General features: G+C 34.5%; 3 protein-coding genes and 1 pseudogene across 5 annotated transcripts; all 4 read left to right on the plus strand.

Moving 5' to 3' along the window:
- Window positions 1-568: 568 nt before the first annotated feature.
- On the plus strand, window positions 569-4430 carry LOC101256752 (protein yippee-like). The gene is made up of 5 exons (XM_069295980.1): window positions 569-580; window positions 2736-2779; window positions 3777-3885; window positions 3973-4028; window positions 4116-4430. The coding sequence occupies exons 1-5, from the start codon at window positions 569-571 to the stop codon at window positions 4198-4200; spliced, it is 306 nt and encodes a 101-aa protein (XP_069152081.1). The 3' UTR covers window positions 4201-4430.
- Window positions 4431-13694: 9264 nt separating this feature from the next.
- Window positions 13695-16772, plus strand: LOC101257053 (protein yippee-like; annotated as a pseudogene).
- A 3908-nt stretch (window positions 16773-20680) lies between these two features.
- LOC101257348 (LRR receptor kinase CORE) lies at window positions 20681-37942 on the plus strand. 3 transcript variants are annotated; one of them, XM_069295169.1, is made up of 7 exons: window positions 20681-22041; window positions 22140-22249; window positions 22341-22396; window positions 25230-25344; window positions 31997-32121; window positions 34640-37244; window positions 37329-37942. In XM_069295169.1, exons 5-7 carry the CDS (start codon window positions 32119-32121, stop codon window positions 37730-37732), a joined length of 3012 nt encoding a protein of 1003 aa, XP_069151270.1. In that variant the 5' UTR covers window positions 20681-22041; window positions 22140-22249; window positions 22341-22396; window positions 25230-25344; window positions 31997-32118; the 3' UTR covers window positions 37733-37942. The 3 variants fall into 3 exon arrangements, with proteins under 3 accessions (XP_069151270.1, XP_004235251.4, XP_069151269.1); XM_004235203.5 differs by having other exon boundaries at window positions 22140-22396; XM_069295168.1 differs by lacking the exons at window positions 20681-22041; window positions 22140-22249; window positions 22341-22396; window positions 25230-25344; window positions 31997-32121 and having other exon boundaries at window positions 34380-37244.
- LOC138347678 (uncharacterized) lies at window positions 21924-32089 on the plus strand. Its single transcript, XM_069295981.1, has 4 exons — window positions 21924-22041; window positions 22327-22396; window positions 25230-25344; window positions 31997-32089. Exons 1-4 carry the CDS (start codon window positions 21924-21926, stop codon window positions 32087-32089), a joined length of 396 nt encoding a protein of 131 aa, XP_069152082.1.
- Window positions 37943-72089: the final 34147 nt, after the last annotated feature.

Genomic DNA, 72089 nt, shown 5'->3' on the forward strand with positions numbered 1-72089 from the left:
GATAAAGTGAAATCTATTCAAGAAAAGCTGTTAGCGGCTCAAAGTAGACAGAAAGAGTATGCAGATCGAAAGGTTAGAGACTTGGAGTTCATGGAGGGTGAACAAGTCCTGTTGAAGGTTTCACCCATGAAAGGGGTGATGCGTTTTGGTAAAAGGGGTAAATTAAGCCCAAGGTATATTGGTCCCTTCGAGGTTCTGAAGTGCATAGGGGAGGTGGCTTATGAGTTAGCCTTGCCTCCAGGGCTGTCCGGAGTGCATCCGGTATTTCATGTGTATATGTTGAAAAGATACCATGGGGATGGAAACTACATCATTCGTTGGGATTCAGTTTTGCTTGATGAGAATTTGACTTATGAGGAGGAGCCTGTTGCCATTCTAGATAGAGAAATTCGCAAGTTGAGATCAAGGGAGATTGCATCCATCAAAGTTCAATGGAAGAATCGACCCGTCGAAGAAGCCACTTGGGAGAAAGAGGCTGATATGCGAGAAAGATACCCACACCTGTTTACAGATTCAGGTACTCCTTCTCGCCCTTGTTTTCCTTCTTGTGATCGTTCGGGGACGAACGATGGGTAAATTGGTATCTACTGTAAACGAACTGTTTAGTCGTTTTGAGCAGCAGATTTTATTTCTGGAAAAATAGGCTGAGATGACGGAACCCACGACGGACCGTCATGGGCACGACGGACCGTCAAGGGGGCCTCGTTTCAAAACACTTAGAAATTCTGAAAAATAGGTACTGAAATCGACTCTCTGAACTTCGTAACGGAATGGAAGGACGGACCGTCACAGGCGTGACGGACCATCACAGACTCTTCAGAGAATTGAGTCTCTGAACTCTGTGACGGAGCAGCAGGACGGACCGTCACAGGCACGACGGCCCGTCACAGGCTGCATAATCCCAGGAGAGGTCGGATTTCTTTAAATGTTTTAAGGGACGTTTTGGACTATTCCTGCTATAATTATAAATTTAGTGGGTTAATGTTAATAATTTATCTACTTGAGGGTTAAAAGAGATAACCTCGAATTAATTAATGGGTTAATTCACCATCTTTTATACTTAAATGCTAATTAGGGTAAAAGAAAGAGGGTTTGAATAAGAAAAAGAGAAAAGAACAGAGAGAGGGAGAAACGTACGATCAAGAGAGAGAGAAACAAAGAGGACAGCAAAGCTTTGGGGAAATTGCTTGCTTGCTCACGAATCTTCGGTGGAGGTAGATTATGGTTTTTATACTATTCGTAGTTAACTCTTAATAGCGAATGATATGTGTTGGGTTGTATTGTAAAGTCTTCTATATGCTCAATTGTATGCTCGCATGAATGTGATTATATAATTGTGATGAAATAAGCATGATGAAGCCATTGAATCCCAAATCTTGAAAACCCCTTGTTAATGATGATGCCTTGGTATAAAAGAAGGCTTGATGAACTAAAATAATGAGATTGATGATGTCTTGGTATAAAAGAAGGCTTGATGAACTATAATGAGATTGATGATGCCTTGGTATAAAAGAAGGCTTGATGAATTAATAGAATGAGATTAGTGGATCGGGTGTCACGAACCGACACGTAGAATTAGGGGATCGGGTGTCACGAACCGACACGTAGAAGTAGGGGATCGGGTGTCACGAACCGACACGTAGAACTAGGGGATCGAAGTGTCACGTTCCGACACATAGTAGTAAGGGAGTGGAGTGTCACATACCGACACAAGAATAAAGGTGATGAATCTTGAAAGATGTTAATATACTCAATCTTATGAACCTAATTCCCAAATGAGTATGATATGGAGGCTTGAATCCTCATGAGTGTACTTGACGTATTTTATCAAAGATTCTTGTACATGTTGTTGCTACAGATTGAGTATTGTAGTTGATTTATGATATTATTTGATGCATATTGTTTTCTATTTGAGTTGGCCGATGATATCTACTCAGTACCCGGTTTTGTACTGACCCCTACTTGTATGTTTCTTTCCTTGTTATTTGTGGAGTGCAGCAAACGTGCCGTCGTCTTCAACTCAACCGCAACTCTAGCCAGTCTTCATTACACCGGATTTCAGGGTGAGCTAATGCTTCTAGATTGGACTGGATCTTTCTCTTCATGTTTTGATGCCTTGAAGTTCCGGCATGGACTAGCTTTTTATGTGTTTTAGCTTCTTAGATACTCTTAGTTTAGTAATTTGAGGATAGATGTTCTTGTGATGATGACTTCCAGATTTTGGGAATAATAATAGTTGCTGAGCTTTCAGAAGTTATTTAATTGATTTTTATTAATGAGTTTAAATCTTCCGCAATGTATTTAGTTGATTATGTTTGAAATGATGGGGTTTAGACTGGTTGGTTCGCTCACATAGGAGGATAAATGTGGGTGCCAGTCACGGCCCGATTTGGGTCGTGACACCTGATCTATTTTCTACATTTTTATCAATTTGGTGCTTGCTTGGTCTCTTCATTTTGCTTAATTTCATTGTAATGTGCATTCATGACTTTCTATGAAGAATTCCATATGACTTCTATAGCATAAAAGAAGACCTCATTTTCAAGTGTTGCAGCTTTGAAACTACTGTTTCTTAGAAAATTCATATGTTTTTGGAAAGAGTGGAATGTTGATTATGCAATTAATTATATTGAAGTTTATGTTACATTCTTGTTTCAGCCCTTAAATAATGTTTGCACTCATTCTGTGTCATGAAGTTATCTAACTCTATGTTTTCCTTCTAATCTTTCCTTTAGTCTTTCCAGTGCAGACATGGAAAGGCTTATCTCTTCAGGAAGGTGTAAGTCTATTTGATTCTGCACATTTATTCATCAGATATGTTTGTGACATTTTCTCATGTCCAATTTTTTAACTTGCAACATGAAAATCACAAGTGCAACTTACAACTTCTGTTGGTATTATTCTTGTTAGAGTATCTGATTGTTGTTAAGCTTTTCTTGGCATTGATGGGACATAAGTTATTTGTAGCTTGTTTAGATGAACAAAATGATATTATGACGGTCAAGCTTATCCATGCCTCTGGTACAGAAAGATGAAAAATCTACCGTATAAATCCTCTTATTTGACTTCCACCTCTTATTTTACTGGTGTGGAGGATACTATTAAGCTAGAAAGTGAAAAAAGATGAAGTGCTGAAGAATTCGTGTTGGTAGTAGTTTGCCAAAATTTTCAGATTTGAAATGAAAAAAGATTTGTTTTCAAAAGTTGAGTGCAACTGGAGTATGTGCAAATTATTTGGCTTTTACTCTATGTGGGTCACATAGTTCTCAGCTCTGAGTCATTATTATTCGGGAAGGTCTTAACTCATGACCAACCTAGCAAATTTGAGTGAACATGAAAAGTTGAACAAGGTAGGCTATACCTTGTAGGTTTAGTTTGTTAAAGAGATGGTACTTTTACGTATATGTTCATACATTTGTGTCATTGACTATAAAATTAGCACCAGAATTTGATCTATTGGAATTACTATAGAACCTAGTGGGGATTTTACCAGACTATTATATCGTGTACTCTTGAATGTATTTCCAGGAGTACAAACATTAACACATCATATAGTGTAACTTCTTACTTGACTTGGGTTATTTTTCACTTGGTAGCAGCATTACAATAGTTACATGGCTGAATACATATATTATGATCAACTTGATTGCTCCTGATCAAGAGTTCTGCTCTTCTCAAACCTCTTCATTTAATTTTATCATTTAGCATAAACATACAAAATGATAATGCACTTTGTAGTTCTGTGTATTCTATACACCTTTTGTTTCTTTTGACAGTGTGAATGTCACTTCTGGTGAAATAGAAAATAGAACGATGATGACTGGTATGCACACTGTGGCAGACATTTTCTGTGTCTGTTGTGGGTCAAATGTTGGATGGAAATATGTGAGTATGGAGTGATAAAATTCTAGACATTTCCTTTTGGCAGTTGCTAGAAGTTTTAGTTATTCCTAATATGATGATTCTTTTCAGGAGACAGCCCATGAGATGAGCCAAAAGTACAAAGAAGGAAAATCAGTGCTTGAGCGGTCAGTTGATTACTTCAGTTTTCTTTAGAATTGAGTTAGGAACATATCATAAGTCCTCACTTAGGTACTTTATTTTATACTCAACAGGTTTAAGAATTGTGGCCCTGATGGAAGCCATTACTCGGCTAGTCATGATATTCATGTTGCAGGAAGTGATGCTGATGATGTTTGATCACCATCCAGAACAAAAATTCTATCCGAAAATGTACATTCTTGAACTCACCACCCCGTTAGTTCTTTATGGACCATTGGATTCTGAATAGCTTAAGCTACTACAACTTCTTTAAGCTTGTCATCTATTGTATATAATACCATGGAAGCCGCCAAGTGTTGTTGCAAACTAAATGACCATCTGCCTGCATTTGTTTGCAATGACAAGACATTACTAGTAGCAACCACTCTGCTTTCGTTGCTTCGATCTTTCCATTGTTGTTTGGTAGCTAGATAGAGCTATGTGGGTATTAGTTATGCAGGTATAACTTACGTAGGGTTTTGTTATGCAGGTATAACTTACGTAGGGTTTTGTTATGCAGGTATCACATATGTGGGTATTAGTCATGCAGGTATTAGTCAAGCAAGTAGTTTGGACATGTCTTTTTGAAATAAAACCAGGACTACAAATTGATTTGCTGTATAATTTGCCCTTTTCCATAACCATCCCATATCCTCCCTGAGTGACTCGCATAGACCATTTAGGTCTACCTAGATTTTCCATAAGCCCCAATATTCAATCAAGGCAGTTGCCGAACCATACTACGTAGTTCTGGAAACAACAAAAGCTTATAAATTAGCACCATACCCCATCATCACATCAAAACTTGGTAGAGTTCATAGAAGTAAAACTGGTCTAGTATGGTGTGAAGTTTTGTCCTGATGTAACCAGAATGATGGCCAAAACTAGCTAACATTTTTGTCTGACAATCATGGCTTTGTTGTTTTATCAACAAAAATATGACAAGAGTTGGTAGAAATTTAAGATGATTCAGCAGATTTGTAATGACCTATTATGTCATTATAGTTGTTCAGGGCGATAGGAGCCTTGTGTAGATCTCTGTGAGTCAAGAGTGTTGTAGAAATTCGGAAATGGAAAATCGAGTATGAAAATCTGCTTGTGTTTCACTATAGTGGACACTTTTTTTTTGTAATAACTAGATCACTATTTATACCTCATTAATTTATGATGATCAATTCATACGCTTAACAAATCAATTTTATGGGGTTTCTAAGAAGGCTAGGTTCATAAATCTATACTAGAAAGGCAAGATTTAACGAACTAGAATAGAAGATCATTCATAATTAACTTGCCCCACATGTTGTGCCATCAAAATAATAACCCTAGGTTTTAATGCATGAAATCCTATGGATATTCTTTTCAGTTCTAGGAGAAAACCAAAATATGGAAGAAATGAATGAACGGAAGACACTTACCTCAATAGAGAAAAAACCCGTGTTGGAAAAATCTTCTCTGAGGTTCTTTGGTAAGATATTTTAAATTATGACTAAGTACGGAAAAAAACTAACATAAAGACGCGAGTTACTGTTTTCCGACCTTCTACGTAGCGAAACTTCACAACTTCGTTATGATCATGCATACTTCCTATTTTATAAAATCATCTTTAAATAATTGGTTAAACCTTCTAAAAGTTATAACTATGTGAGTTTGAATACTCAAGACCTTTGTTTGAGAAAGAAGATGATTAATGTGTTGTCATATTTTGAGAATGAATACTTCTAAGGGTAAGTTTGTTCATCGTCTCATGTTGAGAACTTACGGGTGATGAGTCTAAATATGAGAGTTTTATTATTGTCCGTCGTCTCATGTTGAAAACTTGCGAGTAATAAGTCTAAATATAAAAGTTTTATTACAACACCACTTTTGTTCAATATTTCTTTTTTGATGACAAGGGAAACCCGCAACTGCTATTCTTTGGGTGCGCACAGGGTAAAACCCCCTCTTCTGCAATAGCTCGCAAATCAAATAGGATAGGTAACCCGCATTAGCAAGCCTAAAATGCCTATAAATTTATGAAAATTCTTTAGTTCCACTTGAAAATTTCTAACTTCTTAACCTCATATATGATTAGACATGCAGACCTTTCTCGTTACACATATACAGTCTGCATATATGTCATACCTCAACGATCTAAATTTGATATTTTAATTTTTTTTAATTTCAACCTTTTTGCACACTTTGTACACGATAAGAAATTATTGGGCAAAGATATCTGATTGGCTTTCATACGGTCACAATTCAGATAAAAGTGTGAAGTTTTGTCCAAATGAAAAAAATGAAACCAGAATGATGTCCAAAACTAACTAACATTTTGTCTGACACTCATGACTTTATTGTTTTATCAACAAAATATGAGAATTTGCATTAAATAACATACTCATTATCCTCAATAGAGAAAACTCTCCCTCAACGAAGTTTCAGTAGATAACAACTATTTGACTACAATTAAGATTATTAAGCAAATACGTAACAACTTTTTCCATCGTTATGATTGTTTAGGCGATAGTACCCTTGTGTAGATCTCTGTGGGTTAAGAGTTGGTAGAAATCTTAAAATGGAAAATGGATTGTGAAATTCAGCTTGTGCTTCCCTATAACGAACACTTCTTTAAATAGCGAGATAGCTATAACGATGAATGCTACAAAGAGAAGGTAGCAAAGTTTCGCTATAGTGAAGGTCAGGAAATAGTAACTCATGATTTTAAGCTAGTTTCATTCAGATTTAATCATAACGTAATTTTTTTACCAGAGAACCCTAGAGGAGATTTTTCTAAGACTTGGTGATTTCTCTCTTGAGATAAGTGTTTTTGGTTCATTCATTTGTTCCTTCCATACTTCGATGTCCTCCCTGAATTTAAAGATATGCTCTTCATAGGATTTTACACATTGAAACCTAGAATTATTATTTTAATGGCACATGTGGGGCAGGTTAATTATGAACAAGTTTCAATTTTAGTCCGTTAAACTCTGTCGACTAGTATAGAATTATAAACCTTGACTTAATTATGAATTTTAGGAACCTAGAAATCACATAAAATGATTTTTTTAAGAATATGAACTGTTCAAGAGAAGTTAATGGGGTTGAAGCTTTATGAATGAGTTTGATATGATCATGCAACCTCTGATTTAATAAAATAGTCTTTTAATAATTGATTAAACTTTCTTAAAACATAGAATTATGTGAGTTTGAATGCCCAAGGCCTCTGTTTGAGAAAGTAGATGATTAATCTGTTGTCATATATTGATGATAAATGATCCTAAGGGAAAAGGACGTACACACTGGGTGTTTAAGATTATCTATCGTCCAATGTTGATGACTTACGAGTAACAAGCCTAAATATGAGCGTTTGATTATAATATCACTTCTGTTAAACAACATTCTATTTAAATTAAAATTTTATAACAATATATGTTTAATTTCTTCCTAAAATGTTTTAAAAATTATGAAAATTCTTTAGTTCCAATTCAAAATTTATAAACTTCTAAATCTCACATATGATTGGACCTGCGGATGGTCCATGTGTCACATTTACCGTCCATATATTCGTCATACCTCGACGATCAGAATTTGATATTTTAAATGCTCTATGATTCAACATGAAAAGATATTAGCTTTTACTATATTTACATTTGCTTCAGCATAGCTCAGTCAAAGCAATGAAATTTAATGACTCAAATCTAATTCAAATTTTTGAAGTGTTATAGTTCACCTTTGTAAGTCATACCAAAATTACGGGTAAAATTACTTTATATTGGGCTTTCATATAACAACAACTGAAGTTTTATCCCAATGAAAGACTAATTGTTGACACACAATCTTATCCTTCATTCTCATTTTTTACGAACTTCTTTTATTTGCGAGGCCAAAATATTTTTTAAGCTATCTTTGTCTACTTTTGTGCGAAAAATAAATGTTATATGCTTTATTTTGTTGTCATTATGATGCATTTTCTGTTAGTGAACTGAGGAGAAAAGGGATTCGGCGGGAAGAGGAGTGTAACATGAAATAAGTAAGGAGGTCAACCTCTTTCAAATATGACAATATAGTTGGACTCTCATGTTGATCCGCATGAATCATCGTTTTTATGGAAGTAAATCTTTTTCTTCTTGGCAGAGGATAGTAAGTTCCAAGTTCCATTTGAGATATTTTTATTACCATGAAATTCATATTTTTAATTTAGTTTCACTTGTATTTACATATTTTGTTATTCTTTTATACTATCTTAGTTTAGTTAGTTCTGGTAGCAAAGAACTAATTGTAAGTCGAGTATATTTACTGCCATCATATGAATTTTTCTTTCAACTTATTCGATCATCTAAATGATGTGTAACTGTCTATTCAATTATTCATACATGCTTTTTATTTGGGGTTTTTGCGTCCTAGGAAACCTACTAGATTGATTTTAATTCTTAATCATATTTTTTTCATTTATCTTGTTGTTGCTACAATTCTCATTTACCCAAATTTTCTTTTTCCTATTTGTTCGAATATGCTTTATTATAAGTTTGGTGTTTATTGGAAATAATTTTTTCATCTCTAAGAAATACAGATATGATATGTGTACAATCTATCTCTATCCCTCTTCAAGTTTCAGTTCTGAAAATTACATTTATTTTTGTTAGAAGATATTATTGTTTTTATAATTATGTGTTTATTGTAAGTACTTTCGATGAAGCCTTTTATATTTTTGAATGTTATCAAAACTGACCAACTGTTTAAAGTTAAAATTTTTGTGTTAGGCATGAATATCAATTTCAAATTACAATGATTCACTAACTTTTATATTGGGAAAATTGATTAGAATAAAGTTACACCATCTTTAAATAAGATTCACATGTCACAAAGCACATTCAAGTCATGTAAAAAAATAGTACTAAGATAATTAATGAACTTCGATAGAATAAACACCCAATGTATGTTTTTGTTAACTATGTCAATCTATTCTAGAATCTTGTCTCGTTAGTATATTTATATGAAAACCTTTCTTACTTTATTTTTTAAATTAATTGAACTTTTAGGACATACATGTTCTCACTTCTAAAAACTTTTTATATGTACACCACTTTGATTTCAACCATGACAAGTGGAGTCGTAAATGTGTGAAGCATAGCTTAAAAGGAAGTCTCTACATGTTGGTCCAGGTATGTGTTGGCCTTTTAGGAAATGATGATACAAGACAGGCTATAGTCGACTTCTTGGATGAAGCACATATATAACTTTATAAAAATAAAGCAATTGTTACTCCATTCTTTTTCAATTTTATATATTACCATTTTAAAAGTTTCAGAAACTAGACAACTTTCATTACTATGCTAATATATCCATATACTCTCGTATAATCTTAATACCAATTTATTTATATATATTTCATTAAGAAATCTTTTCTTCTTGTTTTAAAGCGTTTAAAAGAGTTGATCATAAAAATGAAACAAAGCGAGTAACATCTTATTGGGCCCGGGGCACAGCGAGAGACATCCTCTAATGGGGAGTATTAGTAGTTCAGATGAGGAACTATCATTGTTTCTAGAAATGCGAAGACGGGGAAATGACAAAAATAATAATCGATTTTTTCAAAAATTCAATGAATTTGATCCCCTTGGTAAGTTTTTTTTTTTTTGGTTCTTCTTCCATTTATTGACCTTTCTTTGTTCAAATTGACAGCATAAAGAATAAATTTTAAGTTGAAGTTGTTTTTTGTAGGTGCATTTCAACTTCAAGTTCCTAAAATATTTTGAGTCTTCATGGACATCATATAAATGTGTCTAACTAGTGAGAAATTAGTGATTTCAGCTTCATAACCTAAAGTTCACGTATGTAATTTTTTTTCAATCCTATCTTATTGCAGGATGAAAAAGTGGTAGTTCGCCTGCATTTAATATTGAATCAGCTGCACCCCTGCAGAAGACTCGTACGGATGATTTCCTTAATGTTGACAATGATACAGCGGATTACGATTGGTAATTTGTTTCTTCTTCTCCTTTCCAAGTATGTGATTTTTTGAGTTTTTTAATTGTTTCTTTTAGCTGCTTATGTTGATTTTTGACATCATAAGTTTCTTTATCCAATTTAATCTTTTTCATCATGTAGTTTATAAATTGGATGAAGTCATAAGAAGTTCCTTAAAGTTGTCTGCACAATTCACTTAGACGCCTTAATTAAAGTTTTTATCTATTGAACACCTCTAGAACTTTGAATTGATACCTCTTGAGCCATTTATTGCCTATGTGGCATTTTAAGTGTGTTCACGTTTGATGAGCGCGTGAAAGCTCTAATTAGACACTTTTTTATTTAAAAAAAATTCTCTTTCTTCTTCCTTGTGTTTGTCATGTCACTTTTCCGGCGACCACCATTGTTAATCATACTCTCTCCTTTTTTCATTATTTTTTTCTAGTCACTTATATCCTATACATTAATGATCATTTTATTTTTCCAAATTTGTCATTATTGTTGCCATCACATTCATTCCTTTCTCCTCTTTTGAGCAACCACCACCACTTTTACCATTAAGGCTGCCGCTTGGTTGTTATTTTGCCAGACTAAAATTGCTTGAATCTAAACTTGTCATTGTTGATTTATAGTAAAGAAGAAGAACAAAAAAAACAATGACCGGCAGTTGATGAGTAGCTAGGAAGAGGACTGTTAGAGTTTTTTTTAAAATTTAATGATCAACCATTCATACAAAAGAAGTACAAGAAAAAAAGATTAATTGTTGACATCCCTTTTTCAGAATTGAAATTATTTACATTGAATTAACTCAATTACACCATTAGTTGTTGACTTCACTTAAAAAAAATTTAAACGTGAAACAAAGAGGACATAAATGAAGAAATTGAAGAAGGATCGGTTTTCAAGAAGGTGATGGTGGCGACAACAATAGTGGTTGTACGATGGCGTTTTGAAAAAAGAAAATTGAAGAGCTAATGGTAGGGGTGAAAAATAACCTAAAAACAATTTTTCCTTTTCTTTTCATAATATTTAGTTGTTATTTGGATTCAAAATGGCACATGTATGTTTTTTATAGGTGAATTTGCCACGTCACCATGAATGTATTACACTCTTTTTATACTTTTAGATGATTGTCAAAAAAAATCTTAGATGGTTCTAATTCAAGTTGGAATAAGTGTTCAATAGGTATATGTCATAGTTGAGGTTTACAAGTGAAATATGCGGACAACTTTAAGGGGTCATCTATAACTTAAGTCTTATAAATTCTTTAGGGAAGTATTGATGAGTTGATTTCTCAAATGGTAACCATTTCTTCTTTATTCCAATTTTTCAACAAGAAAGTAGTATTGATCTTTTTAGAATGCCTAAGGACATTGATCTTCCGTCTTGCTTAAGGATATATCTCTTTTCTTAGACTCGATAAGGAGAGAATACACCACTTGGGTGGAAGGGGAGTCCAGGGTTATTCTACATGGACATGGCTTCAAAAGGGATGTTTCTTTTGATAGTAAATGGAATATTTACCTTGTTAATTTTTTGGCGATGTCATTTTTCACTATGCTTTCACACAAGAAGATGAGAATAATAACAATTAGTTAAGTGAACATCTCGGAAATTAACTCAAATGTTGATGCACAAGTTTGCTTGAATTATCTTACCTACACAAGTTTACCTTGTTAATTTTTCGGCAATGTCATTTTTCTCTGTGCTTTCACCCAAAAAGATGGAGATAATATGTTATGGTCCCTATTATGGATCTAGTTATGGGATGCTGCAACATAAAAAGTTTTCTTCTTATGACCATTGATGTTGGTTCGTTAATAGAGAACCTGCAATCTCTCGAGTTACAGTACTCAAAAACTTAAATGACTTTTTTTCTTACATTTCCTAAGACAAACAAATATTTTAAATAAAATACTTAAAAGAGATAACTACTCCCATAAATTAGGACATGACTTCCTAACATTACTGGAATGAAAAACTGCACTATTAAAGGAAAATGACTACTACTAAAAGGAAATGATTACTGCTAAAAAGAAATAACTAATGTTGTAACTATTGGATGACTAATGAGTGATAAAATTACTCTTTTTGTTCAAATCCGCTTGTCCTCAAGCGCTAAATGCGGTGAGAAATCTGGTGTCTTGGATTGACTTCGTCTATAAAGTCAATCCAGAATAATTTCTTGCATCGATGACCTCAGGTGAATGGTTTCATAACAATTGAAACAAAGTCCCTTAAGTTTCCTCTCCTCCATTTCAGAACTGTTCAGTTTCTTCACAAATCTGACATGATATTTTGGTGAGAAACTTGTTGTTTTGGATTTGGCAATCATCTAACGATTGTGAACAAACGGGTTGTTCCTTGCATTCATAAAGTCGAGATAAACTCATCGTTGTAGCCAAATCTGGATGATTATGCAACTCAACCTCAATTGTTATATAATCAGCTAGACCACTGATATAAAGTTCAATTTTTTGCGACTGAGTGAGTGTACCAACCCGTAGAATTAATTTCTCAAACTTTCCTTGGTAATTTTCGCACACCCTATCTGGCATAATTCAGCAAATTCTCCCAATTTTTTACTTCTAATTGGTGGCACAAAGCGAATGTTACATTGACGTTTTAATTCATCCCAAGATGGTTGAGAAATATCTACCTCTAGTTGAAGAAACCAAAGTTGTGCATTGCCTTCTAAATGAAATGAAGCAAGTCCAACCCTTTCTTCTTCTGGATTTTGTTGGTGTCGAAAGAAGTGTTCACATCTGTTCAACCATCCCAAAGGGTCCTCTTGGCCATTAAATCGTGCGAAATCCAACTTTGTATGTGAGAAATGATGAAACTTCCTCCTACTTTTGAATCTGACCCTCCTATCCCTTTATTTTTTCTCTTCCAAACGCGATGCTGACTTGTATTTATATTTGAATCAGAAGCAACCTTAGAATTCTCTAAATCCTTTGGGAGTGCATCCAAACGAGCAATTTCTTAAAACTCATCCAAAAAATTAAATGTAAATATTTCTACGCACTCATTTTGGTTTTTCCTCAAACATATGATGGTTTAGAGGATGATATTATTTTCTACTTAATTAGAAGTCTCGAGTTCAAATTTTGAATATGAAAATAATTCTTGATAGATTGAATATCTCTTCAAAAAAAGCCTTACACAATTTTAAATTTTAAATTTTAATGCAGATGTCGGATGGAAAAAATCAATACAAAAATAAAAATTTGTTAAATGTTACTCCCTTTGTCCGAAATTGTTTGTCATTTTGCGCTTATCGAAAGTCAATTGACTTATTTTCAAAAGGTAAATTAGATCACATTAATTCTATATTTTAAACAAAAAATTAGATATTCTAAAATTATATGAAAAGTACTATAAATACTATTTTTTTGCAAATTAATATAATAAAAGATACATCTTAAAATGTTTGTCAAAAATTTTTTAATTTGACTCTAACAATAAAAAACATGACAAACAATATCGAACGGAGGAAATATTAACAAATAGAACAAAGCAAGAAAGAATTGGGAGGAGATCAGTAAAAGTAAAACGAAAAGATTAAAATAGAAGAGAAAAGGAAATGAAATGAAATAAAATAAAAGTGAAAAGTAGGTCCCAATAACATGTGACAGCCAAATAAGCTTCGTACAACTGACAGTAATTATATCCCGCACATAATAATATTTTTCACTTAATAGCAATCACAATACTAGTACTAAGACTATTCCTCCTACTACTTCCTACCAAATGAGGCCTATTCTTTTATCATTTTTGATCTTTTCCATTTTGAGTCCTTTTCCTTTCTTGACGTTACTTACTACTATCTTCCAGCCAAAACATATCCTATTACCCCTTTTTGGATAACTCCTTTTGCATTTTCGTTCTTTAATTGTCTTGTGATCTCAAAAATCTTTGATGGGGAGATTATTTGTGTTGACTCTTGAAGGCAGCATCTACAGCAGCAAGCACTGTGGAACTCATCTTGCCCTTTCTGAAAACATTCTTTCCAAGGTTTAACTCCATCTTTTCTGTTTGATCACTCTGTTGTTGTGATTTCTTGAAATTTAATTTTGATTTTGATTTGTTTCGTTATAAAAATACTATCTTTGGCTAGATCGGTGGTTTTGTTTCTAGAACTTGTTAGGGATTGTTGTTGGTCTGTTTCAGTAATTTTAGATGTATATAAAAATTGGCTAATTTAAATCAGTTATGTGAGAGAAGAATGTCTTAGATTGAGTAAATTTTACCCTAAAGGAGATGGGGTTTTTAGCATCAAAGAACTGGGTTTTGTGGAGTTGTTGATTTTGGAGTAAAAGGGGACTGTATGATGATTGTTTGTGAACTTATAACAAGTAGTTATTTACTGCTGATAGCATACCATACAAAATTCTAGCTTAATCCAGTTCTGAATTAGAGGAGTTGTTTGTTGAGTCTGATACTTGGAGTATACTTGATTAACATTTTCCATTTGTTCCATGGCTGTGTGCTAGTGGCTTGAATATTCAAACTATTATTGTTATGCCTAGTCCGTTGATCAGGTCCTGACCTATTTTCTACATTTTTATCAATTCGGTGCTTGCTTGGTCTCTTCATTTTGCTTAATTTCATCGTAATGTGCATTCATGACTTTCTATGAAGAATTCCATATGACTTCAATAGCATAAAATAAGACCTCATTTTCAAATGTTGCAGCTTTGAAACTACTGTTTCTTAGAAAATTCATATGCTTTTGGATAGAGTGAAAAGTTGATTCTGCAATTAATTATATTGAAGTTTATGTTACATTCTTGTTTCAGCCCTTAAATAGTGCTTGTACTCATTCTGAGTCATGAAGTTATCTAACTCTATGTTTTCCTTCTAATTTTTCCTTCAGTCTTTCCAGTGCAGACATGGGAAGGCTTATCTCTTCAAGAAGGTGTAAGGCTATTTGATTCTGCACATTTAATCATCAGATATGTTTGTGACATTTTCTCATGTCCAATTTTTTAACTTGCAACATGAAAATCACAAGTGCAATTTCCAACTTCTGTTGGTTTTATTCTTGTTAGAGTATTTGATAGTTGTTAAGATTATCTTGGCATTGATGGGACATAAGTTATTTGTAGCTTGTTTAGATGAACAAAATTTTATTACGACGGTCAAGCTTATCCATACCTCTGGTACAGAAAGATGAAAAAGCTACCGTATAAATCCTCTTATTTGACTTCCACCTCTTCTTTTACTGGTGTGGAGAATACTGTTAATCTAGAAAGTGAAAAAAGATGAAGTGTTGAAGAATTCGTGTTGGTAGTAGTTAGCCAAAATTTTCAGATTTGAAATGAAAAAAGATTTGTTATCAAAAGTTGATTGCAACTGGAGTATGTGCAAATTATTTGGCTTTTACTCTACATGGGTCACATAGTTCTCAGGATCTTTGATTTTGTTATTAGCTCCGAGTCATTATTATTATGGAAGGTCACAACCAACCTAGAGTATTTGAGCGCACCTGAAAAGTTGTGTACAAGGCAGGCTATACCCTGTAGGTTTATTTGTTGAAGACATAATACTTTATAATTGTATCTTCATACATTTGTGTCTTTGACATTCCTCTCAGGATCTGATTTTTTTATGAGCTCTGAGTCATTATTATTTCGGAAGGTCTTAACTCATGACCAACCTAGAATATTTGAGTTCACATGAAAAGTTGAACAAGGTAGGCTATACCTTGTAGGTTTAGTTTGTTAAAGACATGGTACTTTATATGTATATCTTCATACATTTGTGTCATTGACTATAAAATTAGCACCAGAGTTTGGTCTATTAAAATTACTATAGAATTCAGTGGGGATTTTACCAGACTATTATATCGTGTACTTTTGAATGTATTTCTAGGAGTACAAACATTAACACATCAATATATAGAGTAACTTCTTACTTGACTTGGGTTATTTTTCACTTGGTAGCAGCATTACAATAGTTACATGGCTGAATACATATATTATGAACCACTTGATTGCTCCTGTTCAAGAGTTCTGCTCTTCTCAAACCTCTTCATTTAATTTTATCATTTAGCAGAAACATACAAAATGATAATGCACTTTGTAGTTCTGTGTATTCTATACGCCTTGTGTTTCTTTTGACAGGGTGAATATCACTTCTGGTGAGATATAAAATAGAATGATGATGACTGGTATGCACACTGTGGCAGACATTTTCTGTGTCTGTTGTGGGTCAAATGTTGGATGGAAATATGTGAGTATGGAGTGATAAAATGCTAGACATTGTCTTTTGGCAGTTGCTAGAAGTCTTAGATGTTCCTAATATGACGATTCTTTTCAGGAGACCGCCCATGAGATGAGCCAAAAGTACAAAGAAGGAAAATCAGTGCTTGAGCGGTCAGTTGATTACTTCAGTTTTCTTTAGAATTGAGTTAGGAACATATCATAAGTCCTCACTGAGGTACTTTCTTTTATACTCAACAGGTTTAAGATTTGTGGCCCTGATGGAAGCCATTACTCGGCTAGTCATGATATTCATGTTGCAGGAAGTGATGCTGATGATGTTTGATCACATCCAGAACAAAAATTCTATCCCAAAATGTACATTCTTTAACTCACCACCCTATTAGTTCTTTATGGACCATTGGATTCTTGAATAGCTTAAGCTACTACAACTTCTTTAAGCTTGTCCTCTATTGTGTATGATAACATGGAAGCTGTCATGTGTTGTTGCAAACTAACATGACCATCTGCCTACATTTATTTGCAATGACAAGACATTACTAGTAGCAACCACTCTGATTTCATTGCTTTGATCTTTCCATTGTAGTTTGGTAGCTAGATAGAGCTATGTGGGTATTAGTTATGCAGGTATTACTTACGTAGGGTTTAGTTATGCAGGTATTACTTATGCGGGTATTAGTCATGTAGGTATTAGTCAAGCAAGTAGTCTGGACATGTCTTTTTGAAATAAAACCAGGACTATAAATTGATTTGCCGTCTAGTTTGCCCTTTTCCATAACCATCCCATATCCTCCCTGAGTGACTCGCATAGACAAAAGCTTAAAAAATTAGCACCTTACCCCCATCATCACATCAAAACTTGGTAGAGTTCATAGAAGTAAAGTTGGTCTTGTATGGTGTGAAGTTTGGTCTAGATGTAAAAAGAATGATGTCCAAAACTAGCTAACATTTTTGTCCGACAATCGTCGCTTTGTTGTTTTATCAACAAAAATATGGCAAGAGTTGGTAGAAATTTAAGATTACTCAGCAGATTTTTAATGACCTATTATGTCATTATAGTTGTTCAGGGCGATAGTACCCTTGTGTAGATCTCTGTGAGTCAAGAGTAAGGTAGAAAATTAAGATCTGGAAAAACGAGTATGAAAATCTGCTTGTATTTTACTATAGTGGACACTTTCTTTGTAACAACTAGATCACTATTTATACCTCATTAATTTATGTTGAGCAATTCATACGCTTAAAGAATCAATTTTATGGGGTTTCTAGGTAGGCTAGGTTCATAAATCTATTCTAGAAAGGCAAGATTTAACGGACTAGAATTGAAGATCATTCATAATTAACTTGCCCCACATGTTGTGCCATCAAAATAATAACCCTAGGTTTCAATGGATGAAATCCTATGGATCTTCTTTTCAGTTCTAGGAGTAAACCAAAATATGGAAGCAATGAATAAACGGAAGACACTTACCTCAATAGAGAAAAACCCCATGTCTTGGAAAAATTTTGCTCAGGAGTTCTTTCGTCAGATATTTTACATTATGACTAACTACGGACAAAAACCAACATAAAGACGCGAGTTACTGTTTTCCGACCTTCTCCGTTGCAAAACTTCACAACTTCGTTATGATCATTCATACTTCCTATTTGATAAAATTATCTTTAAATAATTGGTTGAACCTTCTAAAAAAATAAAATTATGTGAGTTTGAATACTCAAGACCTTTGTTTAAGAAAGAAGATGATTAACGCGTTGTCACATTTCGAGAATGAATACTTCTAAGGGTACGATTGTTCGTCGTCTCATGTTGAGAACTTACGGGTGATGAGTCTAAATATGAGAGTTTTATTATTGTCCGTCGTCTCATGTTTAAAACTTCCGAGTAATAATTCTAAATATGAGAGTTTTATTACAACACCACTTTTGATCAATATTTCTTTTTTGATGACAAGGGAAACCCGCAACCGCTATCCTTTGGGTGCGCACAAGGTAAACCCCCCCCCCTCCCCTCCTCTTATGCAATAGCTCGCAAATTAAATAGGATAGGCAACCCGCACTAGCAAGCCTAAAATGCCTATAAATTTATAAAAATTCTTTAGTTCCACTTGAAACTTCTTAACTTCTTAACCTCATATATGATTAGACATGCAGACCTTTCTAGTTTCACATGTACAGTCTGCATATATGTCATACCTCAACAATCTAAATTTGATATTTTAATTTTTTTTAGTTTCAACCTTTTTGCACACTTTGTACACGATAAGAAATTATTGGGCAAAGATATCTGATTGGCTTTCATACGGTCACAATTCAGATAAAAGTGTGAAGTTTTGTCCAAATGAAAATAATGAAACCAGAATGATGTCCAAAACTAACAAAAATTTTGTCTGACACTCATGACTTTATTGTTTTATCAACAAAATATGACAATTTGCATTAAATAACATACTCATTATCCTCAATAGAGAAAACTCTCCCTCAACGAAGTTTCAGTAGATAACAACTATTTGACTACAATTAAGATTATTAAGCAAATACGTAACAACTTTTTCCATCGTTATGATTGTTTAGGCGATAGTACCCTTGTGTAGATCTCCGTGGGTTAAGAGTTGGTAGAAATCTTAAAATGGAAAATGGATTGTGAAATTCAGCTTGTGCTTCCCTATACCGAACACTTCTTTAAATAGCGAGATAGCTATAACGATGAATGCTACAAAGAGAAGGTAGCGAAGTTTCGCTATAGTGAAGGTCGGGAAATAGTAACTCATGTTTTTAAGCTAGTTTCATTCAGATTTAATCATAACATAATTTTTTTACCAGAGAACCCTAGAGGAGATTTTTCTAAGACTTGGTGATTTTCTCTCTTGAGATAAGTGTTTTTGGTTCATTCATTTGTTCCTTCCATACTTCGATGTCCTCCCTGAATTTAAAGATATGCTCTTCATAGGATTTTACACATTGAAACCTAGAAATATTATTTTAATGGCACATGTGGGGCAAGTTAATTATGAACAAGTTTCAATTTTAGTCTGTTAAACTCTGTCGACTAGTATAGAATTATAAACCTTGACTTAATTATGAATTTTATGAACCTAGAAATCACATAAAATGATTTTTTTAAGAATATGAACTGTTCAAGAGAAGTTAATGGGGTTGAAGCTTTATGAATGAGTTTGATATGATCATGCAACCTCTGATTTAATAAAATAGTCTTTAAATAATTGATTAAACTTTCTTAATACATAGAATTATGTGAGTTTGAATGCCCAAGGCCTCTGTTTGAGAAAGTAGATGATTAATCTGTTGTCATATATTGATGATAAATGATCCTAAGGGAAAAGACGTACACACTGGGTGTTTAAGATTATCTGTCGTCCAATGTTGAAGACTTACGAGTAACAAGCCTAAATATGAGCGTTTGATTATAATATCACTTCTGTTAAACAACATTCTATTTAAATTAAAATTTTATAACAATATATGTTTAATTTCTTCCTAAAATGTTTTTTAAAAAATTATGAAAATTCTTTAGTTCCACTTCAAAATTTATAACCTTCTAAATCTCACACATGATTGGACTTGCGGACGGTCCGTGTGTCACATTTACCGTCCATAAATTCATCATACCTCAACGATGAAAATTTGATACTTTAAATGCTCTTTGATTTCAACATGAAAAGATATTAGCTTTTACTATATCTACATTTGCTTTAGCATAGGTCAGTCAAAGCAATGAGATTTAATGACTCAAATCTAATTCAACTTTTTGAAGTGTTATAGTTCACCTTAGTAAGTCATACCAAAATTATGGGTAAAATTACTTTATATTTGGCTTTCATATAACAACAACTGAAGTTTTATCCCAATGAAAGAATAATTGTTGACACCCAAACTTATCCTTCATTCTCATTTTTTTACGAGCTTCTTTTATTTGCGAGGCCAAAATAGTTTTAAGCTATATTTGTCTACTTTTGTTCTAAAAATAAATGTTAAATGCTTTATTTTGTTGTCATTATATTGCATTTTCTGTTAGTGAACTGAGGAGAAAAGGGATTCGGCGGGAAGAGGAGTGTAACATGAAATAAGTAAGGAGGTCAACCTCTTTCAAATATATGACAATGTAGTTTGACTCTCATGTTGATCCACATGAATCATCCTTTTTATGGAAGTAAATCTTTGTCTTCTTGGAAGAGGATAGCAAGTTCCATGTTCGATATGAGATATTTTTATTACCATGAAATTCATAAATAAAGTAGTTAATGATAGGTTTTTTATTACCGTATTTGTATTTATTCACCTATATTAAGTACTTATGAATAATCATTTTCAAAGTTCAATTATTATCATGCTCAAGCATTTTTACAAAATCTAGTTATAATCATATTTTTGATTTGGTTTCACTTGTATTTAACAAAATCTAGTTATAATCATATTTTTAATTTGGTTTCACTTGTATTTACAAATTTTATTATTCATTTATACTATCTTAGTTTAGTTAGTTCTGGTAGCAAAGAATTTATTGTAAGTTGACTATATTTTCTGCCATCATATGAACTTTTCTTGCAAATTATCTAAATGATGTGTAACTCTCTATTCAATTATTCATACATGGTTTTTATTTGGGGTTTTTGCGTCCTAGCAAAACTACTAGATTGATTTTAATTCTTAATCATGTTTTTTTCATTTATTTTGTTGTCGCTACAATTCTCATTTACCAAAATTTTCTTTTTCCTATTTGTTGGAATATGCTTTATTATAAGTTTGGTGTTTATTGGAAATAATTTTTTCATCTCTAAGAAATACAGATATGATATGTGTACAATCTATCTCTATCCCTCTTCAAATTTCAGTTCTGAAAATTACATTTATTTTTGTTTGAAGATATTATTGTTTTTGTAATTATGTGTTTATTGTAAGTACTTTCGATGAAGCCTTTTATGTTTTTTAATGTTATCAAATCTGACCAACTATTTAAAGTTATAAACTTTTGTGTTAGGCATGAATATCAATTTCAAATTACAATGATTCACTAACTTTTATATTGGGAAAATTGATTAGTGTAAAGTTACGCTATCTTTAAATAAGATTCACATTTCACAAAGCACATTCAAGTCATGTAAAAAAATAGTACTAAGATAATTAATGAACTTTGATAGAATAATTACTCAATGTATGTCTTTATTAACTATGTCAATCTATTTTAGCATCTTGTCTCGTTAGTCTATATATATGAAAACCTTTCTTACTTTATTTTTTAAATTTATTAAACTTTTAGCACATACATGTTCTCACTTCTAAATACTTTTTATATGTACATCACTTTGATTTCAACCATGACAAGTGAAGTCGTCAATATGTGAAGCATAGCTTAAAGGGAATCGTCTCTCCATACTGGGCCAAGAACGTGTTGGCCTTTTAGGAAATGATGATACAAGACAGGCTATAGTCGACTTCTTGGATGAAGCACATGTATAACTTTAAAAATAAAGCACTTGTTACTCCATTCTTTTTCAATTTTATATATTACCATTTTAAAAGTTTCAGAAACTAGACAACTTTCATTATTATGCTAATATATCCATATACTCTCGTATAATCTTAATACAAATTTATTTATATATATTTCATTAAGAATTATTTTCTTCTTGTTTTAAAGCGTTTAAAAGAGTTGATCAGAAAAAATGAAACAAAGGGAGTAAGAGACATCCTCTAATGGGGAGTATTAGTAGTTCAGATGAGGAACTATCATTGTTTCTAGAAATGCGAAGAAGGGGAAATGACAGAAATTGTAATCGATTTCTTCAAAAATTCAATGAATTTGATCCCCTTGGTAAGTTTTTTTTTGTTCTTCTTCCATTTATTGACCTTTCTTTGTTCAAATTGACGGCATAAAGAATAAATTTGAAGTTGAAGTTGTTTTTTTTGTAGGTGCATATCAACTTTAAGTTCCAAAAATATTTTGAGTCTTTATGGACATCATATAAATGTGTCCAACTAGTGAGAAATTAGTGATTTCAGCTTCATAACCTAAAGTTCATGTATGTAATTTTTTTTCAATCCTATCTTATTGCACGATCAAAAAGTGGTAGTTCACCTGCAATTAATATTGCATCAGCTGCACCCATGCAGAAGACTCGTACAGATAAGTTCCTTAATGCCGACAATGATACAGCGGATTACGATTGGTAATTTGTTTCTTCTTCTCCTTTCCAAGTATGTGATTTTTTGAGTTGTTTAATTGTTTCTTTTAGCTGCTTATGTTGATTTTTGACATCATAAGTTTCTTTATCCAATTTAATCTTTTTCACCATGTAGTTTATAAATTGACTAAAGTCATAAGCAGACCCTTAAAGTTGTCCGCATAATTCACTATTACTGGAATGAAAAACTGCAGTAAAACAAGAAAATAACTACTACTAAAAGGAAATAACTAATGTTATAACTATTGGATGATTTTGAGTGATAACATAATAATTATTAGTTGAGTGACCATTAGGAAATCAACTCTAATATTGATGCACAAGTTTGCCTGAATTATCTTACTTGTACAAGTTCACTGAGATAAACTTTTGGGAATCCCAGTGACAGAAAACATAAAATTGAAAGCTACGGGACACAAACAAGCATGATAAGAAATATGTAATCTAATTCTTTTAGGAAAAATACTCAAATATGCCATTGAACTTTCAGAAAAGACTTATTTATGTCATCAGTTAAAAGTTTGGCTCATTTATGCCATTGTCGTTAAAGAAAAGACTCATTCATGCCATTATTTTTTAACAATGGTTTTGCAAAACCATTTTTGACACATGACCAATTATAATTCGACCAAGTCATCAATTTTTTTAATTAATGAAAATCATAATTCTAAAAAAAAATTGAATTAAATTTTAGTGAGTCTTTTTTTATATAGGATTTATATACTAACTAATTAAACATTTAGAATTTACTCATCATATATGACATTTTCATTGATTCTGTTGGTTCTAATGTAACAAACGATAGATTCAAGTCATTCAACTTTGTTAAAGATAACAAATATTGAACATCTAAATTAATATATACTGCCATGAAACTTAAAACACCATGCTAAAAATCTAGCTGGAAGTTCCTCCTCTCAATTGAGGACTTCGTCGAATACTAGTGGCTTGAAGATTTGGTAGGTCATACGTTTCATTTATCACAAGAGACTTAATGAAATCCTTTTAATATTCTTGTTATGCACCCTGAGGATAGGCAGAAAATTATGAGATAGTGCCCTACTTTTGTCTAGTAGACCGATACAGGTCTCCAAGGACATCTCAAACACAATCCTCTATTTTACTCTTCAAATAGAGAGTTATCAATTTTTTCTAACAATCAACTCCAACCCAATTTTCTATTTTACTCTCTAAAAAGAATTTTTTTTCTCTCTCCTCAATATTATATTATTATTTCTATTTCGTTCTTATTTTCTTATTTCATAATATAAATCCTTTATTTCTTTTTTTCGAAATAGTTATCTTATATAATGTTTAATGTGATATAAAATTATATTTTATCTTAAATTTTTAAATAACATAAATTGCAAGAAAATATTAATACATAAATTAAGGGGCAAAGTCAAATAAAAGTGACATACAATTACATAAACACTCAAATTTCAAAATCATTATGTTGCTCCCATTAATGCTCTATAATGCATTACGGAGATAAAAATGAACATTTTTGTCCTTAATTTTTTATGTCTAGCTAAAAATTATTCAAATTGGAGATTTTTATCTACCACCACTTCTATAGTTGGAGTTTGAGCCTCTACGACATCTTGAATTGATGCATTGAGAAGCTATTAGTGACCCAAATGTTCGTGATTACATGCAATGAGAACAATAACGAATACTTGAATAAAGAAATCAACAATCACAACCGCAATCACAACCACAATAGCAACAATTTTCGGAATCATATGCTAATTTTTTCCGAATAGTGCTATGTGGAAACGACCTATCGGATTACTAAATTATTATTGTGATCAATTAATTATTATGTTATGTATTGCATTTTATCTTGTCTTTAAATTATTATGTTATGTGTTGTATTGTTGTCTTGTATTTAAATTACTACGTTATATATTATATTTTTGTCTTGTATTTAAATTATCATATCATGTGTTTTTTTTAATTAAATTTTTTCTCTTGCCATTTTAATTTTTTGTATTCTTTAAAATGAAAATTAAGAATAAAATATTTATTATTGGTGAAAATTAGAAAAAAATATTTAAAATACTATTAATTTGATATTAAAGTAGTATATTTTAAAAATCTTTTTTTAAATATTATATTACATTTAAAAAAGAATTATCAATATTAGATATTTTAATTAATGGAATTACATATAAAGTAATATTTTAATTAAAAGGTAATAGAAAAAATAATATAATAATGAAAAAGTGAAATAGAGAGTGTGAATAGTAGTTCTCCAAATTTTGGAGAACTACTATTCACCTTTCTATAAATGGAGAATAGAGGGTGATTTAGAGGTGGGTTGGAGTGTTCATTCTCTATTTTACTCTCCAGTTACAATTTATATGTGCATCTTAAACTTTGATGTCATACTTCTCCAGGTAGTATTCTTAATACATGCTAGCTGAATTCAATTTTTTGATGTTACAAGGGAGGATAGCTAACAGGGTTGAGGATGCAAATTTTAAGTGATAAAATATAAGGATGTTAAAAGCAAGTTTTTATTTAAATATCATGAACAGTGAGAAAAGCACGTATAGTTTGTAGATGTATTAGTTTTTTGCGCAATTTAAGTACAAAAATTCATGGCTCCTATATATCAAAATCTAGCACTCAAAGAAATAAAGGGAGTAGGGTGGTGCACCCCCTTTCTGTAAAGTTGAAAACCATAACAAAAAGGGCTTCTTTGCACCTCTGATGTTGAATTATTTGTTGATTCAGATTTCCCAGACATTCTTTTAAAATTCGATCTTCAGTTCTGTATGCTTTATTATGATATGTTACTTTCCTGTTTCAGGCTTCTAGAACCTCCAGACACCCCTCTTTTTCCTTCTCTAGAGATGGAATCACGCAAAACTATGATGAGTCAGCTGGGAACTTCTAAAGCTCACCCCACTGCATTGACATCTAGAGTAAGAACACACTTTTTTTTTCTTTCGCTGAAATGCATTATGTGTAATTGGAAATTAGCATATTTTCACTTTTCTTATGTTTAACATGGGAAATGTTGACCATCTGTGCAATCTGAAAGTATTTCATCCCATATCCAGCCACCAGAGGGATGTGGAGATTTCAAGGAACTAAAAGGATATTTCTTTAATTAAACAGAAAGACCCTGACAGGTTCTTTAGTTCAGACTGCGTGCATAATGATGGTTCCATTGTTTAGTCAAATGCTACTCGCAGAAGCCCTCTGCTGAATTTGAGGATTATTTTAGTTTTTGAATGTAGAGGTATGATGTACAACTGTTCCCATGCTTAGTTCAGGTGACAAAGGCCGAGGAACATGTGACCTAGGTCTAGGTTTGAGCTCTACACCATGTGAACTAAGCTTCACATTTAATTGGAGAGTAGTAGGGGGCTGAGCCCATTATTCCCGAACTTCGAATGTTGCAGTTGGTCCTAATGGTTTGACTGTAGATGCATAAAGTTATCAAAAAGAAGAAGTATGCCATACATTTCTTTTGTGATGCTTCTTGTGGGTATTATGAGTGCCCAATATCTTATTAGATATCAACCATTTGGAAAACTGAAACTCCTACGAATATTTTTGGGCTATGATTTCTTTATCATAGTAAGTATTGTTGAATGCCTTGAATCGGACCCGCTACAAACAGAAAGGATTGGGCCCTTAATTTTCTGTTGATTCTGTATGTTGGGCCCAAGCCTGTTAGGGCGTAGCTTAGCACTATATATAGACGCTATGGGAAACCCTATTCTGTAATTCTGTTTTTGCCTCTCCATAATAAAACTGCTCCCTCTCTTCCCGTGGACGTAGCCAATTTATTGGTGAACCACGTAAATCTGTTGTCTTGTTTTTCGCGTTTATATTTTCTCGTATTATCTCAAATTCCGCACAACAAATTGGTATCAGAGCCTCTCGGTTAATCGGTGTTCTTGGAGAATTCGAGATGTCTGCTTTGAACGTGAAAATCGACAAATTCACAGGGAGGAACAGTTTCAGTTTATGGCAGATCAAGATGCGGGCTTTGTTGAAACAGCAAGGCTTCTGGGCGCCGTTGTCGAAAGACAAGAACGCCGTCGTTACTCCTGAGATGGCGATTCTGGAGGAAAAGACGCACTCGACGATCATGCTGTGTCTCGCGGATGACGTCATCACGGAGGTCTCGGATGAAGAGACTGCTGCTGGTCTGTGGTTGAAGCTGGAGAGTTTGTACATGACAAAATCTCTAACCAACAAGCTGCTTCTGAAACAACGTCTATTCGGTTTACGAATGGCTGAAGGTACACAACTCAGGGAACACTTAGAGCAATTGAATACTTTGCTATTAGAATTGCGTAATATCGATGTGAAGATCGAGGATGAAGATGCTGCCCTGATTCTGTTAGTATCTCTCCCAATGTCGTTTGAGAATTTTGTTCAATCGTTCATTGTTGGGAAAGATACTGTGTCACTGGAAGAAGTCAGATCGGCCCTTCATAGCAGGGAATTACGGCATAAGGCTAACGGCACAAGTACGGACATACAGCCTTCCGGTCTGTTCACCAGTAGCGGAAAGGGAAGGAAAAACGGCGGAAAGAAAAATAAGCCGATGTCGAAGGGTGCAAAGCCGGATGATGTTTGTAATTACTGCAAGGAGAAGGGACATTGGAAATTTGATTGTCCGAAGAAGAAGAAGCAATCGGAAAAACAATCAGTGTCTGCTGCTGTTGCTGAAGAAGACACCAATTCTGAAGAAGATATTGCCCTAGTTGCGGATGAGCACACTCATCATTCAGATGTGTGGGTTCTCGATTCTGGGGCATCCTATCACATCTGTCCTAGGAGAGAGTGGTTCACGACTTATGAGCAGGTAGACGGAGGCAGCATCTCGATGGCCAACAGTTCTGTCTGCAAGGTGGTTGGGACAGGCTCGATCAAGATAAGGACACATGACGGTAGCTTCTGCACATTGAACGAGGTCAGGCACGTTCCATTGATGACGAAAAATCTGATATCTCTCAGTCTTTTGGACAGCAAGGGATTCAGCTGGTCGGGAAAAGATGGAGTCTTGCGGGTCTGGAAGGGTTCAAATTTGATTCTGAAAGGTGTCATGCGTGGTACTTTGTATTTTCTACAAGGTTCCACGGTTACAGGTTCAGCCCATGTTGCATCGTCAGAATTTCACCAGAAGGATATGACTAAGTTATGGCACATGAGACTTGGTCATATGGGTGAAAGAGGGATGCAAATTCTGTCAAAGGAGGATTTACTTGCTGGTCATAAGGTTAAGAGCCTAGAGTTTTGTGAACATTGTGTTTTTGGAAAACTACATCGCAACAAGTTTCCAAAGGCCATTCATAGAACAAAAGGCACACTTGATTATATCCATTCTGATTGCTGGGGTCCATGCCGTGTTGAGTCTTTGGGAGGCTGCAGATTTTTTGTGTCCATTATTGATGACTACTCAAGGATTACTTGGGTGTACATGATGAAGCATAAAAGTGAAGCCTTCCAGAAGTTCAAGGAGTGGAAAATTTTGATGGAAAATCAAACAGGGAAGAAGATCAAGAGGTTGCGAACTGATAATGGGCTGGAATTCTGTTGGTCTGAATTTGATCAATTCTGTAAGGATGAAGGGATTGCTCGACATCGTACAGTCAGAAATACACCACAGCAGAACGGTGTAGCTGAGCGGATGAATCAAACACTTCTGGAGAGAGCAAGGTGCATGCTCTCTAATGCTGGGCTAGATAGAAGATTCTGGGCAGAAGCGGTTAGTACAGCTTGCTACTTGATTAACCGCGGACCACATACAGGCATACAGTGCAAGACACCTATGGAGATGTGGTCAGGAAAAGCTGCTGATTATTCAAATCTGAAAGCTTTTGGTTGTACGGCTTACTATCACGTCAGTGAAGGTAAGTTAGAACCAAGAGCTAAAAAGGGAGTATTTGTGGGCTACGGAGATGGAGTGAAAGGTTTCAGAATCTGGTCTCCAGCAGAAAAGAGGGTTATTATGAGCAGGAACGTTGTCTTTGATGAAAGTTCTCTGCTTAGAACCATTGTGAAGCCTACAACTACGTCAGAAACTGGGAGTCTTGACAAACAGATGGAGTTTCAAGTCATTCAGAACGAGAGCGATTTAAAGGAACCTGAAGAGGAGGATCAAGAGCCACAGACAGAAACTGATATTCCAGAATCTATGCCATCAGATATCCATCAGAGTATAGCTCAAGATCGGCCAAGGAGGGTTGGAGTTCGGCCACCTACGAGGTATGGTTTTGAGGACATGGTGGGTTATGCACTGCAGGTTGCTGAAGAGGTAGATATATCTGAGCCGTCTACTTACAAAGAAGCCATTTTAAGTTCTGATTCTGAAAAATGGTTTGCCGCTATGGGAGATGAGATGGAGTCCCTACACAAGAATCAGACATGGGATCTGGTCATACAGCCTTCGGGGAGAAAGATTATTACTTGCAAATGGGTTTTCAAGAAGAAGGAAGGGATATCACCAGCAGAAGGAGTCAAGTATAAAGCCAGGGTTGTTGCCAGAGGTTTCAACCAAAGAGAGGGAGTGGACTACAATGAGATCTTCTCACCAGTGGTCAGACATACTTCCATCCGAGTGTTACTAGCGATAGTTGCACATCAGAATCTGGAGCTTGAACAACTTGATGTGAAGACAGCGTTTCTACATGGAGAGTTGGAGGAAGAGATATACATGACTCAGCCGGATGGTTTCCAAGTTCCAGGGAAGGAAAATCACGTCTGCAAGTTGAAGAAGTCCTTATATGGACTTAAGCAGTCTCCAAGGCAGTGGTATAAAAGGTTTGACAGCTATATGGTGAAGTTGGGCTATACTCGGAGCTCATATGATTGTTGTGTCTACTACAATAGGCTCAATGATGATTCATTCATCTATCTGGTGCTTTATGTAGATGATATGTTGATAGCTGCAAAGAAGAAGTATGACATTCAGAAGCTGAAGGGTTTACTTAGTGCTGAGTTTGAGATGAAGGATCTGGGAGCCGCTCGGAAGATTTTAGGGATGGAGATCATTAGAGACAGAGAGAGAAGGAAACTTTTCTTGTCACAGAGAAGCTACATTCAGAAGGTCTTGGCGAGGTTTGGCATGTCTTCATCTAAGCCCATTGATACCCCCAGTGCTGCCAATATCCATCTCACTGCCATGTTCGCTCCACAGTCAGAAGAAGAGAAGGAGTATATGTCACGAGTCCCTTATGCCAGTGCCGTAGGAAGTTTGATGTATGCTATGGTCTGTACAAGGCCAGATTTAGCACATGCCGTCAGTGTAGTGAGCAGATTCATGGGACAACCAGGGAAAGAACATTGGCAGGCTGTGAAGAGAATTTTCCGGTACCTTAGAGGTACATCTGACGTTGGTCTCATTTATGGAGGTGATACTCAGTGCTTGGTTACTGGCTATTCTGATTCAGACTATGCTGGAGATGTTGACACAAGAAGATCGATGACTGGCTATGTGTTTACCCTTGGAGGATCTGTCGTCAGTTGGAAGGCAACTTTGCAACCTACAGTGACTTTGTCTACTACGGAAGCGGAGTACATGGCCTTGACAGAGGCTGCAAAAGAAGGGATTTGGTTGAAAGGGCTGGTTAGTGATCTTGGTCTGCATCATGATCAGGCTACGGTGTATTGTGACAGTTTGAGCGCAATTTGTCTAGCCAAGGATCAAGTCCATCATGAGAGAACCAAGCATATCGACATAAGGTATCATTTTCTGAGAAGTGAGAAGAGAATCAAGGTGAAGAAAGTAGGAACTGCTGATAATCCTGCTGATATGTTCACAAAGCCAGTTCCACAGAGCAAGTTTCAACACTGTTTGGACTTGCTCAACATCAGAAGTTGTTAATTGCCCTGCAGGGCAACTCTGAGGAAGAGGGGGAGGCTTGGCACTATCATAGTGCGTCTGAAGAATCTGTTCGGAGAATTCAAGTCAAGGTGGAGATTTGTTGAATGCCTTGAATCGGACCCGCTACAAACAGAAAGGATTGGGCCCTTAATTTTCTGTTGATTCTGTATGTTGGGCCCAAGCCTGTTAGGGCGTAGCTTAGCACTATATATAGACGCTATGGGAAACCCTATTCTGTAATTCTGTTTTTGCCTCTCCATAATAAAACTGCTCCCTCTCTTCCCGTGGACGTAGCCAATTTATTGGTGAACCACGTAAATCTGTTGTCTTGTTTTTCGCGTTTATATTTTCTCGTATTATCTCAAATTCCGCACAACAAGTATGTATTAGCTAGCACATGCTCTTATGATGGGGTCTGTGATCAATATGAGTTGGTTTTTTCTTAAAGATTCTCCTGAGTAATTGTAATAATTAGATTTATTGATATTCCTAGTATTACTAAAGGTTATCACACATTTAATCGTTATCCAATTTGATGGAATTGTTTAATCTTGAAGAGAATCTTCTATTATTATGCATATTAGGTGTCTTTCTTGGTTTTATGCAGTCATTTATAACTTGATTGTAACTTTGTTGTTCTTGGACAATAATAGAAGGAAATAATGAGGAAAAACACCAATAGACAGCTTTGTAAGATTAACCAATATGTCACAATTTAGAAGTTCATATGACGAAAAACGCCAACTTGTAACTTTCTTTTATTTGAAACCCATATTTTACATTGAACTAAGTAAAAGAATGAATAAGAAAAATAAGTTTCATTGAGCGGTTGTTAAACCAACTATGTTGTATTGGTTGAAGTGTTCTTCACTCGCATCCTCAGAAGATGAAGTTTAACATAAATGAGAATGCTTAAATGGATGTGTGGGCACATTAGAAGAGACAAGATTAGAAAGGAAGATATATGAGGTAAGGTGGGAGTAGCTTCATTGGTGGACAAGAAGCGGGAAACAAGGCGAAGATGGTTCGAGCATTCGAAGAGGAGGAACACAAATGCCCTAGTGAAGAGGTGCAAGAGGTTGGCAGTGATAGGTTTGAGGAAAGGTAGAGGTAGATCGAGGAAGAATTGGGGGATGTGATTATACAATAGATGAAACATCTTCAACTAATAAGGACATGACTTCAAATAGGGATCATGGAGGATCAGGGTAGACTGGTAGTAGGTGGTTGAGCATTTTCTCTCTTCCTCGTGGTTGAGCAGTGTTCCGGTCTGGAGTATCTATTGGTTTCCTTACCACTATTATCCAACCTTCCCAATTTGACACAGAGTTTAAGAAAAAGAAAAGGAAGACTTTAGAAACTTGTGGTTTAAAACAATCCTTAGATATTTATTTGATGGTAAATCAATTTGTTAGGGGTAAAAGGGAAATTTTAAAGTTGTTATTTCTAATAATACAAAAGTGACATTTTTTTTGAGGAAGCACTAAAAAGTCAAGTGTGTCACATAAATTGGGACAAAGGGAGTGTTATTTTGGTAGCATACCTTGTTCTTCATTTTGTTTCTATTGTTGTTTCTTTTACTTTTGTTATCTCTAATAATTTTATTGTCAATATTTTTCTTTTTTCAATATTTTCATAATAGCATTGCATTTCTTTCAAACCATGTTCTGAAAATAGATTTTTCTTGGGAACCATGGATTTTTATCTGTAATTTGCAACCTTTGATGCAGTTAACAAATTCTCTCCAAGAGGCCACCTCAAGAAGCAACTTAGCATCTAGACAGCTAGCTTCTTCTGCTGGATCAAACACTTCAAAGTTCTAGTCTTCGAAGACCATCTTCTTCAGGTGGCTATGGTATATACATTCTTTTCAACTTCCTATGCTAATAGAATAGTGTGCTACCATAGACTGAAGACATAAGTATATTTTCAAAAACTGATTAGAGTAGCAATATTTGTGTTGTTCTTTTATGGCTTTAAGTCTTAGATGATCTGTCTTGTTGGCCTTCTTGTTCTCTTATCCTTTTTGGATCTTCTCAACTTTAAAACATTGCTCTTGGACAGAGTCTCTTGGGTAATCTGTGTCCCTTGATGCTGAACATAGAAGGTCGAGGGTAGATAATAGATCTCAAGTATAAAGTTATTAATTTGTAATCTAAACTGTGATGTCTAAAGCTCAGATACATTTGAGATGAATTGTTGGAATTAATGCATCAATGTTTAGTCTTCCAAAATTGTTTCTTAGTTTTTCAAGAAGTCTTTTTAGAATTTCATAGTACATATATCTAGTAAATTGTGATACATGTATTTAGTTATTTGTGCAAGACTTTTTGTTTTCTGTTTTGAGTAGTATAAATAGTGATGTAGTTGATGATTGTGATCATCTCAATTGGACTTAAGTAGCCTATAATAAACTTGAGCTTTCTCTAAAGATATTATTTTCCTTCCATATTTCCTACAAATTGGTATCAAGAGCAGGTTTTCGTTCTTAATCTGGGGTTAGGTGAAGAAAAAAAATATGCATTCAAAATAAATGAAGGTGCTGATTTTTCAGTTGTTCTTACTCCATTTTTTTATGAAACTGATTTTGAATACTGAAAGATAAGAATGAGAACACATTTGAAAGCTGAAGATTTGTGGACTATTGTTGCAAATGACTTTGAAGAGCCAGATACATTTGAGATGAATTATACCATTAGCATATCAGATAGTGTTTTGATGAGCCATCAACTAGTGTAGTTCCATAGAACAACTGAGCCACTCATGTTATGGAAAATTCAATCGTTTTATGCTTTTTATTATTGTTACTAATTTTTCTCATATATTAATAACAAAATATACTTGAAAAAGAAAAAAACATTTAATTTAGAGTATCTCGAAATTTCAAAGTTGTACTAGAGAAGGGAAAGTGGTCAAAGAGTTCACATTTGAAGACTTTGTCTACCATTTGATTTTATAATTTGCCAAAGTCGTCGTTTGTATTCGGCTAATAATTAGGCCTACAAAGACAAAAACACCATAAGAAGAACGGAGTGATAAGAAATCTCTCAATTACGAATTTTTATGATTACATTTCTTAAATTGTAATGATAGTCCAATTTAATTACATGGTATACCCTTTATATGTTTATGTCTAACGAGGACATAAGTTCTTCAAAAAAAAAGAAAGATCAAATATATCTTTAAAACTATTCAAAATGAGTCACTTATATTCTGTCCTTTATTTTGTCTTAAAAATACGCTCGTTGTTATGTTTTGGGATCAAATATGCTCTCCAACTAGCAAACAAGTTCAAAAATACTTTGTCACTAACTGGTGCTCCGAAGTAAAAAAAAATTAATTTTGTCTTTTGAACTATTCGAAACAAGAACTTTATTTTTTTGTTTTTGGGTCAAACAGCTGATATGCTAATTGATGAATCTCACCTTCGTTTTTATTTTGCCCGACTTTGGCATAAATTTTTATTTAAATAGAAATAGTTTGACCAAAATTTAAAATCATAAAATTCATTTTGAGAAAAAAGCATGTACTTAATTATGGGAAAAAATGAGCTTTAACGATTACACGACATCTCCATTGAATTCCCAATACTTTTTCCTAATTTGTTTTTGTTACCAAACTTTAAATTTAACCTAATCCTTCTGCAAAAAAAATAAAATAAAATCTGGAAACCTAATTTCCAGGAAGTTTACCTGAAGAGGACAATTCAATTTTAAGCACTAGAGAAGTTGAATGACCACAAATTATGCGCACTCTTTTAAGTCATGTAGAAGAACAAAGCACACTGAGCTGCCTTCATAATTGACCAATTGCTCCAACATACAAGATTTTCTACTAACATTAGGACTAATGTTACACATCTTACCTAACAAAGTAGAAAACAACTTACACAACTAATGTGACTCAGAAAATAAAAATAAAAATCACTTTTCAAAATTATTTACATTTTTCACTTTAGCGTCAAAGAATGGAACAATGCAATAAGTAATTTATCAGGACACTCTGCAGACTTTAAAATCCATTAATATATGTCCAATTTTTATTGTAGTTTTCTATATTTTCTAGTCTACCTTTAAGTAGTACTAGGAGAATCTTTTATGTCCCTTTCTATATTTTCTAGTGTGCCTTAAAATACTCAACTTGTCAATGTCATGAAAAATCATACAAACAAACTAAAATTGGAGAATAAATTTAATAGTATTAGACCAGTGTCTTTTGCTACCAACTTTACATTTGTCTTCTTACTTTCTTAAATGATTCTCCCAAAGAATTCTCACTTTTATGCTATGAAGAAGAAGTATACTGTTGTACTATCTTTACTGACCTTTTTCTCTTTGATACTACCTTATGTTCTTTGCTCATCAAAAATTCAGGTGAAAGGGAATGAAACAGACAAAATGTCACTGCTAGCATTCAAGAATATGATCATTGATGACCCTTTCAAGATCATGGACTCCTGGAATGAAACTATACATTTCTGTGACTGGCCTGGGGTCTCATGTGGTAACCGTCATTGCCGAGTTACAGTTTTAAATCTTACTTCTCTGAAATTGAGGGGTTCTCTGTCACCAAGCATTGGTAACCTGAGCTTTCTTAATGTCCTTAAGCTTCAAAATAATAGTTTTTCAGGTGAAATCCCATCAGAGATTGGCTACTTACATAAGTTAAACGTTTTACGCCTTGATAATAACTCGTTCACTGGTCATATTCCTTCAAACATTTCTGGTTGCTTCAATCTTGTTTCTGTTGGTCTTTCGTATAATATGATGGTAGGCGAAATTCCAGCAGAATTAGGCACATTGTTGAGACTCAAACAACTTTCTCTTGTTTCTAACTCTTTGACAGGAGGAATTCCGCCTTCGTTTGGTAATCTTTCTTTACTTGATACCTTTTCTGCAAGCAAGAATAATTTGTTAGGGAAAATACCTGATGAATTATGTCAATTACTCAACTTAAAGTACTTTGTAGTGAATGAAAACAACTTGAGTAGTACCCTGCCTCCTTGTCTTTTCAATCTTTCCTCTATCGTGGCCATCGATGTTGGAACAAACCATTTAGAAGGACAATTGCCTCCATTGCTTGGTATTACTCTTCCTAAGTTAGAGTTCCTTAGCATTTATAGAAACAATGTAACTGGAAATATTCCGGGGACATTGTCAAATGCTACAAATCTTCAGTCTCTTATTGCTGGTAGAAATGGACTCACAGGAAAAGTACCACCCCTTGGAAATTTGCTGAAAATGAGGAGATTTTTAGTTGCTTTCAATGATCTTGGCAAGGAGGAGGCGGATGACCTTAGTTTTCTCTCCACATTGGTGAATGCCACCAACTTGGAGCTTGTGGAGCTCAATACAAATAATTTTGGTGGAGTCTTACCTGCATCTGTTAGTAATCTTTCGACTGAGCTTATAGAGCTTTCGTTGTCTTATAATCAAGTTTCTGGAGAAATCCCAAGAGGGATATCCAATCTCAAGAAGCTTCAGGCTTTCTTTGTAGCTTACAACAGATTTATCGGTGAAATTCCTTCTGAAATTGGTGATCTTATGTATTTGCAAGAGCTGGCTTTACTTGGAAATCAGTTCTCTGGCCAAATTCCAATCTCATTGGGAAATTTAGCTTCTTTAACCAAACTCACTTTAAGAGAAAACAATCTCCAGGGGAGAATTCCTTCCAGTTTAGGCAAATGCGACAAGTTGGAACTGTTGGATCTTGGTTCAAATAACCTTAGTGGTTTCATACCATCAGAAATTCTTGAACTCTCATCATTGTCGGAGGGCGTGGACCTATCTCAGAACCACTTAACTGGTTTCCTTCCGATGGGAATTGGGAAGTTGAGAAATCTAGGCTACTTAAACCTGTCTTATAACAAGTTGCAGGGCCAGATTCCTACCACTATAGGTACTTGTGTGAAACTTGAAGCACTAGACTTAAACAACAACAACTTTCAGGGTAGTATTCCTTCAACCATGAATAATTTGCGAGGCCTGGAATTTTTAGTCCTTTCTCACAACAATCTGTCAGGTGGAATCCCGGGATTCTTGAAGGACTTCAAATTTCTTCAGATTTTAAATCTGTCTAGCAATAATTTGGAAGGTGCTGTCCCAACTGGAGGTATCTTTAGTAATGCTACTGCGGTTTCCATCATAGGAAATAAAAATCTCTGTGGGGGTGTACCGGAGTTGGACCTTCCGGTTTGCATTGTAGGAGTAAAGAAAGAAAGGAAATCAGGTTTTCCCTTGAAAAAAGTAATTCCTGTAGTTAGTGGGCTTATAGGATTGACATTGATAGTTTGTTTTCTTGGCATACGACAGTTTAGTAGATTGAGAAAAACAACACCTACAGATATACCTGAAAACTCAACCTTAAGAATATCTTATCAGTGTCTACTTAGGGAAACTGATAGATTTTCTGCATCAAATTTGCTTGGCATGGGTGCTTTTGGGTCTGTATATAAAGGAATTTCTGAACATGATGGTACTGTTTTTGCTGTTAAGGTACTGGACCTTTCACACCATGCAGCTTCCAGGAGTTTTTTAGCTGAATGTGAGGTTCTAAAGAACATCAGACATCGTAATCTTGTAAAGGTTCTAAGTGCATGCTCAGGTATTGATTATGAAGGTAATGAGTTCAAAGCCATAGTTTATGAATACATGGATAAGGGGAATCTACAGGACTGGTTGCATTTCACTCCTCAGGAGAACTCTGAGCCACAGGAGGAACACAAGAAGCTAGGGTTTATTCAAAGATTAAACATTGCGATTGATGTTGCCTGTGCTCTGGATTATCTCCATAATGATTGCCAACCCCCTATAATTCACCGCGATCTGAAGCCAAGCAATATTCTTCTAGATGAGAACATGACTGCACATGTTGGTGATTTTGGTTTGGCAAGATTTGTTCCACCAGAAATTCCGAACTCATCAGAAAATTCAAAAAGTCTTACAGGTGTAGGGGGGACAATTGGTTATACACCTCCAGGTAATAATAAATCAAGGTTTTTGCTGTCATACATATGTCTTTTGATAAGAATATCTCTAATTCTGTAGTTTTTCATGCTGACAGAATTAGGTATGGGAAGCGACGCCTCAACCTATGGAGATGGATACAGCTTTGGCATACTGCTCTTGGAAATGTTTACCGGGAGGAAACCAACTGATGAAATGTTCAAAGATAATTTAAACCTTCATAACTACGCGAATGCTGCTTTGCCAGACAGAGTGATGCATATTACAGATCCAATTCTTCTACAGGAACGAGATGAACTTGAAATGGAATACAAACTTCATGACAACACAAGCAGTGCTGGCGACATATTTCTGTCATTCTTAATCAACGTGATTCAAATCGGAGTTTCCTGCTCCGCTGAATCTCTAAAAGAAAGAAAGCGGATCAGTGATGTCGTTAGAGAACTCAATTCATTAAGGAAGTTGTTTTTGGAGCAAGCATACCGGAAGAAAAAGTTATAAGCTTCAACCTGCATTGACAGATGATGACAGGCATAGGGTTAGTCCTTCTCATGGTTGGTGACATGAGGTTAATATGCACTGTGAAACAAATTCATGAATTTAAGGTTTGATTCTGCTCTTATAATTTGCAGTTATAAACTTGTATGTTCCTAGTAAATGATAGCTCTTTGCACATTTCTTAGTTTAGATGCCTTATTTATTTTATTGAGATATCTATAGCTGCTAGACTAGTAGATCACTGAATTACACAATTGATCTCAAGCTGCCACCTACATGTCCAAACATCATATTTGAAGTTTTTGAGACGTAAGATCAGTTCATCGCCTTCCTCTTAAGGTTCTTGACACCTTTGAAATATGATATATACTCTGGATAACAATACTTCACTTGCTCTAATTCACGAAGATTGCATATTCTTAAATGCACGGTTATATGCAAACAACGTTCCCCATATAATGCTGAACATGATTTATCTAATTTTCTTTTGGTGATAGATAACAACACCACAAGAAACCTAAGTAATTATGTTCCACTTATTTTATTTTTAAGTTGAGACCCAACAAACTATAATTAATAAGATGTGCAACTAACACCATGTTTAGTCAGATGAGTGAGGAGACCCAAAAATCACTGCATTGAGCACAGATTCACCTTCACAGCTAACCCAAGAATGCACCAGCCGGGAATTGAACCATGGCTGGGTACCATATCACTGGTGCTACTTGTTATCTATTTGCTCGTATTACACTACAATAATTTAGATATTAAACAGAATATATGAGAGTAGTTAGAATGGAATGAATAGGCCCAGATTTTGGTATTCAAAATGTCAACAGGTAATCATGTTCTGAAGTTGAGGTCAATTAGGCTTGTAGTAGGAAATGAAGTTCAAATTTTGCACATCAAAATTATATTCTTCATAAACAACAAGATCTTGTAGTTTTATTATGAATTTTTGTAAGTTATAGAGATCACAAACTTTTTTTAGGAGCATTTTTGTTTGTAATAAATAATGACACTATTGGCCACACTATGGCCCAACATTCAACCAGTCAGCCTTGGGAAATGCCCAAACCAGTACTGTACTAGACACTTAATTTCGTATTTATCTAAATATCCGTCCTTAACAAAAAAGAAGAAGAAGAGCAAATTACACTGAGCTGACTTCATAATTGACCAATTGCTCCGACATCTTTGAATATTTTCCAGTAAATTTTCACAATTTTTGAATAAAAATATCCTTAAATTATACCCTCAATTTAAATTGCATCCTTAAATTATTCATTTTAACAAAAAATATCCTCTAAGTATTTGAAATTTCACTTTCATCCCTTTACTAAAATTTGTCAAAAAATTTAGTAATTTCTCACAAAGTATATGCATTTCATATTATTCGCATTAAAAAAATCTATTATATTATTTACCGATTGAAAAAATCATCCCAAAAAATAAACAAAAATTGAGACTTGTGTTTGTTGTTTAAAAAAAAACATTGTTAAGACGGTTTGAGTATCGAGAAGACATGATCAGCCCTTCTCCTTTACCAACTAAATGAAGTTTGAAGTTTAGTTTCACACAATCATCACCTTCAAAGTCAAGATATCGTTAAAACTATAACTTTTTGGGAGAAATTAATAATTGAGGTGATCAATATTCAACTAATTTTGATCTCTAGTACCCAAGTTTCATTTTCATTATTAGAAGTAAAAGTCTCCGAATGAAACCACTTTTTGCAGATTCAACGAAAACAAAACATTTTCATTGATAATTCTTTGATATCAAAACAAATGAAAAGTAAAAAAAAAATTGTTAAAAAGGAAGACAATACAAAATGTTGTTACTTAAAAAAAAATTAATATTATTTCAGATGTATGTAGAATGAACATAATTGATTTATTGGGGTAATTTAGAGAGTTTAGTTTGGCAAGAGTAGTGTGAAAGGGATGGTCTAATAAAAGGGACAAAGATGTTAGGTAATTAGGTGAGAGTCCTTCAAGTTATAAATATTGAGTAAAAGTGACAAATAAATAAATAATATTAATTAAATTAAAAAGTATTTTTTAAATAGTCCTAAACTTTTTAAGTTGTAACTTTGCCCCTATATTCTTTATTTCTTTACCTTTAAATATTTAAAATTTTATCAAATAGACAAAAAAAAAGGCATTCTTTCTTAACTCCATTCTCTTCCCACCGATCCTCTTCAACTGCAGCTATAATTGTCAATCCTTCTTTCTTTTTCTTCATGTACTTTATCTTCCTTTATTTGCAAAATTATACTTTTATATAGAAGATCTATCAAGAAAAATTTATGTAAAAAGAATATCAAAATGTATATGTTTGATTTTTTTTTGCATTGTATTTGTTTTGTTCAAGCTTTGAATAAACTAAAAAGAGTACTATTGATAAGTATGAAAATCACTTTGTGTCAATTCTTAAGCTGCATTTAGTGAACCCAAAATGATTGTTTCAATCAACAACTTTCGTAATTGTCTGGACAACTATCGAAGTTGTTTATTGAATATTTAGATATGTCTTTGTTGTTGTTCAACAATTATCTTTAGTTGTCCGACGATAGTAGAAGTTGTCCCAACAACTAGTGCAGTTGTTCGACAATTATGTTCTGTTGTTGGTCAATTTAAGAATTATAAAAATGTACATTTTGTCATATTTGTAACATGTACTTAATAATACGATTATTAGATCAAACAACTTAATATTTGTATCTTAACAACTTTAATTTTTATCAAAAGCTTCTAATTTTTATATTAACAATTTCTAATGTTGCTGGACAACTGTAATAGTTGAAGAGTCAAGTCCTTCCAACAACTGCATTAGTTGTCCAACGTATTGAAGAGTTGTCCAACAATATTGGAGAGTCGTCTAACTACTTTGTATAGTTGTCTAATAATATTGAAGATCGATCTAGCCATTTTTGTAATTATTAGGTATAAACTAAGTCTTTTAATAATAATTGAAGATCGATTAAGTCGTTTTGTAAACTATTAATAACTATAAAGCAAGTCGTTTAATAATAATTGAATATCGATTTAGTCATTTTGTAAACTATTAACTGTAAAATAAGTCGTTGAATAATAATTGAAGATCGATCTAGTCATTTTGTAAATTATTAAATATAAACTAAGTCATTTAATAATAGTTGAAGATCGATTTAGTCATTTTGTAAACTATTAAGTATAAACTAAGTTGTTAATAATATCGGAAGATCGATCTAGCCATATTGTAAATTATTAGGTATAAGCTAATCATTTAATAATAATTGAAGATCGATTTAGTAGTTTTGTAAACTATTAAGTATAAAGTAAGTTGTTTAATAATTAATTGAAGATCGATTTAATCGTTTTTTAAACTATTAAGTATAAATTAAGTCGTTTAATTATAACTGAAGATCGATCTAGTCATTTCGTAAATTATTAAGTTTAAAGTAAGACATTTAATAATAGTTGAAGATCGATTTAGCCTTTTTGTAAACTATTAAGTATAAACTAAGTTGTTTAATAATAACTGAAGATCGATTTAGCCACTTTGTAAATTATTAGGTATAAAGTAAGTGGTTCAATAATAGTTGAAGATCAATTTAGTGGTTTTGTAAACTATTAAGTATAAACCAAGTCGTTTAATAATAATTGAAGATCAATCTAGCAATTTTGTACATTATTAAGCATAAACTAAGTCGTTTAATCATAACTGAAGATCGATCTAGTTATTTTGTAAATTATTAAGTATAAACTAAGTCATTTAATTATAGTTGAAGATCAATTTAGTCGTTTTATAAACTATTAAGTATAAACTAAGTCGTTTAATAATATCTGAAGATCGATTTAGTTGTTTTGTAAACTAGTAAGTATAGACTAAGTGGTTTAATAATAGTTGAAGATCGATCTAGCCATTTTGTAAATTATTAGGTATAAACTAATCATTTAATAATAATTGAAGATTGATCTAGCCATTTTGTAAACTATTAAGTATAAATTAAGTCGTCTAATAATAATTGAAGATAGGTTTAGTCATTTTGTAAACTATTATGTATAAACTAAATCGTTTAATAATAGCTCAAGATCGATCTAGTCATTTTGTAAATTATTAAGTAATAAACTAAGTCATTTAATAATAGTTGAAGATCGATTTATTCGTTTTGTAAATTATTAAGTATAAACTAAGTGGTTAAATAATAAATGAAGATTGATCTAACCATTTTGTAAAATTATTAGGCATAAACTAAGTGGTTTAGTAATAGTTGAATATCAATGTAGTCGTTTTGTAAACTATTAAGTATAAACTAGGTCGTTTAATGATTAATTGAAGATCAATTTAACCATTTTGTACATTATTAAGTATGTGTCACGACCCAAATCGGGCCGCGACTGGCACCCACACTTACCCTCCTATGTGAGCGAACCAACCAATCTAAACCTTAACATTTCAATATAATATCAACAGAAAGTAATGCGGAAGACTTAAACTCATTAATAAAACCCAATTCAATAACTTCTAAAAACTCAACAACTATTATTATCCACAAAATCTGGAAGTCATCATCACAAGAACATCTACTTCAAATTACTGAATCTAAGAGTATTCTAAGAAGCTAAAATAAGTAAAAGCTAGTCCATGCCGGAAGTTCAAGGCATCAAGACATGAAGAAGAAGATCCAGTCTAAGCTAGAAGCATTAGCTCACCCTGATATCCGGAGTAATGAAGACTGGCTAGAGTTGCGGTTGAGTTGAAGACGATGGCACATTTGCTGCACTCCACAAATAACAAAGAAGAAAACATAAAAGTAGGGGGTCAGTACAAACACAAGTACTGAGTAGGTATCATCGGCCAACTCAAAATAGAAAATAGTATATATCAGATAACATCATAAAATCAACTAATATCCTTAGCATGCAACATTTACAATTACCATAACCCTTGGTTACAACACCAAGCACATCAATGAGGACTCACGCCTCCTCATCATACTCATTTGGGAATTAGGTTCAATAGATTGAGTATATTAACATCTTTCAAGATTCATTATCTTTATTCCTCTCGTGTCGGTACGTGACACTCCGCTCCTCATATACTATCCTGGTGTCGGAACATGACACTCCGATCCTCATTCTATCTTGGTGTCGGAACGTGACACCCGATCCATATTCTATCCTGGTACCGGAACGTGGCACCCGATCCTCATTCTATCCTGGTGTCGGAACGTGACACCCGATCCATATTCTATCCTGGTACCGGAACGTGGCACCCGATCCTCATATACTATCCTGGTGTCGAAACGTGACACCCGATCCCCTAATCTCACTACTTTCGTTCATCAAGCCTTCTTTTACACTAAGGCATCATCATTAACAAAGTAGATTAGGGTTTCTCAAGATTTAGGATTCAATAGCTTCATCATGCTTATTTTATCACAATTTCATAATCACATTCATGCAAGCATACAATTAAGCATATAGAAGGGTTTACAATACTACCAATACATATCATTCGCTATTAAGAGTTTACTACGAATAGTGTAAAAACCATAACCTACCTCCACCGAAGATTCGTGATCAAGCAAGCAATTTTTCTCAAGGCTTTGTTTTCTCTTCGTTTTCCTCTTGTCTCGATCGATCCTCTCTCTCTCTTCTTGTTCTTTCTATTTTTCTTTATTCAAACCCTCTTTCTTTTACCCTAATTAGCATATAATTAAGAATAAAAGATGGCAATAATAACCCACTAATTTACTCAAGGTTACCTCTTTTAGCCCCCAAGTAATTGAGTTATTAATATTAAACTACTAACTTTATAATTATAAGCCGGAATAGTCCAAAACGTCCCTTAAAACATTAAAGAAATCCGACTCCGCCTGGGATTACGCAGCCTGTGACGGGCCGTCGTGCCTGCGATGGTTCGTCCTGCTGCTCCGTCACAGAGTTCAGAGACTCAATTCTCTGAAGAGTCTGTGACGGTCCGTCACGCCTGTGACGGTCCGTCCTGCTATTCCGTTACGAAGTTCAGAGAGTCGATTTCAGTACCCATTTTTCAGAATTTCTAAGTGTTTTGAAACGAGACCCTCGACGGTCCGTCGTGCTCAGACCAATAAATTTTAAATATTTTCTGTAATTTTAATTTTTTGGTTTTTCATCCAGTGTTCGATACCCATATTGGATCCCGGTATTTACCACTACACTACAACCCTTGTTTGTAATAAATTTTAAATACTTTAGTACGATTATTTATTTTTCTAATAAATTTACTAATTGATTGTTAGTTTATTGGTAATATATCATTCAAGTTCAATGTTAGCTTAGTAATTGATTGACAATATATTCAAAATATTATTTACTGAATGATTAATCAATAATAAAATATTTATAAATTTATTATATTTTGAAATCTAAGAACACAAATATATATAAATCCAAAAGTAGTAATCAATTTTATAAATCATATTGAGTGAAACAATGTAATATCTATGATAACATGTAAAAGTAATATCAATATGACACATACCATTATATTACAAAATTTAATTTAAGCACGTTTACCAAAAACATTAACCAAGTCTAAATTTTGGCCAAAAATTAAAACGCCTAACAATACAAACTCAAAATGGAAGTCTCAAAACCTGAAGCAACCATCTTGTTATAAAAATGACCTTTCTAAGCTAATCGAACGGACAAAATTTTCATCAGAGAACGTTTATAAAAAATACTAAGCAAAATCAATTTTTTTCCAAAAGTTAAATCGCCTATGGTACAAACTGAACATGAAAACCTCAATATCCAAGCTAGTCATCCTATAAAGCGAAAAATGACATTCCATAGCTAACCGCTTTGACGAAATTCAAATTTGAACATGTTTTTCAAAAAAATTGACCTAATTCAAATTTTAGCCAAAAGTTAAAAGCTAAAATGCTTAACGACACAAACTAAAAATAAGTCTCAAATCCCGAACTAACCATCCTATGAGATCAAAACTGAACTTATATGGCTAACTGCGGTGAAAAGTTTCAATTCGAGCATGACTACCAAAAATATTGACCAAAGTAAAATTTTGGCCAAATTTGAAAGCTAAAATGTCTAACGACATAAACTAAAAACGGAAGCCTCAAAATCCGAACCCTCTATCTTATTACATCAAAAATGACTTTTCGCATCTAACTGTTCATATCTGGATACGTTATCAAATATATTGACCAAAGTTAAATTTTTGCCAAAATTTATATGTTAAAACATCTAACCGCACATAGTAAAAATGAAAGTCTCAAAACTCAAATCAACCAGACTACTAGATAAAAAAAATGACCTTTGAAGTTAATTACGGTAACGAAATTCTCATCTTGAGTATGTTCACAAAAATATTGACCAAAGTCAAATTTTGGCCTAGACATAAAATTTAAAACACCTAAGGGAACAAACAAGAATGAAAGCCTCAAAACATGAACCAATCTTCCCGTTAGATAAAAAATAAACTTTTGAAGCTAATGACACTGACGGAGTTCTAATCTGAGCATGTTTATCAAAAATATTGAACAAAGTCAAGTTTTGGTTAATATTTATAAGTTAAGATGTGCTCAGTGTACCCCGATTTCGTCAGTCTCACTTAATAACACAAACTAGATATGAGAGCCTCAACACTAGACGCTGATTTACCATAAAATTCAACTTCAATTGATAATTTACCAACTATTAAAATATAAGTTGGTAATTAATAATTTACCAATAAATTTTATCATAGTTGGTAATAGTTACTATTTAACTAAACATTCATATGTAATATTACCAACTAATAATTCATATGTTGGTAAATTTTACCAATGGATTAGTGAACGTTTGTATATTACCAACTATTTTATTGATGCTAGTAATTTACTAACTAAAATATTTATTCGTCGGTAAATTTTTTAACTAATTTGACATTGTTTGGCAAGTCTACCTACAAATTACATTTCGTTACTAATTTACCAACACATTTATATTTGAATGTAGCAACACAATATTGTCATTGGTAAATGTTTGGTTAGTAATTCATTGGTAATATGTTAATAAATTATAGGCCGAACTCATAAACAGATCCCTAAACTTGTTAGGATTTTCCCCTCAGGTACCTCAACTATGTCATTTTCCTATTGAATTATTGAACCACCCATAATTTGTTCCTTTTAAACACTATTGGTTGATTTTGATAAGTTTTTCTATTGTAAATGTCTTCAATTGTGTTCGTATTGTAATGATTTTGATTGAAGGAATGAATACAAACCGTGTGAATCTCATTTCTTTTCTAATGTGTTCAAATGACTTGAAGTAAAACACAATTATTCTAGAATATTTTCACTAACAATTGGACTAATGAGTTTTGAACAACATGTGTATCCTCTATCAATACCCCTCACAAAATTTGATTCCACATCAACCAACGGTGTTTGTTTAAAAGGAATATTTATGGATGGTTCAATGATTCAATAGAAAAACAGCATAATTGAGGTACTTGAGGAAAAAACCCAACAAGTTTAGGGATCTATTTATGTATTTGGCCTAAATTATATAAATATTTTTTTGTCATATTTACCGACCGATATATAATTCGTTGGTTATATTACCAACAAAAGGTTTGCATTAGTAATATTTCTGTCGGTAATCCATTGATAGAAGGTTGCTATATTTGATGTCATTTTTTCTTGCCGTATTTACCAAAAAAAATACTTAGTAAGATTTGTGTTAGTAATTTGTTAGAATTTCGTTTTTAAGTTTTAAAATATTATTCGGTTATAAATATGTTGGTAATTTGTTATTAAACTACTAACCAACTTAAGTTGTTAGTAAAATCTGTTGGCACTTTGAGGTTTTTTTGTACTGTGTTGCTCTTACAATTTTTTTCCATCTCACTAGATTGCTTCTCGCTATTTTCATCACTTTTTTATTTTTCTAATAAGTCATTGTTGCTCTTACTAGTTTGAAGTGTTGCAGTACCTCTTTTCTTAGCAGTCGTATAACTCTCATCATTTTCTCCAACATCTGATTCGATGAAGATGTTTCAATTCTTTTCCTCTTATATTGACGCATTATCTCTATACTAAAATAGTTACAAAGTTAGTAGATGATATAAAATTAACTTAATAGGATCAATAGAAAATGTGTAATTATAGTACATTAAACATCAATAATTATATTGTTTGTCCTACAACTAATCAATTGATCAACAACTGAACACAGTTGTCTAACAACTGTCGTAGTTGTGGGAACAACTTATCTAATCGCCCGACAACTAAATGCAGTTGGTGGACCATTTTGTATCTGTAAGATATGTATAATTATTCCTACAAATAACTTCAATAATTGTCCAGACAACTGTAAAAGTTGTTGGCTGAAACAACTAAATTGACTAAATTATCAACACAAAATAATTTTATACGGACTAAAAAGCTCTTTTGAGTTAATTTTAACTTCAAGCGGAATAAATGCAATGCAAAATAACAAAAAGTATTATAGATATATGATAATGATTTTCTTCTTTAGAACCCTAGTTTTTATATTTTGAAATAGAAAAGAGAAAAAAAATTACTAGGAAGAAAACACAACAGAAATTATTGAATAATAATTTTAAAACTGAAAAAAATTTAATTTTTTTCCAACTTGTCGTTTTTTCGCCGTCCCAGCCGTTTGGTTTCATTCTATTAATGAAGAAATCTTCAAAGTCCTTTTAAGTTGAGAGTTATCAAAATTTTAAAAATATTATTTTGAGTCCTTAAGTTTTAAAATTAGTAGTTTGGTCACGTTTTATTAATGTTAAAAACAAGAAAATAGAGGGAAAAAGGGACCCACTTGTCCCTTTTTTCAATTGAAATATTAAGAGGCATTCTTACCTCATTTTCTCAGTGTGAATTATATGATGTTGTGAAGAACTTGTTAATTTTAAATTTTTAACAAAAGAATGAAATTTATCAAATTTTGAATATTGAGGGATGTAATTTGCTTAGAAAAATATTTTAAAGATGTAATTTAAGTTAAAGCATATACTTTTAAGGGTATTTTTTTAATCAAAAACTCTAAATTTTCACATCATATGTTGTGCAATGCACTACCATTCACATCAAGAACTTGATTATGTGTATAAGAAAAAGAGTTACACAACTAATATCGTCACAAAATAAAAACTTTCACTTCTCAAAATACTTAACATTTTCACTTTAGTCGTTTAGTGCATGCTTCGAAGAATTGTAAGTTGTTTCTATCATAATAATTCCTTTTATTTAATCAAAATGGTCAATGACCATAACTTTTTTTTAATTAGAAAAAAAAGAGAAACTGCATAATTTAAAATGAGAAGGCAAGAAATAATTTTAATTGTCTCAAGAGTATATTTCATAGAATCAAAAAATAATAAAGACTGTTGGTGTAATATGTTGTATATGAAAGAAGCTACTGATTGTAACATGTCAAAGGAACAGGTCGAAAGAAGCAGACTAATGTGTTTACTGTTGTAGTGGTAGAGTCACATTAGACTAGACTACTAAATCCTAACTTATGTATGACTAAACTGATGTATCGTGTATGGGGCTAAAGTTGACTAAGATAAGATGTTGTAGCTATAGCAGTAATATTATTCATGTAAATAATATAGGTCTAATCCATCGGTGGTCCCCTAAAGTTGACAACAATTTTTACATGACAAAGTAACCAATGAATAAATGACTTGTGGTCTTTTTATCCCTAAAAAATTAATAAAATACTTGCCAAATTTAAAGAAAAATGCAAACCCACACAACTTCCCCTGTCGTCTTCCCCATTCATCTTCTCTATTGTGTTGCTCCGTTTTTATTATTTTTTAGCTTTATTTTTTTGGGTCATAAATCCACACTCACACAATCTACTCTATCATATTTACTCATTTTCATTATCTTCTCTATCACATCCACAATCAGAAAACCATCTTCATGGTTTTATTCCTCTTTTTCATGATTTTTTTCTGCCATAATTCTCATTCATTGCACACTCCCTTCCAGTTTTTCATTTGATTAGTGTTAAGAAGTGCAAATCTATAACAATAATGGTTCATATTTTTAAGATTGCAGCCTTCTTTCTTTAATTTTGTGATATTTGTAGTTTAATTAGCGCTCAAGATTAGTGAGATTAACATCTATATAGTAAAAAATTAATTTTTTCTCCTATTTTAGGATTATTGTGGGTGAACTTTACATGATTAGGGGTGTTGTTGATACGAATTCGATTTATTATTTCTTTTTGGGTCTCTCACTGTTTGTAGTGCGAAATTAAAATTGAAATTATTATAACAAAAGATTTAAGATTTGACCTCCGTTGAAGTACTTTAAGCTTTGAGAAATAATGAAAGAGATAGTGGCTATAAAATGAGAAAGAAGAAGAGAAAAAATAAAATAGACTAAATAAGTCCCTCACGCCTCAATAGCGAGTGTATAACACTCACTTTTCCATGTCAGCTGAAAGTGTCAAAATGACAAAACGAAACCTGACATGAGGTATCTAAAATGAACAAAGCCTAGTTAAAGTGTCTAAGTGAAAATTGTTATGAAGTTTAGGGGGCCACCGTGTTGGGTTATGGGTCTTTTTCCCTTCCTATGTGGATAAATAAAAGCCAAATTTGGACCAACCCATTTTTGCCCATTGGCCCATTCTTATGAGGTAAATATAAGCCTATTTAGGTCTTATTTTCATATACACAGAGAGTGTTTTCAGCATCCAAAAAGAGAAAAGAGAGCAGTTTTCGCAGTCAAAATTCAGCCCTAACAGCCAACTTCAAATTGCTATTCCTACTTCGTTTCTTGTCCGAATGAGCTGATTTTTAGACAGCATATTATATTCATCTCAATATTTGATTAGGAACTGACAGAGTTGGATTTGGTGGCCTGCAGCTTCAGTTTTGCTATCGTGAACAGTAGCTGCGAAATTGGTGATTTTGCTCCTTTAATTCTCTAGATTTGGTGCAATCTTATTTTGTTGTTGCTCGTTGTTTGGCACTTGTTTTGTGTCCAATTTTGGAGAACAATATTGTAACTCTTGGTGATTATAGTGGAGCTTTTGGTCCTGTGGTTTTTTACTCTTCACATCGAAAGGTTTTCCACGTAAATCTTGGTGTCTTGTGTGATTGGTTTATTATTATCTTGTTATATTTGTTTGGTTGAATTACTTGCTGTCTTGCTATCATATTGCTTGTATTTGTTTGTCTTCTCTTGGTTCAAATCGAGAAGGGAAAGTATAGACTTGGGTATTCTTCCGTTGTTATCCTGTCAGGCATTCTTTGTTAGTGTCTTGTCTTTCCCAACAAAGTGGTATCAGAGCATTGGTTATTGTTGATTATCGTTTTGAATGATGGAGGTAAATATGAGCAAACTGATGTATTTAAATGGTAGTAACTATCATATTTCGAAAGGCAAGATGAAAGATCTTTTATTTGTCAAGAAGATGCATTTACCTGTGTTTGCTTCTAATAAGCCTCAGTCTTTGAATAATGAAGAATGGGAATTTGAGCATCTGCAGGTTTGTGTCTATATTAGACAATGGGTTGAAGATAATGTTAGAAATCATATTGTGAATGAGACACATGCCAAAAGTTTGTGGGACAAGCTCGAGACACTTTATGCTTCGAAAACTGGCAACAACAAGTTATTCCTATTGAAACAATTAACGAATATCAGGTATAAAGAGTGCATTTCTATTTTTGATCATATTAATGATTTTCAGGGTGTTCTTGACCAGCTATTCGGAATAGGTGTAAAGTTTGATGATGAGATACAGGGACTTTGACTTCTTAATACTCTGCCAGACTCTTGAGAAACTCTTCGAGTTTTTTTGACTAATTCCGCTCCCAGTGGTGTTGTAACCATGGAGTATACTAAGAGTGGTGTCTTGAATGAAGAAATGAGAAGAAGATCTCAAGCCTCATCTTCTTCAGCTTCACACTCCGATGTTTTGGTTACTGAAGATAGGGGGAGAAACAAGTCCAGAGGTCTGAATGATAGAGGTAAAAGTAGAAGCTAGTCAAAGTCTAAATTCTAGAATATTACATGTGACTATTGCCACAAGAATGGGCATATCATGAAATATTATTACAAGCACAAGAGAGATATGAGACAACAAAAGAGAGGAGGTGATAATGAAAATCGTGTTGTTGTTGTTGCTAATGATGATCTTCTTGTTTCTTGTGATGCAAATGCCATTAATCTTGTTCGTGATGAGTCTAGCTGGTTTGTGGATTCTGGTGCTACTTCTCATGTCACGCCAAAGAAGGAATTATTTTCTTCTTATACTCCAGGTAATTTTGGAACGTTGAAAATGGACAATAATCATGAAGTTGAAGTTATTGGCATTGGGACAGTTCTCAATAACAATGGTTCCAAACTAGTTCTCAATAATGTCAAGCATGCTCCAGTTGTTCTCTTGAATTTGATTTCTGTGGGATATCTTGATGATGAGGATTATGTTAATACACTTGGTGTTGGCCAGTGGAAGCTTACTAGAGGTTTGATGGTTGTGTCCCGTGGTGACAAGTTGTCTAACTTGTATGCAATATAGGGCTCCATGTCCAGAGACTCAGTAAATTTGGTGGAAAATGATACTTCATCAGAGTTATGGCATAGAAGGCTGAGTCATATGAGCGAGAAGGGGATTGATAGTTTGGCTAAGAAAAATTTGCTTTCTGGAGTGAAACAAGCAAAGTTGAAGAAATGTGTTCATTGCTTAGCCGGTAAACAGAAAAGAGTTTCTTTTCAGAGTCATTCGTTTTCAAGAAAGCTTGATTTGCTGGAGTTGGTACATTCTGATTTGTGTGGTCCTTTTAAGGTAAGATCTCATAGTGGTGCGCTTTACCTTTTGACTTTTATTGATGATCATTCTCGCAAACTCTAGGTATTTCCTTTGAAGTCCAAGGATCAAGTACTTGATGTGTTCAAGAGTTTTCAGGCCTTGGTTGAAAGACAAACATGGAAGACATTGAAATGCATCCGCTCAGATTATGGTGGTGAGTATATTGGTCCTTTTGATAGATATTGCAGAGAGCAGGGTATTAGGCATCAGAAAACTCCTCCAAAGACTCCTCAGTTAAATGGTTTAGCAGAGAGGATGAACAAAATTGTAGTTGAGAGGGTTAGATGTATGCTTTCAGATGCTAAGCTGTCAGATTCCTTTTGGGCAGAAGCACTTAATACTGCTGCTTAAGTTATCAATTTATCTCCTGTTGTTGCTTTAGATGGTGATGTCCCTGACAGAGTTTGGACTGGTAAGAATGTTTCTTATGATCATCTTAGAGTCTTTGGGTGTAAAGCCTTTGTATATGTTCCTAAGGATGAAAGGTCAAAGTTGGATGTTAAAACTAGGCAGTGTATCTTCATTAGTTATGGTCAAGATGAATTTGGCTATCGTTTCTATGATCCTGTTGAGAAGAAACTTGTTAGAAGCCGTGATGTTATGTTCTTTGAAGACCAAACAATTGAAGATTTTGACAAAGCTCACAAGGCTGATTTTCAGAGTAGTGAGAGCTTAGTTGATGTTGATCCAGTTCCTTTGACAATTGCACCGGAAGAAAATCTTCATAATGATGAAAATCAAGTTGATAATAAAGATGGTGATCATGTTCAGAATGACCGGCATGATGTTTTTGATGCTCCAGTGTAAGATGATGTGGTTGTCCAACAACCAATTATAGATGCTCCAGAGAGTTCTCTCAGACGATCTAGTAGAGAGAGAATTCCTTCATCTCGTTATTCTCCCAATGAGTATGTACTCTTGACTGACGGGGGAGAACCTGAGAGTGTTGATGAGGCCGTGGAAAGTGAAGAAAAAGAAAGGTGGTTTGATGCTATGAAAGATGAGATTAAATCCTTGCATGATAATCATACCATTGATTTGGTTAAGTTACCTAAAGACAGAAAAGCTTTAAAAAACAGGTGGGTTTTTCGGGTGAAACATGAAGATGGTAATCAAGTTCCACGGTACAAAGCTAGATTAATTGTCAAGGGATTTAATCAGAAAAGGGGAGTTGATTTTGATGAGATATTCTCTCCAGTTGTGAAGATGTAATCCATTCGTGTGGTTCTAGGCTTGGCTGCAAGTCTAGATTTAGAGGTTGAGCAAATGGATGTTAAAACTTCTTTCCTCCATGGTGACTTAGATGAAAAAATTTATATGGAGCAACCGGAAGGTTTTGAAGTCAATGGTAAAGAGAATTATGTTTGCAAATTGAAGAAGAGCTTGTATGGTTTGAAACAAGCTCCCAGGCAGTGGTACAGGAAGTTTGGTTCTTTTATGAGTCAGCAAGGCTTCAAGAAGACTTCTTCAGACCATTGTGTTTTTGTGCAAAAGTTCTCTGATGGTGACTTTATTATTGTGTTGCTTTATGTTGATTACATGCTTGTTGTTGGTCATAATACTTGCAGGATTCAGAAGTTGAAGCAAGAGTTGAGTAAGTCTTTTGCTATGAAAGACTTAGGACCAGCAAGGCAGATTCTTGGCATGCAGATTGTCCGTGATAGAAAGGCCAAGAAATTGGTATTATCACAAGAGAAGTACATTCATAAAGTACTTCGCAGATTCAGCATGGACAAAGCTAAGGTTGTCAGTACACCTTTAGCTATGCACTTCAAATTGAGCACGAACAGTGTCCTTCTAGTGATGATGAGAAGGAAAATATGAATAAAGTTCCTTATGCTTCAGCTGTTGGTAGTTTGATGTATGCGATGGTTTGTACAAGACCGGATATTGCTCACGCTGTTGGAGTTGTTAGCCGTTTTCTTTCTAATCCAGGAAGAGAACATTGGAATGCTATGACGTGGGTTATGAGATATCTCTGTGGCACTTCTAGTCTGAGTTTGTGTTTTGGTACAGGGAAGCCTATTCTTTGTGGTTATAATGATTCAGACATGGCTAGAGATGTTGATACTCGCAAGTCTACTTCAGGGTACTTGGTTACTTTTGCAGGGGGAGCTGTGTCTTGGCAATCTAGGTTGCAAAAATGTGTTGCTCTATCTACTACAGAAGTTGAGCTTATTGTTGTCGTTGAAGCTTGTAAAGAATTGCTTTGGATGAAGAGATTCTTGGGGGAACTTGGTTGTGCTCAAGAGAGGTATGTGTTTTATTGTGACAGTCATAGTTCTATACATCTTGGCAAGAATTCTACATTCCATGGTCGGTCTGTGATACCATTGGATTCGAGATGTGTTGGATTCTAAGTTGCTTGAGCTTGAAAAGATTCATACAAATGACAATGGCTCCGATATGATGACTAAAGCTTTGCCAAGAGGGAAGTTTGAAGATTGTTCCATGGTCGCCGGGATGGAGGTCTCCTCCACATAGTCATAAGGGGGAGAATTATTGGGTTGTGGGCCTTTTTCCCTTCCTGTGTTGATAAATAAAAGCCCAATTTGGACCAACCCATTTTTTCCCATAGGCCCATTCTTATGAGGCAAATATAAGCCTATTTAGGTCTTATTTTTATATACACAGAGAGTTTTTTCAGCAGCCAAAAAGAGAAAAGAGAGCAGTTTTCGCAGTCAAAATTCAGCCCTAACAGCCAATTGTGATTCCCGCTTCGTTTCTTGTCTGATTGAGCTGATTTTTGGACAGCATATTATCTTCATCTCAATCTTTGATTAGGAACTGACAGAGTTGGATTTGGTGGCCTGTAGCATCAGTTTTGCTGTCGTGAACAGTAGCTGAAGAATTGATGATTTTGCTCCTTTAATTCTCTAGATTTGGTGCAATCTTATTTTGTTGTTGCTCGTTGTTTGTCACTTGTTTTGTGGCCAATTTTGGAGAACAATATTGTAACTCTTGGTGATTATAGTGGAGCTTTTGGTCCCGTGGTTTTTTACTCTTCACATCGAAGGGTTTTCCACGTAAATCTTGGTGTCTTGTGTGATTGGTTTATTATTGCCTTGTTATATTCGTTTGGTTGAATTACTTGCTGCCTTGATATCATATTGCTTGTGGTTGTTTTTCTTGGTTCAAATCAAGAAGGGAAAGTATAGACTTGGGTATTCTTCCGTTGTTATCGTGTCAAGCATTCTTTGTTAGTGCCTTGTCTTTCCCAACACACAGATGGGTTAGGCCAATAATATATTTGTATATTAGTAGGACTCCTAGTGTATCTAGTATAAGACTTTTCTCCCGGGGTGGCTCCACAGTGTTAAAAAAATGACATGTGCCTTAGGCCCCCAAACTTAAGAGGCCTCATTTTTAATAATAATAGGTTATAAGTTATTATTTTTTAAAAACTATAGAATACTATTTGTAGAAAAAGTAAACTTTTTATGAAAAATTAAGAAATTATTAGAAGAAATTTGACATATTTGGAATACTATATCTCATGAAAAATAATTTAAAATAAGAATGGTTGTATTATCAAGTTGAAAACTAGAAGAAATCAATTATATAAAAATTATTAGCAATTCAAGTTTAATTCCCTATTTAATTTTTATTTTAGACCACTAATATGCTTGAGTGCTCCTTTTTTCCTATATTAGGAACATGTATTCAACAGTTTTTATCATCAATATAATCATTGATTTCTCTATATTTTAAGTGAGAATTCTGAATGGTATCAGATCATTAAAGTTTTTTTTCGCTCTTTAACATGTTAGATCCAAAAAGTAAAATAACCACAATACGGAATTGCAATGGCCTCTTCTACCAACACCCTATCAACCTCATTACTTCATCATCTTATTGTGTCTTGTTCCATTAAACGTAAGCTAACAAATTAGCTTATATGGAGAATACAAATGTCTCTATTGAATCAAGTAATGAGATTAATCTATTTCATCATAAAGAATGAACCAACTAAAAGTACTTGTTCCATTGGACCACTGTTGAGAAAGTTGTGGCAGTTGATAAAGATGCATAAGATAAGTACAATATTGATATTGGAAAGAGAAGGATGTGTTGCTAAGAAGTTGTATCTCAGACACCTTAACAAAAGAAAGCATGTACCTAATTGTTGGCTGCACAACTGCCAAGGAGATGTGAGAATGCTCGAAAGAAGCTTATTATCAAGCAACGAAAGATAACGAGTTCCATCTTAAACAACAACTGCAAAGTGTTAGGTTAGGAACCAAACAGATTGATTAATATATTAAGGAACATGTCGTGATGACCTTGCAGCCATTCATAAGTATGAAGATAAAAAAGTAATTAATTTTGCTAGAAATTTAGGTCTCAAGTATAAAACATTCAGGTCTTTCATGCTAGGTAAGACACCATATTCACTCTTAATCAATTTATTGATGCTCTCATGGATTTTGATATGAGGGGGGGGGGGATGAAAAAGAAGTGCCACAACAAAATCATAACATGTTTTTCTCTATCCAAAAGAGCAGGGAAAGAGGAAACTACTTTCAAAGAAGAGAAAATAATAACTTCAATTTCAGAGGAAGAGGCTTAAGCATGATGGACAAGGAACAAGTTCTTATAACAACAAATATGGACAGTCATTTGGATAGAAGTCAAGAAAGGAACAATATTGACGTATGTAAAATTTGTGGTAAGAATAACCTTACTGCTCTTAAGTGTTCTACATGTGGAACTATTCTTACCAAGCTACAAAAGAGATACCACAAGCATTAACTACTACTAATCTACAAAATACTACCAATAACACCTTGTATGTGGACTCAAGACCGAGTAGTCATATGATATATAAATCAAGTATTATAACTCGTCTTAAACACTATAATTGACTAGATAAAGTTATTTTGGGAATGAATCAAAGTTAGACACAACACATGTAGAGAATATATCAGGAACAAGCCTAAAGCTAAGAGAAGTTCTTGTAGCTTCTAAGATTGATAAAATCTACTCTCAATTAGTAAACTTGGAAAGGATAATTATTGCACTTTTTAATTTGATGAAACTAACATTGTTGAAGGGTAAGAAGACAAGGTCACTATCTGTCAAGTAATCTAAAAGGAATGAACTCTATGCTTTAGAATATAACAGTTTCTACGTCACGATCGGAACACATCAAACAACAAGTGGCATATTAGATCCAGACAAACTAGTTTGAAATCTTTAAAAGTTTTGTGTAGTATTAACTACATCAATGTTTGTATTTGGAATAAATTTCTACTGTTTGTTTCAGTTTCTAGTTCGCCAAGAGTTGTAAACTTTCATTGATTTGAGAAATAAAATTGAGAAGAAACCTTTATCGAAAATTCTTTATGACTTGTGGGGACCTGCTCTCGTTGAATCTTTTCAACATATGAAATATTTTGTCGGTTCCATAAATTATCACATAAAATATACATAATTTTTCCAATGAAAATGATATTTGAATATTTTGAAGTCTTTGTAAAATTTCAAAATGCCTAACCGATCGATGACCCCTTAAGTTGGCACGAAGTTTCACTTAGACACCTCAAGTGGGTGACGTTCATTTTAGACACCTCATGTACGGTCTCTCTGTGTCATTTTGACATTTTTGCTTACATGGTTTATTGAGTGCAATACACTTGTTTAGCGCGAGTTAAAAGCATATTTAGTCAATTTTTTAATTATTTTTCTTCTTCTTTCTCATTTTTAGCCACCATTTTTGCAAACTTAAATATCCAACATGGTTAATAAAAGTAGTTACATTAAAATGATGAAAACTACTTTAGAAATTTAGGAATAGACCAATTTCAAGATTAAATAATAAATTATTCATGAGATTCTTTCTTGAAAGAATGTAATATCTAAAGAGGAGTAGGTTTAATATTTGGTGAATTATAAACATGGTAATTAGGATAAAAAAGAAAAAAAATATTTGAAGAAGAAGACATTAATAAAAAAGAAAGCGTATGTATAGGTGTCCAAATATTTTAGCAAAAAAGAGATGGAGGCATTTGGAGAAGACAATGGTGTGGGAAAACGAGTATGTGCAGACTGAGTAGGCCTATTTGGAGAAGGCTGAAGGGGAGGGGGGAGGTGATTCTGCAAATGGGCATGACTGGAGAAGACAATTGGGTGGTGGTTATAGGGGGAAAGGGGGGGGGGGGAGTCATATGGGAATTTATTGATTTAATTTGTTTTTTAAAAAATTATTTGGAAATAAATTCATGTGTCATTGAGTCATTGGTTACTTCACATTTTTACTCAAAATTCATTATCTACAAATTGTTTGACAAATTTCGTCATTTAATTTGCCACTTTACAAGTCATTCGCGAGTGTAACACACACACCTCATATATTTTTGTTGATTGGAAAAAGAGTGTCAAAATGACACAGCGAGACCATACATGAGGTGTCTAAAATGAATATCGCCCACTTGAGATGTATAAGTGAAATTTCGTGCCAACTTTAGGGCCACCAATGAGTTAGGTCATTCCAAAATATTATGAAAAAATAATTTTCTAAAGAAGTAAAAATATTTTAGTGATGGAGGTGGTGATTTTGTCAAAACAAACTTCATCAAGTATTTAAAAGATTGTGACATTGTGATATATATTTCATGTCCTAACACACATGAACGAAATAGAGTTTCAGAAAGAAAACACAGACATATTATGAAGACAGTCTTAACTCTACAATTTCATGCTAACCTACCTTTGTTTCTATGGGTAAAGTATTTCCTCTCTGCAGTTTTCCTCATTAATAGACTGATCTCCTCATTCCTAAAAATGTTGACTCCATTTGCTACATTGTATGGATGACAACCTGATTACAATGGCCTAGCTAAAGATGTCTAGTTATAGATGTTTTTCATATATCAAGGGTAGCAACAAATTCAGTCCAAAGACTTAAGAATTTATAGGGTACAACCACTTACACAAAGAATATAAATGTTATCAACTGAATATAAATGTTATCATCCCCTTATAAGGAGGTTGTATGTATCCAGGCATGTGTTTGTTAAAAACATATTTCCTTCTGTGTCTCCAAATCAATCTAAGACTAACATTGATATCTCACCTCACCTTGCTACTTTTGTTGAGTATCTCTCTAAATTTTAAGCACATGATAATCATAATTCAAAGGAAGTATAGTACACAAGTTACTGGTGAAAATACTATTACAACAATCCATATACTCCTTGATGATGAATGTGCAATTGAAGAATCAAATGAGGATCATGAGGAACGGGTCAAAGTAATGATCCACACAGAGATAATGAAACCTAGATTGATAACGCTCCAACTGCAGATTTAGGATTTGCTAGTGGCAATAAGGAATAAGTTGCACGTGCAAGTACGGTCAATGGTGATTATCAAATTCCACATTCTATGTGTCTAATTCACAAGGAATACATTTAGAAGTTGATTTCTGTCACGACTGAAATCTAGACCCCAGACGAGACCGGCGTCTTTGACCTCTCAGAGGTCGCAAACAAGCCTACTTAGGTCATTCTTACTTTACATAGGTTAATTTTAGCGGAAAATTTGAAACTTTTGATTCTTTAATCATAATTATTAAACATTCTTTATATTTCGTAATTGTTTATCATCAACTATCTAACAATTAAAAGATAAGCAACTGAAAGAAAGAATTCATTAAGTATTAATTGTATATCGGTCAAAATAACACCAATACAAAGTCTGAACCAAAATAGGAAAGAAACACCAGTGGAACATGCTCCACTAGCTCAACTCTAAAATTACGCTAGATTGTAAAACAGTAGCATCCTCGAAAGCATGAGGACCTACCAAACTCCGGATAAATGCTGACGTTCGGATAGCTGCAACAACGAACCTGTAGCTCTACCATCCACCTGTGCCTGCACCTAAAAGTAGATGTTTGTATGGAATTAGTACACACTTGTACTAAGTATGGGTATATGCAAGCACACACCAGGGACATGCATGGGGAAGAATAGCTCTTTCCTAACAACATGATGTTTTGAAGTCAAGTCAGTGGACTTGCTAAATTGAGATTGGGAAAGTTATGCCATGAGAGTGACATGCATCATTATAATTATCGTATGGCACACAATACACAACATCTTCATATAGCACATAACATACAACACGTAGTTTCTTTCATATTATTCATTCATATACCATGAGACCTTATTATCATAGACTTAACCTTAAGACTTCCCAAAATGAGGCTCAACATATGGGACCTCAACTAGGGAGCCTTCTTTAGCAAACAAAGAGTCTGCTTCATTCTATCATATGGAATTTCATTTCAATTCATTCATAGGCCAATGTGAACACCAGCTATACCTAGGATGTAGTTTAAGACTTTCATTGGGTTTGTTGTGCAATGATCAGGAATAACCTAATGTCATTACCTCAATCTAGCTAACCTCTTGATTATCCTATCCTAACACCTTCGGTATCATTCATTTCTTTATATGATTCATTTGAGACTGGCCTCATTCATTCATTGGGAACTTTAACTTTAACCGACATAGATCATGTGAGCATCATGAAATCCAGTGTCTCCCCCACATCGAAAAGAGGTGGAATCACCGGCCAAAGTGATTCAATAGCATGCTAGCGTATATGGGAATTTTACCCCACCAGATCCCTATAGTGGCAATATAGGTTCTAAGACTAGGAGATATATGGAGAACCATACCCAGCAAGCCGGACAATCTCATCTCATGAGAGTTACGTGAACCTCCACCCTTCTCGAAAGAAGGCATCACCGCTCATTGCTAGCTTATCGGTGCTCGGTATAAAGTTCCATTACATTCAACTCATACATAAGGGAAGTTGGCTTCTAGTATGAGGACATCATAGCTCAATAGATGATTTCTCATATCATCATTAGTATTAAGTGTTTTAAACTCAATATTTTCATTAGAGTGTTCATCGAGACTGATCTCTTCATTATCTTACACTCCCATTGGTGAGTACGTGTTGGTAACATTTACTTAGGCTCATTTGAGGTTGCTTTCATCATATACATTAGCCTCACATCATGATTGTCACCACATTCTTCATTTCATTACGTATATCTTAGGTTCACTTATTCTTGAACGTATGTTAAACTTATGTGTCTATACATACAAGCCATGAGGCTTCATTTATAATTCGTTAAGTGATTCTTATTTTCCTAAGATTATGTATTACAAGACTGATGTATCTTGTATATATACCAAGATCTTGATTTTTTATCCAAGTAGATGGCATGATTCTTGAATATTTTACTCACGTATGACTTATGTATCAATACGGAGGTTTGGGCAAGGGAACCCAAATCTTGAATTATTTGGATATCAATTGTATTTTTCATTAATTTTATTTCTAATATTTATAACTTTAGAACTCTAAATTAAATCTCGACATTTTCATGACATAATAAATTTTCTATTTTAATTAGAATTCTAAATTAAATTTCAATCATTTACATGAAAGAATAATTTTCTATTTTTAATTAGAATTATAATTTAAATCTCAATATTTACATGAAAGAATTAATTTTCTATTTTAATTAAAATTCTAATTCAAATCTTTTTTTTAATTAAAAATCGCCTCATTAGGGAGGTTGTGGGTTCGAACCCCCACAACCCTCTTATTTTCCTCTCTTTTTCGCTGAAGAGGAGGCTGTGAGGTGGTGGGTTCGAACCCCCACAGCCCCTCAATTTTTTTATTAAATAGGGGAGTGGCAGTGAGGTTGTGGGATCGAATCCCCAGCTTCACTTTATTATTTTTCGCCTTTCCCTTCAGCGCTGAGGTCGTGGGTTTCGATTCCCACGCCTCGCATCCTTTTTTTTTCTGTTCCATTCGCGAACTGGGAGGTCGTGGGTTCGATCCCCAGGCCTCCCATTTAATTGTTTAATAAATGTACTCATTCTCCTTCCCCAGGTCGCGTGTTCGATCCCTGTCCCCAACTTTTTTTTTTCTGCGAATTATTGCTGCCTCATGGGTGAGGTCCCAGGTTCAAATCCTGGTGGCCTCATTCCTTTAAAATTTAATAAATTTCCAGAATTCCTTCATTGAACTTTAGTCTAAATTAAAGTTGCATTGTTGCTGGAATTTTTGGTCATTTTTCAATTCGTCTTTATCAATATTTTCACTTGAATTCCTAAGAAAATTCGTAGACTATTTTAACACATTTTAAGTGCATCCTTCATGGGTTTGTTTGGCTAAAATATTGTTATTTACTATATACTTCATCATAATGAACATCACATTGTACACCCATTATACACATAAAATACACAATAAATACACACCTTATACACCCCCAAATAGTGACTAAAACACTGCCCTATACAGACCTATACATTAATTTTTCCGGTCATATTTTGATGATCATTATCGTGATTTCCCACACATAAACACATTCATATTTAATTTAAACACATCATTCATGCAAAAATCTAGTAGCACAACATACCCATCCTACAAATTCGTTAGGGAGCTTAGGACAAGGACATACGAAGAGGAACAACCTTAGTTTCAAGAGTTTAAGAAACGTTCGAAAGGAAGTACTCTTGGAGAATGAATTCCATGAAAGGACCATTATGCCCTTAAATACCTATTTATTCTTGTTTATATAATTTTTTTTGAATCGTTACATTATCCCCCCTTAGGAACATTCGTCCCCGAATGACACTACCATGACACATCATAATGTCAATCAGATCATAACTTAATTGATATGTACAATCAGCCAATAGCAACAAAATACGAAGAGATAAGGAACTATAGTCTTATGAGTAGGAAGCCTAACCTCAAGATTTGAAAAGATGGGGATATCAGGATCTCATGTCGGCCTCAGCCTCCCACGTAGCACCTTCCACAAGATGACTTCTCCACAATACCTTCATTGTGGCAATCTCCTTGTTCCTCAGCCGCTTGACATGTCTGTCTAAGATCTCAACAGGTATTTCCTCATAGGACAAGTCTTCACCAACCCCCAAACCTTCTACAGGTAGGATTGATGCTAGATCACCTAGGCACTTCTTCAACATAGAGACATGAAAGACTGGATGAACAGAAGCTATCTCCGCAGGCAATGCTAATTCATTGGCCACCTCACCCACGCACTGTAGGATATCATATGGCCCCACATACCTCGGACTCAGCTTCCCTTTTCTACAAAATCTCATCACCCCTTTCATAGGCGATATCTTCAAGTAAACCTGGTCACCAACGTTAAATTCTAAGGGCTGCTTTCTGTTGTCTGCATATGATTTCTGTCGGCTGTAAGTAGTAGCCAACCTGTCCCTAATCATCCTAACTTTCTCAAATGCCTCAAGAATGATCTCTGGACCCAAAATAGATGACTCTCCAACCTCGAACCACCCAACTGGAGATCTACACCTCCTACCATACAATGCCTGCCATCCCAATGCTGGAGTGATAACTATTATTATACGAGAACTCTATCAAAGGTAGATGGTCATCCCAGTTACCTCTAAAGTCAATCACACACACTCTCAACATGTCCTCCAATGTCTGAATGGTGCGCTCTGTCTGTCCATCTGTCTGAGGATGAAAGGCGGTGCTAAGTTTCACCTGCGTGCCTATGCTTTTCTGGAAAGATCTCCAAAAATACGAAGTAAACTGAGCTCTTCTATCTGAAATGATAGAAAGGAATCCCATGCCATCTCACAATCTCATCAATGTAGAGTCTCGCGTAATCCTCGGCCCTGTAAGTAGACTTCACAGGGATAAAGTGGGCAGACTTAGTCAATCTGTCCACAATAACCCATATAGAGTCATGCTGCCTCCTAGTCCTCGGAAGACCAACTACGAAGTCCATATTAGTGGCCTCCCATTTCCAAGTCGGAACCTCAATAATCTGAGTCAGACCACCGAGCTTAAGATGCTCTGCCTTAACCTGCTGACAATTAGGACACTTAGCCATATAGTCTGCAATATCATTATTCATGCCATCTCACCAATAAATCTGCTTAAGATCATGATACATTTTTGTGGAACCTGGATGTCTGGAATATCTGGAACCATGGGCCTCTATAACAATCCTGGTCCGTAAATTATCTACATCTGGTACACACAACTGGTTCTGGTATCTAAGTATGCCACCATCTCCCAAAGCAAAAGACTCGTTCATTTTTTTAACAACACTGAGTCCTTCATCTCCATCAACACAGGATCAAGATGCTGACCCTTTTTGACTTCCACTATCAGGGATGATGCAGAACTAGGGTGAACTGAAACAACTCCACTAGTAGAGTCAACCAACCGCACACCTAGTCTGGCCAGTCTGTGTACCACTTTCACTAGCTCCTTCTTCTCATCCTCAATGTGGGTTGTACTCCCCATGCTCATCCTTCTCAAAGCATCAACCACAACATTAGCCTTACCTGGATGGTAGTGCACATTCATGTCATAATCCTTCAGCAGCTCCAACCATCTGCGTTGCCGTAGATTCAGCTCCCTCTGCTTGAACACGTACTGGAGACTCTTATGATCCGTGAACACATCCATATGTACTCCATACAGATAATGCCTCCACATCTTCAATGCAAACACCACAGCTGCCAACTCCAAGTCATGAGTGGGATAATTCTTTTCATGAACCTTGAGTTGTCTGGAAGCATAGGCTATCACCTTACCAGCCTGCATAAGAACACATCCCAAACCAACCCTAGATGCATCACAATAGACAGTGTAATTCTCGCCACTTGTAGGCAGAGTAAGCACCGGGGCTGAAGTGAGTATGTCCTTGAGCTCATGGAAACTCTTCTCACAAGTCTCCGTCCATTCAAACTTGGATTTCTTCTTTGTCAAGGCTGTAAATGGGGCAGCAATGGAAGAAAATCCCTCCACGAACCTGCGGTAGTAACCAACCAATCCCAGAAAGCTACGGATATCGGTGGGTGTAAGAGGCTTTGGCCACTTCTTAACAGCTTCAGTCTTTCTGGGTTCCACTTCTACACCTTGATCAGACACAACATGGCCCAGGAAGGTCACTGATCTCAGCCAGAATTCACACTTGCTGAATTTGGCATACAACTGATGCTGTCTAAGTACCTGCAAGGTTAGTCTCAAATGTTGTTCATGCTCTTCCTTGGTCTTAGAGTAGATGAGAATGTCATAAATGAATACTATAAAGAAAGAGTCAAGGTATTCACGGAAGACTCTGTTCATGAGGTCCATAAATGCAGCAGGTGCATTCGTGAGACCGAATGACATAACCAAGAACTCATAATGACCATAACGGGTACGAAAAGCTATTTTTGGGACATCCCCATACCTAACCCTAAGCTGGTGATACCCTGAACGAAGATCAATCTTAGAGAAGAAACTAGACCCTTGGAGCTGATCGAACAAATCATCAATTCTGGGAAGTGGATACTTATTCTTTATAGTGACTTTGTTGAGCTGCCGATAATCGATACACATTCTAAGGGGTCCCATCTTTTTTCTTTACAAACAACACTGGAACGCCTCGAGGGGATATGCTCGGCTGAATGAAACCCTTATCAGTGAGATATTTTAACTGCAGCTTCAACTCCTTGTGTTCTGCTGGAGCCATTCTATAAGGAGGAATTGATATTGGTTTAGTATCAGGTTCTAAGTCGATACCAAAGTCAATCTCACGAAGGGGAGGGACTCCAGGCAAATATTCAGGAAACACATCTAGGAATTCATTTACTACAGGCACCGAGTCTATGGAAGGAACGTCATTATCTAAGTCATTAACACTCACAAAATGACATAGTAACCCTTTGGCCATCATTTTATTGGCCTTAAGATTTGAAATCAAGGGGTTAGGGCGAGTCGGATTGTACCCCTCCCAGACTAACTCTTCTTCATTAGGGAAGCGAAACCTCACCACTCTACTACGACAGTCCAAGCAAGCATAATGGTTGTGAAGCCAGTCCATGCCAAGAATAATATCAAAATCATGCATGGGTAACTCAATCTAGTTTGCACACATAGCCCTACCACTCACAACTATTGGGCAATTCTGGTATACCCTATCAGTTCTCACATTTTCTCCTAAAGGCGTACTTACCACTATATGATCATGCAGAACTTTAGGTAGTATTTCAAAAGTAAGGGCAAGTAGAGGATTCACAAAGGAAAGCGTAGACCCTAGATTAAGTAAAGCATAAACAGAAGTTTAGAATACTTGCAGCATACTTGTGACTACATCAGCGGACTTCTCCTGCTCCTCCCTACCTTTCAAAGCGTAAAATTTGTTCCTGTTGGGAGGCTCGGTTGATGTTGCGCTCTGAGCATTACCCCCAGCCTGACCTCTGTTCTGGGGACAATCTCTGACCATGTGTCCACTCTTACCACAACCAAAGCAGGCATTAGTGCCCTGTCTGCATTCTCCACTGTGAGTTCGGCCACACTTAGTACAAGTCTTCTTTGGACGCTGCATCTCACCTCCATTGCCCCTCTTGGGTTCGGGTCTGCCTCCTCTAGGTGTTGTATTTCTCTGAGGGTCAGAATTACCAGAACTCTTTTGCCCCTTCTTGAACTTGGGCTGCTCCCGGACGCCAAAATTGTTTCTATGGCCTCCATGGCTGGGACCTGCCTGATCTTGAGGCCTAGGCCTCCTAACATCACGCACACCTCTCCTCTTTCGGTTGTCCTCTACCTGCTGGACATGCACCATTAATCTAGAAAGGTCCATATTATCATGGAGCATCGCAGCCCAACACTCCTCCTCCAGGTCTCCATTGATTCCTGTGAGGAACCTGCTCATCTAATCCCTGCTGGTCGAAACCAAGGAAGTCGCGTACCTGGATAATTTCAACAAAGTTAAGTACTCTCATCATTCTTGTTATCAAATACTAAGGGAAGTAACATACCTTGATAGCTTCACAAACTTCAGGGAATACTCTCTGACCGTCATAGATCCTTGCTTAAGGTTGATGAACTCCTCAACCTTGGCCTCCTTCATCTCTCTAGGGAAGAACCTTTCCAAAAATGCTGTCTTGAACAGCTCCCATGTGACTGGCACTCCACCTAGGTTACGGCTATCTTGCCACATTTTGCACCAAGTCTGTGCAACATCCTTGAGCTGGTAGGAAGCCAGCTCAGCCTTCTCAATATCAGTGGCCCCCATGGGCACCAGGATCTTATGAAACTCATCGTTAAATTCCTGAGGATCTTCTGAAGTCTTAGCCCCTGTGAAAACTGGAGGATTCATCCTCGTGAAATCTCGCAGTCTGTCGGCCATGCCGTGAACCGGTGGGTTTTCCCTCTAAACATCCTACCAGTTGACTTGGGCAGTCATAGCCTGGGCCTGCATCGTGATGGCCTATACCATCTGGGTTAGAGATGCCCTCACCTCCGCATCAGTCAACCCAACTGGGTTAACTGGCATGGCCACTCCTTCAGCTGGAGTCTGGGGTGGATTTTGATTACCCCTAGCTACTGCTGCTCCCGCCCTGCAAACCCTTAGTTCTCCAAGTGTTCATTCTCTGAAAACAACAAGGATTAATGTCAGACACGTTCATAACCCCAAGAATTCAGACATCAGGAAAACACGATAAGATCAGAAGAAGGGAAGTTTTTCCTACGCATCATGCAGTCTCTAATCCAGAATAGTGGTGCACTTCACTACCATGACTTAGAAACTACTCAATGTGGTTGATGTGAACTCATTATTCTAGGAATTTAACCTAGCGCTCTGATACCAACTTTGTCACAACTGGAATCTAGACCCCAGACGAGACCAACATCGTTGACCTCTCAAAGGTCGCAAACAAGCCTACTTACGTCATTCTTACTTTACATAGGTTAATTTTAGCGAAAAATTTGAAATTTTTGATTCTTTAATCATAGTTATTAAACATTCTTTATATTTCGTAATCGTTCATCATCAACCATCTAACAATTAAGAGATAAGCAACTGAAAGAAAGAATTCATTAAGTATTAATTGTATATCGGTCAAAATAACACCAATAGTCTGAACCAAAATAGGAAAGAAAGACCAGTGGAACATGCTCCACTAGCTCAACTCTAAAACTACCCTAGAATGTAAAACATTAGCATCCTCGAAAGCATGAGGACCTACCAAACTCCAGATGAATGCTGACGTCCGGATAGCTGCAACAACAAACCTGTAGCTCTACCGTCCACCTGTGCCTGCACCTAATAGATGTTTGTATGGAATTAGTACACACTTGTACTAAGTATGGGTATATGCAAGCACACACCAGGGACATGCATGGGGAAGAATAGCTCTTTCCTAACAACATGATGTTTGGAAGTCAAGTCAGTGGACTTGCTAAATTGAGATTGGGAAAGATATGCCATGAGAGTGACATGCATCATTATAACTATCGTATGGCACACAATACACAGCATCTTCATATAGCACATAACATACAACACCTAGTTTCTTTCATATTATTCATTCATATACCATGAGACCTTATTATCATAGACTTAACCTTAAGACTTCCCAAAATGAGGGCTCAACATATGAGACCTCAACTAGGGAGCCTTCTATAGCAAACACAGAGTCTGTTTCATTCAATCATACAAAATTTCATTTCAATTCATTCACAGGACAGTGCGAACACCAGCTATACCTAGGATGTAGTTTAAGACTTTCATTGGGTTTGTTGTGCAATGATTAGGAATAACCTAATGTCATTACCTGAATCTAGCTCACCTCTTGATTATCATATCCTAACACCTTCGGTATCATTCATTTCTTTATATGATTCATTTGAGGCTGGCCTCATTCATTCATTGGGAACTTTAACTTTAACCGACATAGATCATGTGAGCATCATGAAATCCAGTGTCTCCCCCACACCAAAAAGAGGTGGAATCACCGGCTAAAGCGATTCAATAACATGCTAGCGTATATGGGAATTTAACCCCGCCAGATCCCTATAGTGGCAATATAGGTTCTAAGACTAGGAGATATATGGAGACCCATACCCGGAAAGCCGGACAGTCTCATCTCATGAGAGTTACGTGAACCTCCGCCCTTCCCGAAAGAAGGCATCACCGTTTATAGCTAGCCTATCGGTGATCGGTATAAAGTTCCATTACATTCAACCATACATCAGGGAAGTTGGCTTCTAGTATGAGGACATCATAGCTCAATAGATGATTTCTCATCTCATCATTAGTATTAAGTGTTTTAAACTCAACATTTTCATTAGAGTGTTCATCGAGACTGATCTCTTCATTATCTTACACTCTCATTGGTGAGTACGTGTTGGTAACATTTACTTAGGATCATTTGAGGTTGCTTTCATCATATACATTAGCCTCACATCATGATTATCACCACATTTTTCATTTCATTACGTATATCTTAGGTTCACTTATTCTTGAACGTATGTTAAACTTATGTGTCTATACATACAAGCCATGAGGCTTCATTTATAATTCGTTAAGTGATTCTTATTTTCCTAAGATTATGTATTACAAGACTGATGTATCTTATATATATACCAAGATCTTGATTTTTTATCTAAGTAGATGGCATGATTCTTGAATATTTTACTCACGTATGACTTATGTATCAATACGGAGGTTTGGGCAAGGGAACCCAAATCTTGAATTATTTGGATATCAATTGTATTTTTCATTAATTTTATTTCTAATATTCATAACTTTAGAACTCTAAATTAAATCTCGACATTTTCATGACATAATAAATTTTCTATTTTAATTAGAATTCTAAATTAAATTTCAATCATTTACATGAAAGAATAATTTTCTATTTTTAATTAGAATTCTAATTTAAATCTCAATATTTACATGAAAGAATTAATTTTCTATTTTAATTAGAATTCTTATTCAAATCTTTTTTTTTTAATTAAAAATCGCCTCATTAGGGAGGTTGTGGGTTCGAACCCCCACAACCCCCTTATTTTCCTCTCTTTTTCTCTGAAGAGGAGGTTGTACGGTGGTGGGTTCGAACCCCCACAGCCCCTCTATTTTTTTTATTAAATAGGGGAGTGGCACTGAGGTTGTGGGATCGAATCCCCACAGCTTCACTTTATTATTTTTCGCCTTTCCCTTCAGCGTTGTGGTCGTGCGTTCGATTCCTACGCCTTGCATCTCTTTTTTTCTGTTCCATTCGCGAACTGGGAGGTCGTAGGCTCGATCCCCACGGCTCCCATTTAATTGTTTAATAAATGTCCTCCTTCTCCTTCCCCAGGTCGCGTGTTCGATCCTTATCCCCAACTATTTTTTTTTCTGCGAATTACTGTTGCCTCACGGGTGAGGTCCCAGGTTCGAATCCTGGTGGACTCATTCCTTTAGAATTTAATAAATTTCCAGATTTCCTTCATTAAACTTTAGTCTAAATTAATTTTGCATTGTTGCTGGAATTTTTGGTCATTTTTCAATTCGTTTTTATCAATATTTTCATTTGAATTCCTAAGAAAATTTGTAGAGTATTTTAACACATTTTAAGTGCATATTTCATGGGTTTGTTTGGCTAAAAGATTGTTATTCAATTACTATATACTTCATCATAATGAACATCACATTGTACACCCATTATACACATAAAATATACAATAAATACACAACTTATACATCCCAAAACAGTGACTAAAACACTGCCCTATACACACATATACATTAATTTTTCCGGTCATATTTTGACGATCATTATCGTGATTTCCCGCACATAAACACATTCATATTTAATTTAAACACATCATTCATGTAAAAATCTAGCAGCACAACATACTCATCCTACAAATTCGTTAGGGAGCTAAGGACAAGGACATACGAAGGGGAACAACCTTAGTTTCAAGAGTTTAAGAAACGTTCGAAAAAAAGTACTCTTGGAGAAAGAATTCCATGAGAGAAACTCATACCTTTAATCGATGTTCAAACTTTGATGTTGCTTCCCGGAAAACTCCTCCAAACCACTCCCAATTCACTTCAACGTACACCTCACTCGACGAACCTCTCTTAGCCTTGACGTTTTGATTACTTTTTCTTTTACTTAAAAAATTTTGTGAGTTCTTCAAGCGTGAAGAACTGTTGATATTTGGCAGAATAACGTGAGAAAGATGGAGAACGTGAGAGAGAGAGAGTTAAGAAGCGTGAGAGAGAGAGAAATATTAGGATTAGGAGACTAATTCAAGAATTAGTCAAATAGAATTTAAAATAAATAAATACAAATCTATTTTTATTTATTTATTTATTTATTTAAAACGTGAAAGGACCATCAAGCCCTTAAATACCTATTTATTCTTATTTATATAAAAAAATTGGATCGTTACAATTTCTCCAAGTGAAATACGCGTAGTCATCATCTACATGAAGATACTACACTATAATATAACCATCCACTTCGGTTGATGTACATCTTGCACCACAAAGACATCATTTGATCACCAGACACAAGATAAAAAAATAACACCTACCATTTGTTGCTCGCATCAACAAGATTATCTTGAGGAAGCTAAATACTACTAAGGAAGAACTAAGCGAGAGAAAACTGTAGATACAAATACATATATTTTCATTTGATACACTTAATTAGGAAAAATTTACTGAAATATATGTCTTATGTTTCCCTTATGCCAATATCCATTTCTATTTCTTAAAACCTCTAAAATTCCTTATTTCTTTAATGTATCTGAGCTACATATTCATGTATCCGAGCTGCATATTATTTATTCAATTTATTTTATATGTATTTAATCTACATATTATGTATCGAATCCAGTGTTTAATGTATCTGAGCTACATATTATGTATTCGATTTATTTTATAATGTATCTGAGCTAGTTTTCAATGTCTCTGAGCCACATATTATGTATCCGAGCTACATATTATATATTTGATTTATGTTATAATATATCGAGATACTCTTTAATGTATCCGAACTACATATTAATGTATCCGGTTTGTGTTACTTTTTAAGGGATCAATTTAAGTACAAACTAAAGAGGGATAAATTGTAATGTAATTTGTAAAATTTATCCTTATTGTTATACAAATAATAATCTTTCCCTACTAGTTGTCTTTTGCCTTTCTCTCTTTCTCATTTTATACAAATACAAATTATACAAATTACAGTATATTATTTTATTATATAAAGTGTGAGAGAGAGATTTGATATACAAATGTTTTATTTCTATTCAACTGTATACAAATTCAAAATTTTACACAGGTATACAAACACAATCATTGATACCAATGTTTTAAAAGGCGTGGGCGTGAGGCGAGGCGTAAGCCTGGAGACACGGGGCATCAATCCCATGGATCCACGGGGCTTAGTCGCATTTATATTCAATTTTATAGTTTTATTACTAATAAAATAAGCAAAAGTAAGATTTTTGATGAATTATGATTTTTATGTGAGATAAGTATTAATATTCAATAATAAATAAAAAAGAATTATCATTATTATTTTGAGAAATATCATTACACCAATAATGAAAATATGATTTAAAGCAAAAAAATAAAAAATTCTCGGGCATACGTTTTACATCCAAGACTTACATTTTTATGTTCACGGCGTATGCCTCAAATTTTA

The sequence above is a fragment of the Solanum lycopersicum genome, chromosome 3 (assembly GCF_036512215.1).
Source record: "Solanum lycopersicum chromosome 3, SLM_r2.1".
Taxonomy (NCBI): Eukaryota; Viridiplantae; Streptophyta; class Magnoliopsida; order Solanales; family Solanaceae; genus Solanum; species Solanum lycopersicum.

Excerpts from the sequence above, each read along its gene's own strand:
- LOC101256752 (XM_069295980.1), top strand. Across the intron at positions 2,780-3,776 it reads GCTTATCTCTTCAGGAAGGT|TGTGAATGTCACTTCTGGTG; the intron begins GTAAGTCTATTT and ends TTCTTTTGACAG. Across the intron at positions 3,886-3,972 it reads CAAATGTTGGATGGAAATAT|GAGACAGCCCATGAGATGAG; the intron begins GTGAGTATGGAG and ends GATTCTTTTCAG.
- LOC138347678 (XM_069295981.1), top strand. The coding sequence starts at position 21,924 with ATGGGGAGTATTAGTAGTTCAGATGAGGAACTATCATTGTTTCTAGAA. Across the intron at positions 22,397-25,229 it reads GATACAGCGGATTACGATTG|GCTTCTAGAACCTCCAGACA; the intron begins GTAATTTGTTTC and ends TTCCTGTTTCAG. Across the intron at positions 25,345-31,996 it reads CCACTGCATTGACATCTAGA|TTAACAAATTCTCTCCAAGA; the intron begins GTAAGAACACAC and ends CCTTTGATGCAG.
- LOC101257348 (XM_069295168.1), top strand. The coding sequence starts at position 34,520 with ATGATTCTCCCAAAGAATTCTCACTTTTATGCTATGAAGAAGAAGTAT. Across the intron at positions 37,245-37,328 it reads AATTGGTTATACACCTCCAG|AATTAGGTATGGGAAGCGAC; the intron begins GTAATAATAAAT and ends TCATGCTGACAG.